Genomic DNA, 71,878 nt, shown 5'->3' on the forward strand with positions numbered 1-71,878 from the left:
CGGGTACATTGTGTAGCATGGGGAGATTTATGTTAGCCAAAAAATAGAGGGGCCTCAGTGTTTGACAGTTAAAGGCTTTCAGTGGGGATTTGCTAGCAAAGTACAGGTGGCAACTATTTACTAGGCCACACAACTTAGTTACCTGGGTTATTCAAGCTAAATACTAGCCTCAGATATTGTGTAAGGAAGCAACGGTAGGGATTCGACCCTAGCTGACGTGGTGCAACATTTTGGATGAAAAGGACTTGTTCCAAGGAGGAAGGTGGAAAATGGGAGGGGACCTCAATCTGTATTTGACAGGAAAGTTGGGTGCCGCTCGCTCCTATCTTTCGGCTGGTGTCCTAGCCACACATAATCGGCAAGAAAGCACGAATATTAGAATTTATTGATGGTCTTTCGACAAACTGGAGTGATTGCATGAGACTGTACAACTCTTTTAACTCCTTATTACTGAATATCATCCCCATCACAACATCATGTGCAAACTTAGCACTGGGATTGAGGATAGAAAAACTTCTATGCCTAACCCCATCATCTGATTCCTTACCACTATCAGATTCATCACTACTCCTTACTGTATCAAACTCCTCTCCGTCAGATGAAACTTCATGATCAGTCCCATCCCCCACACTTGTCACAATCCACGCTACATCTTTATCTAAATGTTTTTCAAAGAGTGTATCTAAGTCACCTCATATCTCCATCCTCTAAGTTGTAGCCACTGTCAAATAACTCACTTGTTGTCCCATCTTCCTAATTGTTTATCAAAATCCTTTTTCCTCCCCCATCTACCCTGTTCTCTATGTTTTCATGTTGTGCAGAGACTATTTCAACATCTAAATAAAGGTTAATTTCAGGCCCTAAATCATCCACTAATTGCCACAGTTTAGATTAAAAATTATCTCTTTGAATTTATGTAAAGCATCAATTCTGTAATTTGTGCAGAGAATTTATCTAACACTTTTATTGAAAGTGCTGACAAATCAACATAGTAAAAAAAAAAAGACACCATCCCCCCATGATACACTGCTGTAGATTGACCATTTAAATTACCCCCATGGTGAAATTTAAAAGTTACAAGGTATGTATCTTTTCCCTGGATTAAAAATCTAAAAAGAAAATATTATCAGCAACAAGATGCAATATAAAAAAACATTAAAAACCAAAAATAAAATACAGAAAAAATATAATTAGACATATACATACTTCAATCAACTATAAAAATGCATAAGGGACCACAAAATCATAAGAATACACAAGTATAAAAGATTATACATGATTCCGTTAACTACAAAAAGTAAAAATAAAAATTAAAACAACTCTCAAATACAACAACTCTAAAAAAATAAGTCAACAGTACAAAAAACCCAAAGCATGCTCTCATTTTTTTCCAATCAAACACTCAACTCATACAAACAAAATTATAGTTCTCTCTTACGTAATCTAGTGTTGGCCACTCGAGTAACTCATGAGGCCGTAACATCTCTCCCAAATGGGAATTAGGGTTTCATTTTTAGGGGATAAATGGATTTGATTTTCTTTCTCCTCGTATTTTACTTTATTACAGTAATTTTTATTTTTTTACTAATTAACCTGTAGGGTGGATAAACCCCTCAGTGATATTTTACCAAATAGCCTAACTGAACTATTACAAAGACAAAGGATGGAGTACACAACTCCTTAAAATTACAGGCCAAAATAAATGAATCAAAACGAATATAAACAGATTATATTTAGATAATGAAAGTGGCTCAGAAAGAACCAGATCTACGAGAGATGGCACACAGCTCGGTCACAAAGACTTGTACGCCCACTGTCACACCCGCGGCTACTCCACCTTAACCCTTTCACCGAAGAACACCGAGAAACAGGATCACAGAGTCTGAGGGTTTAGTTCACCAAGAACTAATGCTCGGTCACAAAGAACTTTAGAAGGCTTTTGGAGATATGTGGAAAGTGTGTATCGTATCTCTTTCGGCCGAAGCGGAAATCCCCATTTATAGAGGTTACCGGGGTCGACATGAAAGGGAAGGCTTGGTGGCTTTCCATAAGCCATCATATTGGCTTAGGAAAGCCACCTCCATCTCCGGTGAGAAGAAGGGAAGGAGGATCTCGGTTATTGGAGAAGGAGATTTGGGAGAGGAAGAGAGAAATCAGCGGCGCAGTGAAGAAGGGGGAAAAACTGATGAGAGGTAAAAACTTAGGGTTAGGTTTTACTTAAGTGGAGTAGCGGGTCAAGTACCGGGTGTGGACCGGGTCGGACGAGGTGGGTCTTGCCAAGCGGGTTTAGACAGTGGGCTTGGGTCATTGGGCCATACCTATCCCAACATGCTCCACCGTGGACCAATGAACCCAAAAAAGGAAACATTGCCCGGAGCTTGTAGATCTGGAAATTTTTCATCACAGCCCGGGGACCCTCCTGCGTTAACCTGCAAAACGACAAACAGCTAGAAGAGAGCAGGGTTAGTCAGGATTTAATCTAAGAATTTTTAAACATGAATTGAACTTATCTACTGGTAGGCTTTTGGTCCCCATATCAGCGGGATTGTCTTCAGTCTTGATCTTTTCTAATTTTATAACATCCTTTCCCACGATGTCACGGATAAAATGAAATCTCACGTCAATATGCTTTGTGCGATCATGAAAGACGGGGTTTTTACAAAGTTGTATAGAGGACTGACTGTCCGAAAAGACAACTAATTTTTCTTTTGAAAAACCGATTTCTTTGATAAGACCATCAAGCCAAATGGCTTCTTTGAAGGCTTCGGTTGTGGCAATGTATTCTGCTTCAGTAGTTGATAAGGCAACTATGTGTTGTAGTTGTGATTTCCAACTAATGCATGCACCGCATAAAGTAAACACATAAGAAGTAGTGGACTTACGACTATCACGATCATTTGCATAATTTGAGTCCACGAATCCAACAAGTTGTGTACAATCAGAATTTCTAGAAAAGGTGATGCCAATATCAATGGTGCCACGTAAATATCTAAGCAAATGCTTCACAGCTTCCCAATGAGGTATACCAGGGTTTGACATGTATCTACTAAGACAGCTAATTGCATATGCAATATCAGGTCGAGTGCATACCATGAGATACATGATGGAACCAATAACATTTGAATAAGGGATTTTATCCATCCTGGTTTTTTCAGAATCTGTTTTGGGAGATTGTTCTTTTGAAAGCTGAAAATGTGCAGCTAGAGGTACCGAAGCAGGTTTTGCATTTTCCATGGAAAACTTTTTCAAAACAGATGAGATGTAAGACTTTTGGTTTAAGAGAATAGAAGATTTTTCTCTATTTCTAGAGATGTTCATGCCAAGAATTTGCTTTGCATTTCCGAGGTCTTTCATTTCAAAAACATTACAAAGCTGTTTTTGTAAATCATTAATGAGATGAGAATTTGGGCTAGCAATAAGCATGTCGTCTACATAAAGAACAAGAAAGATAGGTGAATCATGCACATGCTTAAAGTAGAGGCAGTGATCATAATGACTCCTATTGAATTTTAAGGAATGCATGAATGAGTCAAATTTCTTATTCCACTGTCTAGGTGATTGTTTTAAGCCATATAGCGATTTTTTCAGCAAACACACAAAATCAGGCTTGGATTTATCAATAAAACCAGCAGGTTGGCACATATAAATATTCTCATCCAAATCACCATGTAGGAAAGCAGTTTTAACATCCATTTGCTTGAGTTCCCAATTGTAGTGTGCAGTGAGAGCAAGAATAATACGCACAGTTGTATATTTCACGACAGGAGAAAAAATTTCATTATAATCTATTCCCTCTTTTTGCGTAAATCCTTTAGCTACTAACCTAGCCTTGTATTTGATAGGGTTTTCTTGCTTGAGTTTATAAATCCACTTACAATCAACTATGGAGGCATTTTTTGGTTTGGGAACTAAAACCCAAGTTTTGTTTTCTTCTAGTGACTTCATTTCTTCATTCATGGCACTAAGCCATTGTTTGGATTTCATAGCCTCATCTATGCTAGTAGGTTCAGTCATCTCAATATTTAAGGCGGTCTCGAAATCTCTAAGTCTTGTTGGGGCCCTAATTTGTCTTCTATTTCTATCCCTAGCAAGTTGGTAGTTTTCTAATGGGTTTGGTTCAAGATTTTCTACATTTTCGGTCTCACTATCAGGTTCAATTTCTAATGTGTTCTCTAATTTTCCCTCCTGTTGGTTATCCCCTAGATTGTTCTCCACCTTATTAAAGGTTTGCTCTTTTTCTAAGTTTTGGTTTTTCTCTAAGCAAGGCATTTCGTTTTCATTGAATGTTACGTCTCTACTTATTAGAACCTTAAATCCGGGTTGACTACGTACCCAAAGGCAATACCCCTTAACACCCATAGGATAACCAATAAAAACACATTTTAAGGCCCTAGGTTCTAACTAATCAACAGATTGATGCGCAAAAGCAGAACATCCAAAAACACGTAATGCAGATAAGTCAGGAATTTTCCAGTCCAAATATGTTCAGGAGTCTTACCAAGTAATGGCACAGAAGGGGACATATTTATTAAGTGAGCAGCTGTAAGAATAGCTTCACCCCAAAACGTTTTTGGTAAACCAGAACTCACAAGCAAGCATCTAACTTTATCAAGTAAAGTGCGATTCATTCTTTCAGCAATACCATTTTGTTGGGGGGTATAGGGGTTGGTTTTATGCCTTCTTATGCCATGTTTATCACACATTTCAGAAAAATTTTGATTACAAAATTCCAAACCATTATCAGTACGAAGAGATTTCAATCTTTTTCCAGTTTGATTTTCAACTAAAACTCTCCATTTTTCAAACTTTTCAAACACCTCAGATTTGTGCTTCATTAAGAAGACGAAAACTTTTCTAGAAAAATTATCAATGATAGATAAAAAATATCGATTACCACCATGAGTAGGCACATTCGAAGGTCCCCAAACATCAGCATGCACATAATCAAGGATGCAAGTAGACATGGAGGAACTTGGGGAGGGTGAAGCAGGGAAATGCACTTTATGATGTTTACCAAGTATACAATCATCACAGAAGTCCAGTTTTTCAATGTTCGTATTCAAAATACCATCCTTTTTCAAAAAATCAAGACCTTTTTGACTAATATGACCAAGTCTCTTATGCCATAAAGTAGTGGAATCATTTTCAGAAACAGTTGCAGCAAGATAGTCATAAGAAACAGTGCATATATAAAGATTACGCTTGCGTTCAGCTTTAAAAACAACTAATGATCCCTTCATGATTTTCATGAGGCCTTTGCCCCATCTACCCTCAAGACCATCTTCCTCTAAAGCGGCACAAGAAATAAGATTATGACTCAAATCAGGAACATATCTCACGTTTTTCAAAGTTATTTTATAGCCATCTTTAAAACACATAGAAATGTCACCAAGACCTTCAATTTCACATCTTTTCTCATTAGCCATAGAAACAAAACCAGCATGCTCATAACGCAGATTAGTGAAAATATCTTTGAAAGGACTCATATGAAATGTGCAGCCAGAATCAATTAACCATTCATGCATGTCAAAGGAATTCACAGAGTTTGCTTCGCACACAACAAATACTTCGCCATTATTCTCATCAGACACATTATTAACCTTCTCTTTTTCTTCATACCTATCTCGATTATCCTTTCTAGGTTTTCTACAATCCTTAATGTAGTGACCTTTTATTCCACAGTTATAACAACGCCTTTCTCTAGTTTTGTCATCATTAAAATTCTCTCTAGGTCTAGATTTGTTCCGATATCCATTTCTACTCTTACTTCTACTTTTGCTTCTATTATTATATCTAGAGTTTCTAAACTTAGGTCTTCCCCTAACCGAATTCACTTCATGTTGGTTTTGACTAGGTTTATTAGCCCTAAGGTCCATCTCCTTACTCTTAAGTCCGTTCACAACAGTTTCAAGATTAACAGAATCTCTACCATACTTAATAGCAGATTTAACATCAGAGTATGATTCAGGAATAGCATTCAACAAAATAATAGGAGAATATTCATCAATGTTTTTATCACCGGTGAGCTTAATGTCTTGTATAAGCTTAGTAAAATCATCCAAGTTTTCATCAATGTTTTTTGACAAGTCAAGTTTATACTTAAAAAAATTTTCCAATAAAAACAGTTTACTCGGTAATGAAGTCTCAGTATAAAGCTCCTCAAGTTTATTCCATAAATCTTTGGAAGAGTTTTGTTTGCCAACCTTTCGTAAAACTGTGTCAGATAAATTTAAAATAATCGAGGAGTAAGCAAATTCATCATTTTCTTGAATCTTTTCTTCCGAAACGTTTTCTAAATAGTTTCCATCAATGGCCTTAAAAACTCTTTGTTGTATCAAAATTTCCTTCATTTTTTGTTGCCAAATTGAAAAATCAGTTTTTCCATCAAAAGGTTGTAGGTTATATCCGGCCATTTAAAAAAAGGTTTTAAAAAAAATTTCAGCAAGTTTCAGAAAATGTACCCCTTTAGTGATTAACACGAAAAACCGAAATTCTCAACAGATACGGCAGACAACAAGTTATAGAAGCAGGGAGTCACAAAGAAAACAGAGATTTCAGCAGATGTAATAAGCCACAGTAATCAGTTTATTAAAGGAAGAACTGAGTAGCAACAACTTAAGATTTCACAGGAAATATGAGATCACAAAGATCACAGTTATTCTCAATTAGTTGATGGATGACAGAAATCACTCAAGAAAAATATACCAGCAGTTTTATATGAGGATCACACAAATCAGTATGTATCACAGAGATTAAGAAATCACCGTAAACAACAGAAATCACAAGGACGATAATATCAGAACCAAAAGATAATGCGAACCGAGGCTCACCAGCCTAAGTCCCGTCCAGATACCCGACGACCTCAAGGGTCCGGCCAGGAGGGATATTAGGGGGCTTAAACCGCGGTATAATAACAGTAATAAATATATGAATATTAACAGTAGACAACAGCAGAATATATCAACAGTTATGATCAAAAGGAGAGGGGTTAGAAAGTTACCACCACCAGGAGCCGAATCTCAGAGGTATGGCTCTGATACCACTGTAGGGTGGATAAACCCCTCAGTGATATTTTACCAAATAGCCTAACTGAACTATTACAAAGACAAAGGATGGAGTACACAACTCCTTAAAATTACAGGCCAAAATAAATGAATCAAAACGAATATAAACAGATTATATTTAGATAATGAAAGTGGCTCAGAAAGAACTAGATCTACGAGAGATGGCACACAGCTCGGTCACAAAGACTTGTACGCCCACTGTCACACCCGCGGCTACTCCACCTTAACCCTTTCACCGAAGAACACCGAGAAACAGGATCACAGAGTCTGAGGGTTTAGTTCACCAAGAACTAATGCTCGGTCACAAAGAACTTTAGAAGGCTTTTGGAGATATGTGGGAAGTGTGTATCGTATCTCTTTCGGCCGAAGCGGAAATCCCCATTTATAGAGGTTACCGGGGTCGACATGAAAGGGAAGGCTTGGTGGCTTTCCATAAGCCATCATATTGGCTTAGGAAAGCCACCTCCATCTCCGGTGAGAAGAAGGGAAGGAGGATCTCGGTTATTGGAGAAGGAGATTTGGGAGAGAAAGAGAGAAATCAGCGGCGCAGTGAAGAAGGGGGAAAAACTGATGAGAGGTAAAAACTTAGGGTTAGGTTTTACTTAAGTGGAGTAGCGGGTCAAGTACCGGGTGTGGACCGGGTCGAACGAGGTGGGTCTTGCCAAGTGGGTTTAGACAGTGGGCTTGGGTCATTGGGCCATACCTATCCCAACATAACCAGTAACCTGTTGTAGCAGGTTAAAAACCTAAAGAACCAATGAAACTAAATTTTCTTTGGCACTTTCATTAGAATTTTAACGGTGGGACTAGTTTTGCACAAAAAAAAAAGAAGTTAAAGTGCATGACTAGTTTTGACTGTCTAAAAGTATGGGATCAAAATTGCAAATAAGCCTATCATATAGGAGTAATATTGCATTTAACTTGCAACTAGGGACAACGGTTCTATCTCGTCATTGAGGCCACCTCCAATGAGGGCTGTCGGAAAGGTTCACTGGCAATTCGGTAGCTGGGGGGGGGGGGGGGGGTTAGGATTTAGGAGAGGTGTTGGAGCCATAGACTCTTGCAATCAACGCGGGCTATATGTAGATGTAGTCTCCTCACACATTCTATTTTTTTGTTGTACTTTCGTTATTACCATCATACATTGAAACAGATCGTTTAGAATAGCTCACAAACAACCAACCATCAATAATATATATTGGAAATAATTATATTAACACCCTTTACCTATTGCCCTTTTATATAAATCACCACGTTTTGAAAAATTACAAAAACCATCCTTGCCGGCCTTTTCTCGTAAAAAATTAATAGAAATAAAAAATATCCATGTTGACCTGGTCAAACTTTAATATAATTTTTCAAGAAAAAAATATCGGAGTATTTTTATAATTACCTAAAAGTTGAGGGTGTGTCAATTAACATTTATGGGGATGAGTAATATGACCCCATATTATTTTTTATTATTTATATAAGTTTTTAATTTAATTCTAAATTATTTTATTAACTTTTCTTAATTCAATGTCTATAAATTACATCTTTTAATAATTAAAATATTAAATCATTCAATTGATAGTATTAATAAAATTAGTTACTAGATTATAAATTTAAATTAATAAACTACCACACTAATATAAATTATTTTTAAATTCTTAAAATTAAGACATTATTTCTAGTCTATTTTATTTATAACTAAATTTTTGTTAAAATTGAATAAATTATAATTAAAATAATTTATCTTTTTATATAAATTATATTAGAATTAAGTAAAATAAATAATTTATTTGATCAAAAAAATATTTTAAATTATTAAGTTATTTTTTAATAAAAATAATCCTTTCTTCCCCAATCCTCTCCCGCGACCCACTCCCATGTGACACCCCTAATCCCTCGCCCTTGTCCTTGCCCTTTCCCCTTCCCTTGTCTGTCTATTGCCGTCTGTGTCCTCACCACGCCTGTGCCCAGCCCTCTCCCTCACCATGCATGCGCCCTCCCTATCGCCTCTCCAACTGCGCCTAGCCCCTTTCTGATTTCGCTCGTCCTTGCCATTCCCCAACCTTCATTCTCCTCCGCCTTCACCTGCCATCTAAAATATGTTTGTATAAATATATAAAAATATATATATAAATATGTGTGTATAAATATATACATATCTATATAATCTATATAATCATATATATATAAGTATATATAATAATATATGTATAATTTATTTAATTTTAGTACAATATAATTATAAGTAAAAATAGAAGACAAATAATCTTTAAAATTTAAGATTTAAAATAATTTATATAAGTGTGATAATTCTTTTATTTAATTATCATCTAGCAACTAATTGTATTAATATATTAATTGAATAATTTAATATTTTTTCTTAAAAGGTGAAAATTTATACAGAGATTGAATTAAAAAAGTTAATAAAATAATTTAAATTTAAACTAAAAATTGATATAAATAATTAAAAAAATATATGGGGTCATATTACTCAATCTCATAAACAGTACTTTGACATACCTTCTATCTTTTGCTAATTACTGAAATACTTTTGAGGGTGCTTCTATCATTGAGAAATTATATTAAAGTTGATCAGATCAACATGGGTGTTTTTGAATTTTTATTAATTTTTTTTGCTGGAGAAGGTTGCCATGGGTAGTTTCTATTATTTTCAAAGGATAGAGGTCGTTAAGAGGGCAATATATGAGGGGTGTAAATATAATTATCCTTATATATTAAATAGAATATAAAATATAATACAATTTCGGGATAATTACACCGTCATCCAGTGAGGTTTGTTATAATTACATGTGGACCCTCTATAGTTTGAGAAATTATATTTAATATCTCTTACTTTTATTTTCACCTAACAAATAGATTCATTCGTAATCAAAATTCACTGAATTTGTTGATAATAGCAAAATAAAATGAATGAAAAAATTCATATTTATCCCTGATTGTCTGATTACTAATTTATTGCAAGCCAAATAAATTATTTTTGATCAAATTATCCTTATATATTTTTACAAATTAATACATGTGAGGAGGTCTATCCTCACCCTTATAATAGTAGTTTGATAAGAGAAGATTTGTTTGACCTGTAATAAGTCAGTAGTAAGTCAATCGTAGATAAATTTGAATTTTTTATTTAATTTTATTTTTTTTGCTAATATCAATAAATTCAACGCATTTTTTGACTAACAGAGAATTCATTTGTTAGATGAAAATAAATGTCAATGGTATTAAATATAAATTTTTTAAACCATCTAAAGTTTACTCGTAATTACACTAAATTCAATAGAGGGCGGCGTAATTATTTTTATAATTTATAAATAGAAAATTTAAGGGATAATTACACTCCCTTGCCCCGATGTATTGTGTAATTATACCTAAAACCCCATAGTTTGGAAAATCATATCTGATACCCTTAAAGTTTGTTTCTGTCTAACAAATAAGTCCTTTCGTTAATGAAAACTCATTGAATTTGTTGATATTAACCAAAAAACTGAATGAAAATTATATTTACCATCGATTGACTTATTATTCATTTATTGCAAATCAAACATTAATTTTTTTCGTCTAAACTTCCTTTATAACGGTGAAGATATACCTCCTAACATGCATTAATGCGTGAAGACATATTAGGGTACTTTGATCATAAAAAGACTTATCTGACCTGCAATAGATCAGTAATAAATCAAATGAGGAAAAATATAGATTTCTTTTTATTAATATCAACAAATTCGGTGAATTTTAATTAACAAATAGACTTATTTATTAGACATAAGTAAATCGAATTGTAATTATCCCAAAATTTAATATGATCGCCGAGAATGTAGTTGGGGGCATTGAATTCATTGAATGAGTACCATTAAGTTGTCTTGCGCACCTAATACCACGTGCTTAATTTGTTTGCTAAAGGGTGCATTTACTAATGTTGGAAAGATACGATTTTTAGTGAGTCAAAGCAGAACTATTACATCATAACATAAACGGATATGCATTCATATTATATTACAATAAAAAAAAAGAGTGGGAGAAATAAATAGACATGTAAAGTTGAGAAGGGAGAAAAATGAAAAGTTGAAGAGAGAAAAATTAAAAGAAAATAAAAATAATTAAAACAAAGGTAAAAAAATACAGGTGAAAAGACTTTGTTTCTAAAAGAAAAAAGGAGATTTCATTCACGAATCAATTTAGAGTTAATAAGAGTAAGGGCCGATGGAGGCATATCATCAACACCCTCGCACAAACCAGCAGCAGATTTAGCTAAACAATGAGGCATTGAAGTTATGGTTGACACAAGCAAAATGACACGTGGAAAAAAGAGATACTAAAGCCTGAATGTCAGAAACCACACTGCCAATATAAGAAAGGTTCTCATTCACCGATCAAAGTTTGTGGATCAGCACAATCCAATCTCCCTTGATAATGAACGACTCATGACATGCGAAAAGACTTGAAGACATCAAAAACATATTTTTCAATTGTTTAGGGGATAATTACACTCCCTTCCACCAAGGTTTGATGTAATTACATGTAAACATCTTATAGTTTGAGGAATTACATCTAATACTCATGAGATTTACTTTCGTCTAAAATAGGTTCATTCGTTAGTGAAAGTTCACTGAATTCACTAATATTAATAAAAAAAACCTGAATAAAAATTGATATTTTGCCTTCGATTGACTTACTAGTAACTTATTGCAGATCAAACAAATTTTTTTCGGCTAAATTGTTTTTATAACGGTTATATCTTCTCACATGTATTAACGTGTGAAAGACGTATGAGGGTATATAATCTGGTCATAAAAAAATTTATTCGACCTACAATAAACCAGTAATAAGTCAGCCGAGGGTAAATATAAACTTCGATCTAGTTTTTTATATAATATTAGTAAATTCAGTGAGTTTTGACTAATGGAGAAATTTATTAATTAGATTGAAGCAAACTCATCGATGCTAGATATAATTTTTTAAATCAAAAAAATTGTATGTATATTTTAATGGTGCGGATAAGATTAACTTACGAGGTCTTCTTGTTTTCACGTGATACCTAATCTTATAAAACGGTGGGTGATCTGAATCATCTCATTCAATACTTAATAGATAATTCTTTTGAGATTGTATGCACGTGGTACGTTTGCGCATGCCGTAATAACCAATATTTTCGTGGAAAAAATTGAAAATCCTCACATTGCATAATTGATTTTCGATGAATGTATTTTGAAATAATTAATTTAAAAAATTATGAGAATTTTGGGATTCACAATTCAATTATAAAAAAAATAATGCTAAAAGCAAACTATTTAATATATTTTTTAAATAAATTGTTGCCACATTCATTATCAAGTAAAATTTTGTTGCTAAATTCAATAGTGAGTAAATTTCTTGTATCAAATAACGTAAATTAGCAATTAAAATTTTACTTAATAATTAGCTGGACACTAATTTTTTTCATTGCTACTGACCAATTTTCTTGTAGTGATTTCATAATTAATTATACAGACGTAGATTATAAATAATTTCAAATCTTTCCTCATTGTCAAGATCAATTGAAGAAATTCAAAAAATATTTAATGAAAAAATAATTGTGATGGGACTAAAAATTATAAATCTTTAACTTTTATCAAAAGTGATTACTGGAAATATGAGCCACACAATTGCAGGGACAAACAGTCATTTGGTGAATTATTGGGAACCATTTCAAATTGCTGAAAAGTCTGAGAAAGAAATTAATCATAATCTTCTACACATTAAAAAATATTATTGGGACCAATGCTTATATAATTTAGTAGAGACTTCAACATTATAACCTAAAACTCTTCTTCCTTTTTTTTTTTAAAAAAAAATAATTTTAATTGGCCTTGGCTCGTCGAGGGAAGTCCAATTCAAATAAGTGCTGGAACATAAAAAAACGAGCAAACATTAGGTTTCTTAGAAAGTTGTCGACTGAATTTTCCGATACTTAAGTTAATCATGTAAGATCCAGAGAAAAAATATAGAATATTCTCTCAATCAAAATTACATACTTTGCCCCAAAAGAATTCTCAAGTATTTACTAGAATCAAATGTTTGAACCTACACGGATCCAGGTGTCATGATATCAACTTTTCATATTTTGAGTAATCAAGAATTTGGTTCCGAAGCGATGTAACCTGAATTATAAATACGTGGATTGATAGGTTGAAGTATTTTGCAACTTAGGGGGAGGGGTGCGACCCGACTCGAATAAAAAATACGCAGATCCCTATCGTACAAGTATTTTGCAACATCCATGCACTAAGCTAGTTCGAGAGAGTCTTCATTAGTTGTTGCATATCACGTAATACAGCAAAGTCATTACAAGCAATTTGCAACACTGCAGTACCTGCCGGAAAAGATGACTAGCGGGAACAGCAAGCCGGATATTACTGCGAACGAGGCTTTGCCAACACTAACTCTACCTCTTTATGCCATGAATGGAGGAGATGGACCTCATAGCTATGTCCAAAATTCTTCCTACCAGGTACAAATATTACTGTATGTTTTCTTGCTTTTATGCATATACAAGTGCGTGTTGGTATTCTGGCCATAGTTCAAAGTTGTGGCCGACATCCGATGATATCAGCTGATAAGAGCCGATCCGATAAAATCACCCAATTACATATATTATGTGAGGTGACTTCGTATCACTAATAATATCCGATGTTATTCGATATTATCATCGATATAATAATATTATCGTTTGAATCCGATCACACGACCCATAAAATAATATGAGCAGAAATGCTTGGTATGTTTCTTGCCCGCTTATGTTCATCGATAATTCGAATGCTCTAAATCTAAATAATCTATTGATTTTCGGAGTTTTCTCGGGTTGAGAAGATCTTGGTCGTTAGCGGCTTAGTTCCAAGGATTTTGGTGATACTAGAAGTTGTCCAAGTTGAGAGTCCTCCTATGTTATAGTGATAGAAATCCTCTAGGTTGAGGGTTGAAGTTGCCATGATAGCGAAAAAGTAGAAATCAAGTTACAAAAAAAAAATGATCAAATGACAAAAAGTAGAGTAAATTTTTGGATTAAATTAAATCTTGCAGTTGAGATGTATTGATAGTTTTTGTTAAAAATAATAGGTCATCATATTTCAGTGGCATGATGTATATTTATCTTAAGCATTTTTATGATTAATTTTATTGATGTTTGATATGATAAAATTTTTAATTTGTTATATAATATAGTAATTTGTGAAACTAATTTTTTTTTGTAATTTTATTTTTTTTGGGATTTTTTTGAGCATTTTATGATATTTGTGTGGTATCACCCGATAATATCGTGATACGCAGTGATCGAAGTGGAACAATAACATCGATATTATCACCGATACCGCGACTTTGAACCATGATTCTGGCTACCGACCAAATATTTTTCATGAGCTGATCAACCATATATATATATATATATACATATATGTGACTATTGGTGATAATATCGGCAGGTATTCCACATCGATCACAACGAATCAAAAATATTATCAAGCGATATGAAAAAAGTACATTATATAATGCTTAAAAATTTCTAAAAAAAGGTATAAGAAAATATCAAATCATTGTACTGGCGAAACTATCCGAATATAATAGTTAACATTTTATATCACTAGATTTTCACGAATAGATAACGACCAATCTGAATGTGCATCGGGCAATATTATAATTGGATATCGACGGATACTTTGAATCATGTAATCTGAAAGTCCACGAAATATACGCATATATATGTGTATATATATATATATATGCCATATGCAGAATGAACTTTTCTATATGAGTTTTGTCACATACTATGATTAGTATGTTTTCTTTCTCAGAGAGGAGTGGTGGATATTGCAAAGCCAATCATAGAAGAAGAAATTTCCAAGAACGTAGACATCAAAGTCCTTTCTTCAGCCAGCACAAATGGCTTTTGGGTTGCAGACTTTGGCTGCTCAACTGGCCACAACTCTTTTCCAGCCATGCAAATCATCACTGAAGCTATCCACCAAAAACATGCTGCTTCCTCAGGACTTATCACTCCCAAAGTCCCCAAATTTGTCGTGGTCTTTAACGATGTTATCACCAATGATTTCAATACCCTTTTCAGCTCCCTTCCACCTCATAGGAATTACAATGCTGTCGGGGTTCCTGGGGACTTCCACGCCCGCCTCCTGCCAGAATCGTCCCTCCTCTTTGCTTACTCTTCTTGGGCACTGCATTGGCTTACAGAGGTGCCAAAGGTGGTCGGAGAAAGTGGTTCTCGGGCTTGGAACAAAGGGGAAATTCTGTACACAAAAGACAGAAAGGATGTTTGCGATGCCTACTTGAATCAGTATGCTAAGGATATTGAGGCATTCTTGGACGCTAGAGAAGTGGAGATGATGAGTGGAGGGCTAATGACCCTTCTAATTCCTGCAGTTCCTGCTTTTTGGAATCCTGATACTGAATACACTTACCCTTCTGATGTCAACCTTTTGGGATCTTGCCTCATGGACATGGCCAAGAAGGTAACTGTTTCAATAACAATTTATCATGTATAAAAAATGCTGAGAAAATATAATTTCTTGAGGTGGTTAATCATCATAGTAAATGATAAATTCTTTTTAAGAATAATAATTATTACGATTATCCGACGATTATTTATTGGTATTTTGTAGGCGGCTGCTAAAATATTGTGTCATGGTTAATGTTTTTGATCAAAACTAAACCGTCATAAATGTTTTCGGAAAAATTACATTTTACGTCCTACAAGTTAATTTTTTTTGTAATTTTTGTCCCATTATTTTTTAACTTACCAGATTACATTCCTTAATTCCAGAAAATTTATACTTTTAATCCCGAACCTTAATTCCTTTAAATTTCTTATGGGAACAACCTTATTTCCTCTGAAGAGTACTTAACAGAGTTTATGCCATGTTGTACCAGTTGTTTTCATTAGAACTTTAATGGAACTAAGATTTAGGACTGCAATTGGAAATTCTAATAGAATGACCATGTTCACGTGATCATTAAATTTGAAGTAGTTAATTACAGTTTTGATACCATATTATAGGGTTCTTTAGTAGTGAAATGCAATTAATTGCACATGATCCTTCCGATAACAAACTAACGGAGGCTTAATTGCACATGATCCTTTCAGTAGCAAACTAACGGAGGTAAGTAGTTCTTGGAAAATTCTTGCCCGGACTCGGCTCGATCGAACCTGAACCAGTCACATAGCAAGTGATTGGTGTACAGTTTAGAAAAAGTGACGAATCACAGAGCAAGTATACATCTGCACTGTGATTGAATTAGTTCAGATCGAACCAGGTACCGACAAGAATTTTCCATAGCTTTGTGGCCCAAAGATTGAAAAGAAGAACGCAATGCTGTATCATTTTGCTGGTATCAATAATCATCCATATATGTAACAAAATATTACCCCAAGATTCTTGCTAAGGGTTCAATATCAACCAACATCTAGATCTTTGCTCATATCTGCAGGAAGAAACCATAACCAAGAATTTGATCAATGTATATCCTCCAAATGATGGATGTGAATGTTCTTGCAGGGAAGATTCTGTGAAGCCAAAGTTGACTCGTTCAACCTCCCGTACTACTTTCCCACCCCAGAACAGTTGAAGCCCATATTAGAGAGGAGCCACAGTTTCAGCCTGGAAAGATTGGAGATACTAAACAACCCCGGGAAGCACAGCTTGCCCAGCGTCAAGGCCCGTGCAGCATTTATCAGGGCTGTCCATGAAGGACTGCTCGCAGATCACTTTGGAAGTGAAGTCATCGATGAATTGTTCGACCTGTATATACAGAAACTTGCAGCCTCACCGGTTTTCCAGAACCCCAACAACGATAAATCCATAGTCATTCTGGCAGTCCTCAAGCGAAAATCCGACTAATGTTACAATACTACGGATTCAAAGGGTTCTCATGGCATAATGATACGTACTATTATATGTTAACTCAGCATGCGATGTTGTTGCTTATTTCCTTTCGGTTGTAGAATTAGATATCTGTATATATGTTATAAGTATCCTCTTGTTTAGAACCTGCTCAAGCTTTTTCTTAAAATTTCGGGTAATTACACTCCCCTAGCTACTCCTCAAATTAGACATAAATTCCCAATATAGTTTGGGAAATTACATCTAGCATTATTTGCTTTCATCTAACAAATAACTTTTTCCATTAGTCAAACTTCACTGAATATGATGATATTAACAAAAAATTGAAAAGAAAAATTTATTTTTACCTCGATTGACTTATTATATTAATTTATTGCAATTCAAATAAATATTTTTATGACTAAATTACCCTCATATGTCTTTACATGTTAATGCATGTGAGGATGTGTATTTTCATCGTTATAAGGGTAGTTTAGATGGAAAAAAATCATTTTACCTGTAATAAGCCACTAATAGTCAATTTAGGTTAAATATCAATTTGCATTCAGTTATTTTGTTAATATCAACAATTTTGGTGAATTTTGACCACGGATGGACTTATTTGTTAGACGAAAGTAAACCCTCAAGAGTACTAGATGTAATTTTCCAAACTATAAAGAACTTACGTGTAATTACATCTAACCTTGTGGGAAGGTGTAATTACATGTAATCTTATGGGAAAAAAGTGTAATTATTCCTAAAATTTGAGTAAATATGTTTACAAAAAATCCAAGTATGCAAAAAGGGATAGTATAAATGTGTAGTTGTGATTGCAATTCGATTTGGGGTTGTTGTAAATTCATGAAAATTAACAAGCATTTGAATCCAAACAAATTTACTGAAGAAATGTTATTTGTATTTCTTATAATGCTGCGATCCGTGTGCTTGTTTCGGCTGTTCTCGTCTTCGGTGTACCAATGTTGATTTTTGTAACAGAGTGGATAAATATCGAGAATGAGCCATCATTTAGGTCTCGTTTGATTCGTATAATTAAGTATGATAAAACTGTTTATTATGCATAATTACATTTTTGGTTGATATTATTAGAGTTTAGTATTAATACTGGGCTCAATCCTATTTATACAGTTTTATAAAATAATGAATCCTATCTCTTAGGTAGGATACATAATTCCACCAATTATTATAAACTTGTATTAAAAATATCTTTCCTCATTTGCCCTTTCACACTCCATTCTCTCTCTCTCTCTCTCTCTCCCCTCTTCCTCTTTTTTTCTTTTTATCTATTTCTTCCCTCCACAAATAATACGTGATGACTTGTATGAAACAACCGTCAGAGTTTTTCATTTTTCTAAATAATTAAAAAAATCATATATTAAATTATAATAATTAGATAATAACATATAATAAAAAAATATTACTTTTTTGTTGGGATTTTTAAAAAATATGAGTTTTGATTAGTTGTCAAATTGAACGTGTATTTAAAACTCCTGCTCTTATGGATATAGAAAAAAAAAAAAGAAATATTGATCCATAAATTAGTTTTATTTTAAATTTTATATTTCAATAAACAATTTAGAGATTTTTTTTTTTTGCATAATCATTCACAAATTATAATATAAAAATAAAAATAAGTTAGAAAAGGATATCCTTAATAGTATTTTTACATTTAATTATCCTTTATTATTTCTTTCAACCAAATACTATATTATATTATCTCATGGATATCACACATATAATACCTCAAATCAAACAATATATAATGGAAGGTGGAATTAATTATCATTCAATTTCTCATCCTACCCAATCCCATCACGCCTAATTCTATCATATGAACCAAACGAGCCCTTAATTGATGACCTCTTGAGCATTTTTAACTGGGCATTGCATGACAATCTCCCATAATATATATATATATATTTATATTTATATATATGTACATGTTAATATAAGAAGAAAAGTCCATCCACACTCATATACGATGGTAAGTGACTCCATCACCCTAATTTTTTATAAAGTCAAAAATGTTCTTCATGAGAAAATAACTAACTTCTTTGACTTTTTAAAATTTACATTAATTGATAAATTGCTAATTTTTTTTCTTTCTTGCTTTTTGTTAATGTCATGTATTGATTTATATATTTTACTCTTATTTATAATATATCTTAAAGCGTGAAAGATTATTTATTATATGCATGTAGGAACGACGTGCCACAACGGCTAGTACTATTATAAAATAAAACTTTTTGTCATACCAATTTTTGAATACCCAAATTTACCCTTAAATTCATTTCTTCCCTTCCAAATAAATTTGGTCAGAATAATAATTTTAAGATTTTTTAGTAATTTACACAATTTTATAATTTTTTTCTCTCTCACCCAGTACTATTCCATATTTCTCTTTCTGCAAACTTCTCCATATTTTATTTTTCGGGTTAAATCTATTTTGACCCCCTGTGATATATAAAAATATCAACAATCTCCCTATGAAATTTTTAATATCAAAAATCACCCCCATGTTACGAATAAATAATCACACCGCCCCCTGATTAATTTAAGCCTATTTTTTTAAAAACAATGACTAAAATACCCCTTTTAGTCAACAGGTCAAACTAGACTTATTAATGTATAATTATTTTAATTTATAATATATATAATTTTATACTATTAAAATATATTTATAATATATATAATTATAATTTATAAATAAAATAAAATAGTAATTATAAACCCCACCCCCCACCCCCACCCCTCTCGCCTCCAGCCCCCTCCCCTTCCCCTCCAGCGCCCTTTTGGGCGGTCACCCTCCAGTGAGGCGATCGTGTCGCTTTCAAAGATATGGGCAACGACCGTCTCCCTCGCTGTGTTGGGCGATAGCCGTCGCCTAGGGGTGAGGAGGGCGCGGTGCCCTCCTCTGCGGCGCCGCTGCTGCAAATGTTTTTATAATTTAATTTGAATAATATATTATTATATAAATAATTAAATAACTATTATATAAAATAATATTTTATTATTAAAAAATATATAATAATTTAATTAAATAATTATTATAAAAATAATATTTTAAATAATCATTATAAAGATAATATTTCATTATTAATAAATATATATATAATATTATATATTAACTGTGAGAGAAGGACAAAAATATAAAAAAAAAAATAGTACTTTCATCGAAAAATCGTAGTCAAAGTACGTGTTCCAAATTTTGTAAAGAAGGATTTTTTTAAACTTTATTTTATATCACAGGGGGGTTATTTGATATTTTAATTTTTATAGGGGGCTTTTTGAACATTCCTATTATCACAGGAGGGTCTCTGAATTTTTTTCTTTATTTTTCTAATAAGTTTTTATGTTTTTAATAAACTTAATTACAATATATTTTTTCTCTATCACCTTACCCCATATTTTTTTATTCGACTTTTATTTTCTTATTATATATATTTTTTATTTTATATTATAATTTTTTATATGATCATGAGAATCACGTGGAACTATAATTAGTATATATATAAATTAAATAAATGGAAGAGAAAATACAATATATTTTAAAGCAGAAAATACAATGGCACAGTGCTGTTGGGCCATTGAATGGATTGATATAACGTGGTTAGTATGTTTCCTAATTAAAGGGGTTCGGAATAGGAAATCGACAAGGATTTCTGGAAAATTCTCCTTCGCGTCAAATTTGGTTGGACTCAACAAATCACATAGTAAATGTTATTGATAATTTTTTCTACATTATAAAATAGGGCAAATTGCAATTTTCGTCCAATTTCTTATGGGCGGTGGCATTTTCAATCCAGGTCTTTCCCAAAATAGAATATTGGAACAGTAATTAAAAAAATTTGACAATTTTAGGACAAATTACCCTAAATCGGTCGGAATTGTGCACGAGGGAGGCACGTGAGCTTTTCAAAGTTGCCTGAAGCTGACGTGTCCGGTGAACTGCTTATGTGTAAAAAAAAAGGGGGGGGGATGATGTGGCATCGCTGACGTGGAAAAAAAGCCACGTCAGCTTGCCAACGTGGATAGAATTGGAGGGAAAATAGCCAGCACGTCTGAAGCACGTGCTGCTGTCGTCTTCTCCCCTCTTTTACAGATTAGGGTAAAGAAAGAGGGGTAAATATTGAAGCCAAATACCTAAACTATAGAGAAAGAAAAAGATTTAAAAACGTGATTACTGAGTTTTAGCACGAAGGAAAGGAAATTTCACTGCGGTAAAATCAATCGTGGGAAGATGGTCGTCATTCGCGCAGACAGGCATTTGAAAATGCCACCGCCTGCTTATCGTAAGTGGTTCCTCCATTTTATTTTGTTATTTTGCTTGCATTGTGCTTAGTGCTATCAGAGTATTATTTAAAGGAATTAAATTTGGTATTGTGAAAAGGGGAACATGGTCCCCTGAAGATGACTGTTCTTCGTCATTTTGTCAGTGTATCTGTTTCTTTTTTTTCTTTTTGTATTGCTATTTTCTAAAGGGGAAATGTGGTCCCCCATGAAATTACTATTATAATATTGGTGTTGGTATGGTGTGTTGTTATTTGTATGTTGCTTAGGTTTTTTTTTATGCTCTGTTTACAGACCCTGAAACAGAATCCATAACAGTAGCTGTGTACTATGGGGGTGAACTTAGAAACATGCCTGTTGTAGCTTGCATTGGTGGAAAATTACAGAAATTTGATTATGTGAATGTGACACATATGAACAGGCAAAATCTTGAACTGTTTGCTGAAAAATGTGGGGTTTCTGGGGAAGGAATCAGGTTTTACATAATTAAAAATGGTGGCTTTAAACTGTTGTTCAGTGATGAAGACATACTAGAACAAGCTTTAGATCACATGAAAAGCAGAGAATTTACAGTATATATTGAACATACGCCTCCAAAACCTAATGAGGTTGCTGTTGAAACTGGTCCAGTGAGGGGGAAAAGGGGTAAAACAAAAGCAAAGGGGAAGGGGAAGGGGAAGGTGATGGAGAAGAAGAAGGGAAAAACTAAAGTAGCGGATGATGATGACATAGTATTTTTGAGAGTTGTAGGAGGAGGAAATGACATAAATGCTGAAACAAGGGGTGAGGAGGATGATGAAATTAACAATGAAACTGAGGCAAGGGGTGTGGGTATATTTGAAGAAAATGTGGAGTTTTTAGACAATGAAAATGATATAGGTATTGACAGTGGATCAAATGATGTTGACGAAGACAACTCTGAAAATGAATCAATTGATATGGTGGCTAGTGAGAATGATCTCGATGAGCATAGACAGTCAGATGATGAGGAGAATGGGCCTAATTTTGTTGCATTCAATCCAGATCAAATGTATGATCCTGCACTTGAATTGGGAATGATATTTAGTTCCAAGAAAGAGTTCAAAAAAGCAGTGCAATCACATGCAATAAAAAATAAGAGAACTGTGAAATTCACTAAGAATGATTCCTTCAGAGTCTATGCTGTGTGTTCTGGGGAGGGATGTGAGTGGAAAATACATGCAACAAAGTTGAAGAATGAACAAACTTTCCAAGTTAATCTGTACAAAGATGAGCACACATGCCCACAAGTATTCAAAGTAAAAAATGTGAAAACTAGTTGGCTAAGTGAAAGATATCTTCAAGACTTCAAGTCTGATCCAAAAAGATGTGTAAAGGGATGGAGGGTAGACATCATAAATCAGCTTAGATGTCATGTGTCTAGAGATCAAGCGTACAGGGCCAAGAGAGAAGCTTTAAAGAAACTGGAAGGAAGCCCGGAGTATCAATTCACAAAATTATGGGATTATGCAGAGGAACTTAGGAAAACAAACCCTGGTTCAACTGTCATATTGGGGATTAATGATGAAAATGGGCAGAACAGATTTGAAAAGTTCTATGTTTGTTTCAGTGCTTTGAAGCAGGGTTTTTTGGGAGGTTGTAGGCCTGTTATATGTGTAGATGGTTGTCATTTGAAGGGACCTCATAAGGGAATATTGCTAACTGCTGTCGGGGTGGACCCGAATAATAACTTGTACCCCATTGCATATGCTGTGGTCCAGAGGCAGTCTACAGACACATGGGAATGGTTCTTAACGGTGCTAAAACAGGATGTGTGTATTCAGAGGGACAGTGAATACACTTTTATGTCAGACAAATAGAAAGGACTTGTACAGGCTTTTCAAAGTGTCTTTCCTAATGCTGCACACAGGTTTTGTGTAAGACATTTACACAATAATTTCAAAAATGCGGGTTTTAGGGGTCTTGCATATAAAAATGCAATGTGGAAAGCAGCAAGAGCAAGCACAGTGGGGGAGTTTAAACTAAGAATGGAAGAGATAAAGAAGTTAGATGAGAAAGCTTTTGATTAGTTGAATGAAAAGCCCCCAAGTGAGTGGAGTAAGTCACATTTTACTGAATTGCCAAAATGTGACATGTTACTTAATAATTGTTGTGAAAGCTTCAATGCAAACGTAATAGATGCAAGAGATAAGCCTATTCTTACAATGCTAGAATGGATAAGGGAATATCTAATGCGAAGATTGCAAGAAAATAGGGAGAAAGCATCCAAGAAGTGGAAAGGAACTCTGTGCCCCAAAATTAAAAAGTTGCTGCAAAAACATATTGATAAAATTGGTGACTGCATCCCTATTAAGGCAAATGATAGATACTATCAAATTTCATGTTATGATGGGAGTCAGTTCTCAGTGGATTTGGAGAGGAGAACATGTACATGTAGATTGTGGCAGTTGTCAGGAATCCCTTGCAAGCATGCATGCAGTGCAATTTTTAATCAAAATTTACAGCCTGAAGAGATAGTTCACCCTTACTACAATGTGGATACATACAAGTCAGTGTATGAGCCTGCTATACTACCAATCAGTGGTGAATTGCTGTGGGCTGAGACAGGCTTCATTCCTCCATTGCCTCCAAACTTTGGACGGGGTCCTGGAAGACCTGCTGGAGCAAGAAATAGAGAGCCTGATGAAGGTAAAGAAAAAGGTGGACAGAAAAATAAACAAATTAAACTCAAAAGGCAACATGTCAAACACCACTGCAAGATATGTGGTGAAGAGGGGCATAATGCAAAGGGATGTGCCTTATATAAGGACATGCAAGAACCTGGGCTTGATGAGATTCAAATGAATACATTGTTTTCAAAGGTACCTCAATATTCACTTTTATTTCTATACATAATATGTTGTATACATATAAACTAATGTACTCTTTTGTATATTAATTTTCATTTTCAGGCAGGTTCATCATCTACAAGTAATACAAGGAAGAGGAGACATTCTGTCTATGAAGATCCAAATAGGGTAAGTCTGCTAACATTTTATGGGTGTTTAATCCTATTTTGCAAATTGATTGACACTGTGTTCAATGTTATTGAATTAGGTGTCTATGCCTGCTACAAATAGTGGAGTAAATGATCCTGCTACAATTTTTCCTCCAATTGTGGAACAACATGAGCCAATGCAGCATGATTTGGAGCCAGAAATACTGACAGAACCTGGCCCTACACCCACTCCACCATGTGTTCAAGGGCCTACGATGTACGAACAATTGCAAATGACCAACGCAAACATGTCCTTCCAACCCCAAGTGACATTGCAACCTAGACTCAACATCAGGACACCTCCTCCAATGACTGGTACCAGTTTCATGCCCTGTTTTTCAAGCAGGCCAATAGCTCCTATTTCCAAGACAATAGTGAAGGAGCATGGGAGAAAGTGGGTTGACATATCTAAATGGCCTTCCCAAAGTTCAGATGATCACGGTCAAAAGTAGTGTGTGTCAGTTAATGAGTTTTTGTGAACAGTTTGTGGTGGTAGGAATGCAGTTAGATGATGAGTTTTTTTGGATAGTTTGTGGTAGTAGGAATGCAGTTAGATGATGAGTGTTTGTGGATAGTTTGTGGTAGTAGGAATGCAGTTAGATGATGAGTGTTTGTGGATAGTTTTTGTGGATGAGTTTTTGTGGATATTGTGCAAGTGAAATGTAAGAATTTTGACAGAAATTATGAGTTCAATCTTAATTGTTCTATTTTTTGTTTGCATTGTTCAGTTTTTTGTTTGCAGGAATTTGATCAGAAATTGCAATGTATTTTTCCAGAAATTATGACATTTTTGTTAGCAGAAAGTTTGCCAGAAATCATGAGTTCACAGTCCATGTACTTGCAGAAATTATGAGTTCACAGTCCAAGTCACATAAACTCTGTTTACAGAACTTTCATTACACATAACCAAATGTTTAAATATGGATTTGTAATACAATTAAATGAAAGATGAGACTAAATATAATATATTGAAAACAGGGATAAATTCCATTACACATAACCAAGTGATTACATATGGATTTTGTAATGTAATACAAGAACTTCAAAAACACTAAATACAATACATTCAAACACTTACAAATTAAAAATAGTACATATGAACTAAGCCTAACCATCTTCTTCATCATCTACACCCTACATTTTTCTTGTTGCTTCTTCGAACACAATCCAACACTCACCCAAATGCATATTATGCAAACAACCAACAAAACAATTGTCAGTCTCCAAAGTCTTCCATGCTTGAAATTTAGTTTCAAAATTTCAGCTTCCATTTCATTCTTCTTGCGCAATAAACCTGGAATAATTGCACGCGCCCTTCTACACATTGGAGGGTCCTCCCAATCAAAAAAACCACACCCACCCATCTACAATCAGTTAAGAAGATAAGAAAAATTAACAATACAATGAGGAGAAAACTCAGCTACGTGGAGATGAACAAAATAGAAAAACACACTTACATTGTAGTTTTTACATGAATGGAATCTCCTTCCAGGATTCATCTCAGTCCATGAGGTCCGAATCACTGTCCTCTTTCCACAATAGCATTCGACGAGGGATGAAACACTGCTCATCTTCAATTCCTTGCTCAATTTCTCTTTCAATCGTGGCTTGGCTTGGGAGCGAATTTTTTCTAGCAAAGATTGGGAGCGAACTAGGGTTCTTGTAAAGCAAAGATTGGGGGTAAGCTGTCAATTTTGTTTGCAGAAGAAAACTTGCGATTTTTAACAATAGGCAAGCTGACGTGGCTTTTTTTCCACGTCAGCGATGCCACGTCATTCCCCCCCCCCCCCTTTTTTTTTTACACATAAGCAGTTCACCGGACACGTCAGCTTCAGGCAACTTTGAAAAGCTCACGTGCCTCCCTCGTGCACAATTCCGACCGATTTAGGGTAATTTGTCCTAAAATTGCCAAATTTTTTTAATTACTGTTCCAATATTCTATTTTGGGAAAGACCTGGATTGAAAATGCCACCGCCCATAAAAAACTGGACGAAAATTGCAATTTGCCCTATAAAATAATTACATGATAAATGTTATATAATTGATTCAAATTTGATTGAACTAGATCCAAGCTAGAATTTTCCAAACATTTACTGACGTTGCAAAGATACTATTTTTAATGAGTGAAAGCCGCACTGCTACATCATAACATAAAGGGATAATTACATTCTCTATCTCTGAGGTTCAGTGTAATTACACATAAATCTCTTATAATTTGAAAAATTATATTTAACACTTTTAGAATTTGTTTTCATCTAATAAATAAATTTATCTATCAGTCAAAACTAATCGAATTTATCGATATTAATAAACAGGTATTCTCACTTTATATATAATATATATAAAAATAAACATGTGTAGATAAGGTCAGCTTGGGAGGTCTTCCTGTTTTCCATGTGATACCTAATTTTACAAACAAGGGTAGGTGGTGTGGATATTCTCATTTAATACGTAACAGACAATTGTTTAATGTATGTCTATTCCTGTACGTGTGAGTGCGACTTAATTGAAAATCTTGACAGTAATCTTAGGTTCAGTTGTTTGAAATATATATTTTGGAATAATCAATTTACTAAAAATAATTATGACATTTGAATTTATAATTTCATACTTAGTTACACAGGTAAATAATTTCGAAACTAACCTCATTTTTAAGATTAAGTGAAGAAATTAATAAAATATTTAATGAATTATAATTACATGCATGAAAAATAATTATGTTGGGATTAAAAGTTATTGGTAGCTTTTATCACTAAAAAAAAAAATTACAATCGGCTACAATATTAGTAGCTACGGGTAAAAATCGTGGTAAATGATTATTATTAATTACGGTAAAATAAAACCAATACAAAAAAACTAGTATTTCCACTATAAAAAAAATTATTTGTCACGGCTAAGAGTCATCGTAAGAACATAAGCGGAAAATGTTTTCACCATCCTCGTAAAAACTACGATAAAAAATTCGTTGCGTAACTGTGGTCAATAATCATTTACTACGGTTATTTGTTATTGATTTATGGTTAAATATTATAATTCTTTTAGTGTATAAAAATGTGGTGTTTACGGAATTTAATGTCAAAAATAATTATTAGAAAAAGGTCTAACAATATAAAAAGTCGTGTTCCAAGCAAACAGTCATTTAATGAATTATTGGGAGTCATCAGCAAATAAACAGCTGAACGTATTGACAGAGAAAGTAATCATAAACTTCTGAACGTTAAAGACATTATATACTGTATAAGAAAAAGAAACTTCATTATCGCTCGTAATCAACGACTACTTATACTGCGATACTAATTTTTTAATTTATCAAAAATATTATTATGTATTTTCAAACACACTTACTTAAATTCTTCTTCTCCTTTATATGATCTATATTATTTATCTATACTAATATGAAAAATTTCACTTATATTCAATTTTTTTTTGTCGATAATATCTCTAAATTAGTGTTAATTTATTTATTTATATATTTTTTAAGTGTGATCTATTGATTTATATATCTATCTTATTTATAATATATTTTAAAGCAAAAATAATTGTTAATTATATATACATACAGAAATGATGGGATATATATATATACAATTTAATTTAGTAGAGACTTAGACATTGTAAACTAAAATTCTGTCTTCTTTTTCCTCATCCTTTATTTTTTATTTTAAAATTATTTTTTTCTTAGTTTGGGATCGCACTCATGACTTCAAGGAAGGTCCAATTCAAAAAAGTGTTTAGGACTTGAGAAAGCAAGCAAAATATTAAGTTTGTTGGAATGTTCCCAACTAATATCCTCCGATATTAATTTAAACTAGGAGAAAATTGCAATATACCCCATGTGATATGATAAATGAGCAAAAATCCCTTCGTGAAAAATTAAATAGCAAATTATTCCTTATATTTTGAGGAAAAAAAAAAGCAAATTACACCCTATCTAGCAAAACCATTGATAGGGGGTAATTACTTCATTTTTTTAAACACAGGAGAGTAATTTGCTAATTCTTTTTTCACATGTAGTATTTGCTCATTTCACATATCACAAGAGGTAAATTGAATTTAACCCCTTAAATTGGTCTGGTGGAAGACCAAAAAAAAAAGATGTAGAATATATCGCTCAATCAAAATGGCATACCTTGTCCAGCAATTGTGTCGGGGTATTTATAAGCCAGGTAAAATGTCTGTACATATACAGATACATGTATCATAATCTCAATCTTTTATAAATTGAGTGATCATCGATTGTGGTATGAGATCAGACAGGGTCAGGGACGACACAACCCTCATAAGAACCACATGCGTGGATCCCTATCGTTCAAGTATTTTTGCAACTTAATGGGGGTATTTTTGTCTTTTTCATGTGTTTCTTGCTAGATTCCCATCAACAGTGGTGAAGGACACATGCACTAAGCTAGTACGAGACTGTCGTTATTGGTTGTTTTATTTATTTACATATTTCCAAAATATATACACTTCATTTGAACATGTGAAAAAGATTGTTGCTTACTATAAATACAGCAAAGTGATTACAACACTGCACATAACGGAAGAGATGAGTTGCAAGAACAGAAAGCCGGGTAGCATTGCGAACGAGGCTTTGCCAAGACTAACTCTACCTCTCTATGCCATGAATGCTGGAGATGGACCTCATAGCTATGTCCGAAATTCCTCCTACCAGGTACAATTCTTACTGTATGTTTTCTTGTTTTTGTGCACATACAAGTGTGTGTAGGTATTCTATCAGGCGACAAAATTTTGCATGCGCTGATCAACCATATATGGTCGTATCAGAACGTGGTTTAAAATCGCGGTATCGAAAATAATATCGGTGGATGGTATTCTACATTCATCGTGACGTATGGAAATATAATTGAACAATATGAAACAATTCCATTATACAATGCATAAAAAATTCTAAAGAACTAGTAGAATTATAAAATAAAATTATTAGTATCATAAAAAAAAAAAATTATTGTTTCGGCAATAATATTAGATAAAATTAGATAACATGGGCCATATGTAATAGTTTCAGATAATATTTGATATCGCTCGATTTCCTTGGATTGACAGAAGCTATTTAGGATATGTGAATTGCCCGATATCTTCGAATATCAATCGATACATTGAACTATGTAGTTGATGAAAATAGATATAGACCCCGTTTACTACGAGGATCGTATTAAATGAATGATAGGATTATACTTTACTAAATGAATGATAAAAAACCCACTGTATAATTAGTCAAGTGGCTACTTATATGTATTATCTAAATAGGATATATTATTATTATTATTATTATTATTTTATTATCATAGTCATTATTATTATTTATTTATTTATTATTATTGTTATTATCATTACTATTACTATTATTATTTATTAATAATAATAATAATATTTCAGTCAAATTTCGAGAGTATAATGGTCATTCACATTTGGTGCAATCTTAGGGCTAATTTTATACCACCTTCCAAGGTGGTATTAGTTATTCAAGTGTAACAATTAGTACAGAGTTTTGATTTAATATTGTGTTTCCATTCAACAAAGTAAAAATTATATTAATCTATACTAATTTTTTTATACTCACTTGTACATCAAAATAAATGGGGCCATATGCTATGAATGAACTTTTCATGAGAGTTTTGTCAATATTATGATTGGTGTGTTTTCTTTTCCAGAGAGGAGTAGTGGATATTGCAAAGCCAATTATAGAAGAAGAAATTGCCAAGAACGTAGACATCAAAGTCCTTTCTTCAGCCAGCACAAATGGCTTTTGGGTTGCAGACTTTGGCTGCTCAACTGGCCACAACTCTTTTCCAGCCATGCAAAGCTATCTACCAAAAACATGCTGCTTCCTCAGGACTCATCACTCCCAAAGTCCCTAAATTTTTCGTGGTCTTTAACGATGTTATCACCAATGATTTCAATACCCTTTTCAGTTCCCTTCCACCTCATAGGAATTACAATGCTGTCGGGGTTCCTGGGGACTTCCACGCCCGCCTCTTGCCAGAATCGTCCTTCCTCTTTGCTTACTCTTCTTGGGCACTCCAGTGGCTTACGCAGGTGCCAAAGGTGGTCGGAGAAAGTGGTTCTCCAGCTTGGAACAAAGGTGAAATTCTGTACACAATAGTCAGAGGAAGTTTGTGAAGCCTATTTGAATCAGTACGCTAAGGATATTGAGGCATTCTTGGACGCTAGAGAAGTGGAGATGATGAGTGGAGGGCTAATGACCCTTCTAATTCCTGCAGTTCCTCCTTTTTCGGAATCCTGATACAGAATACACTATCCCTTCTGATATCAACCTTTTGGGATCTTGCCTTGTGGACATGGCCAAGAAGGTAACTACTTCAATAACAATGTTGTTGCTTATTTCCTTTCGGTTGTAAAATTGGGGAAAATTGCATTTTTCGTCTCATATTTAGAGACTTTTCTAATTTAGGCCCATTTATTAAGATTTTTTAATATTGCATCCCATAAGTTAGAAATTTTCTCATTTTTAGTTCTCACGTGAACTTTCCGTCCAATAATTAATGTAGAAGTCACGAGGTTGTTAGTTCAAATACATGATGGACTAATGGTCCCGTGACTTCTCCTTTAATTATTTGATGGAAAAGTCAGGTTAGAACTTAAAATGAAAAAGTTTCTAACTTATGGGATATAATGTGGGAAAATCATAATAAATAATATTAAATTGAAAATGAGCCTAATTTATGGGATTAAAATTGCAATTTTTACAAAAATTGGATTTCTCTTTAGTATGATATTGTATAAAAGAGATTGGTGATTGAAAGAATATTAGTTTAATTAGTTTGGAATTTGGAGATAAAGACTACATTGGAAGATGTTACCTAGATAAGCAAAAGATGCGCAAAAGGACTTGAGAGTTTCGTTTGGTTGAAAAAGGTGGAGGAGGAGGAGTGAAAAGCTAGGGGGCGAAACAACAATAGTTTTCCTTCAAATTGTTTCTGATTAAAAGAAAAATAAATTTAAATATATTTTTTTGTTTGGTATGAAAAAGTATTCAGAAGAAAAAAAATTAATTTTTATAATTTTACTGATTGATCATTTCTCTTCAGTTTATATCAGAAAATAAAAAAGTTAATATTATACTAAAATAATTTTAGTATATAAAAAATTTGAAAATCTTATTATGAACAAAAATATTTTCTATGAAAACCGACAGAAAAAGACCCCCACGATAGATTGTTCATCAAAAGGTTTCCCTTATTAATAAAAATATTCATCAAAATGAGTGTTGCACATTTATTATAAAATGATCGAAGATGATGTAGTTTTTTTTTTATTATTTGATCATCTTTTCTCAAAAATTATGTACCAGTATTATTAGTGGGAAGAAAAAAAAATTGAGAAAAATTATATATATGACAATAGAGCAAATAAAAATAAAATATATACTTTTTTGTTTTTTTAGGCTTATACATTCACTTTTCCTTCAATTTTGGACGGAAATAAAATTAGACTTCGGATGAGTTTCATATACATCCAGTTTTACTTCTCCTCCGACAATTCTCCTTAACCAAACACTAAACTTTTTCTTATATATACATTCATTTTACTTCTACCTTTCTTATGCACCCACTTGTCATCCCAACTAAACAAATCCTTAAAAAGATAGCAGCGTATCGCGTAATTTTTTTCTAGACATTTCCATCAACCACCAAGATCTATTATACTACTTAGTCGAAGGTTTTTGAAAATAAATTTGTGCCTATAATTAATAGAAGTCCATCAACCACCAAGACTAGATTAGAAAATTAATAATTTATATAAACATATATTTTATTTTATACAATGATGTGTATGGCTCAAAAAGACTAGACCCAAGAACAAGTAAAAAGGTCCAGAGCACCCCATAGAGGAATATAGAAGCCCAGGACGTCCACTTAAGGTATCCCAACAAGAGCACAACTCGCAACAACCAGCCCAGAACCTATGTCTACACATATTTCCACAGCACACGTGGCATTTATTTGGGCACTCCACTTACACCCTTTATCCAGCATAAAAGACACGCGTTGCGGGAGGTTCTCTCAAGGATTCAGACTCTTAAGCCAGCTAGACTCCCTGTGGATTAGGAGTCCTCCTCGATATAGGACGCACATACAGTTCCTTGATGAAAAGGGACACTTCTTTATAAATAGAGGTATCTAAATCTAAACTAATATTACTTATTGAAAAAAAAAATATTAGTTGAACGTATTCTTTGTATTTTATAATTCATTAGAAAATGATATTGCTTGATGAGAAAATTCATAATTTAGATGAATGTATACTTTATATTATACAATTCATTTTAAAGTGAAAATTATGTTAATGTATTTAAATCTAAACTAATATTATTTATTTAAAAATAATATATTAGTTGAATTATAAATATATTAACTCTAATTAAATGATTAATTTAAATTATTTAACTCTAATTAATAGTTGTTAACTAAAATAGCAATACAATTATTTGTAGTTAAAAGAAAAGACCTAAAATTTAGAAGTCAAAACTCAAAACCCATCTTTGCGGAATGGGGAAAATTAGGCGGGGCGGATCTCGAGTTCGCTCTCTTTCTCTTCTCTCTCTTAATTTTACTGTACTCGCTCACTCTGACACAAATTGTCATCCCCTCCTGCCCCGCTCTCTCTCGCCGTCGCCAACCAAGGTAATCTTATAGAATAATTACACTTCCCTCTTTTAAAATTTAGTATACTTACACTTAAGTTCTTTGTGGTTTAAAAAATTACATCCATCACCCTTGAGATTTACTTACATCTAGTAAATAAGTCCCTTCATTAATCAAAATTTATTAAATTTGCTTATATTTAACAAAAAAAAATTAAATAAAAATTGATATTTATCATCCATTGACTTATTACTGACTTATTGCAAGTCAAACAACTTTTTTCGGAGCTAAACTACCCTTATAACGATGAAAATATACCTCCACATGCTTTAGCACTTGAAGACGTATGAGGGTAATTTGGTCATAAAAAATATTTATTTGACTTGCAATAAGCCAGTAATGAGTCAATTGGTAATTAACATAGATTTTTTTTATTTTCCGCTAATATCAATAAATTTAGTGAATTTTGACTAATGGAGAAACTTATCTGTTAGTTGAAAACAAACCTTAAAGATTCTAAATGTAATTTCTCAAACCACATGTAATCTACGTGTGATTATTTAAACATCAGGAAAGAAGTGTAATTATCCCTAATTTCAACTAAGGGGTTTACACTTTACCTTGGTTGTTTCTGTGACTTGTTGAGTTGTGAATTCATTAGTTATGAGTTAGTTTAAAAAAGAAAAAATAATAGAAAAAAGAAAAATCGAATTAACTAGCTCGGATTTTCTCTAAAACCCACTCCAAACCGCTCCTAACCCGCCCCAGATAATATATATCAATATTATTAATTAACTTAAAAAAATTATTTATTATCCTATATGACTTTGCAAAATAAATTATATTATAGCCATAATAATATAGGGTTTAACGCAATTTACCCCCTTATAAAAAAATATAACAATATACATATTTGTGTTTTTTAAAATAAATTTAGGAGGTAAATTGTTATATTTTAAAATAAAAAAAATAAATTGTTAATTATTTTTTATAGAGGGTAATTTACACATTTGCAATATCACGGTGGAAGGGGGATAAATTGTATTTTTTCCTAATAATATATTATTAGATATTTATAAACCAATTTGTTAGATGGAGTTAAATTTAAGAGGTAGACTAGATATAATTTTTTAAATTATAAAGAATTTATGTGTAATTACACCAAATTTTACGATAGAATAATAAAATTATATAAAAACATATATGTATAGTCTTGAAAGACGCTTGGCCCACGTGAGACAACTGCAACATCTAGAAATAGTTTTAATTTAATAAAGTAAAGTTCACGTCTCAAAATTAATAAAAAAAAATTGCAATAATGAATAAATTAAAAAAATAAAAAGGGATCTCTCCAATATTAAAAAATATAATGAGAAATGCGTAGTCGCAATACTCTAATCAGACAAACATTACTGTAATAGTAGGTGTTATTGAACAAAATATGATCAATGTAATAATTTTTATTAGACATTGATATTGACAGTAATAATTATTATTGTAATAAATTTTATTTTAATTAATAATTATTTATCGCTTTTACAACAAACAAACAAACACTAGTACTGGTGGGAGCTGAGCTGGGTTTCTATTCCATCCACATGCACCGTTGGTGCTGAGAGTGGTCAACACCAGATCTCCGAAAAGTCATCCAATCCGACATCCCTTGATTTTATTCTCAATCAAGATCTTGATTACCAGCCTTTCATTTTCTATGCAGATTCTGTCATCTGACTCGGCGTTCCAACGTATGCGTATCACGCTTGCGCGAAATCACGATTTTAGGCTTATAATTAAGTCAACTTCACGTGAAAATAGTGCCGAAGATTTGAGATTTTTTTTTCTTTTGGCCTTCTTGTTAGTATTTATGAACATTTAAAATAGGGATAATTGTACTTCATTACCCTAAAATTTGATATAATTATATCGGTGAAAATATACATCCTCATATGTATCAACGCGTGAAGATATATGAGGGTAATTTGATCATAAAAAAAATTATTTAACCTATAGTAAGTCAGTAATAAATCAATCACGGATAAATAAATACAGAATTTTTTTTGTTAATATTAGCAAATTCGATGAATTTTGACTAACAGATGGACTTATATGTTATATCGAAGCAAATTTCAAATGTGCTATATGTAATTTTTCAAACTACAAGAGTTTTCGTGTAATTACACCAATCCTCAGGGAGAGGAGTGTAATTATCCTAAAATAATTACACAATTGATGAAAATATTTATATCAGCAGCCAACTAGCAAAGGGTTGAAGTATACTTAGATAAAAAAAAATACAAAATTACACTTTTTAAAAAAAAAAAATTTACAACTATAACTCATGTTAGAGTTTGACAAAAAATGTTGATCTCAACCAGAAAAAAAATAAAAAAAAAAAGATACATAAACTTCCAATTTTATGTAGCATTCCGTATAAATTATTGAAAATCTGACTATTTTTTTTTCCCATTCGTCAATGCTTACTTTTTATCCGGTGGCAATAATTAGGAAACAATATGTAATATAATTACACCATTTTGACTTTGTATATATTACATTTACTCTCTTACAAGAAACATGACTAGAGTGTCTGTGCCAATAAATAATACGAAACATTTAATGAAGGATAAATTTAAAATTTTTATGTAATTTCTTTTGTTAACTTCAGTATTATCCATCCATATTGTAAATGGAGGAGCATAATTGTAAATAAATTATTTTTGAAAGGGCGTAAGTGTAATTTCAAAGACTTTAAGTGTAATTAAGTTAAAATAAATAAATAAATAGATAATAGAGACCGACAGTGAACCTCACTCGGGTCATATAATTAAATAGTGTCTGGATTAAACTTTAACTTAGACATTAAAAAATTTAATTTTAAGACCATTTCAACAAATCTAACGATTTGTGGTATCTACCAACCCATTATTTAAATCAAGTATCAGAAGTTGACCCCACCTCTGTTGACTATAGAACACGGACACTAGACCCCATCTGACTCAGATCAGCACTTCACCCGCAGCTTCCGTCTAGATCACTGGTTTTGGTAATTTAGATTATGTACATATTTTTGTACATATTAAACATGTTCAAATATGTATCACAGTTGTATTTCGCATTTTTTATTTTATTTAATATATACAAATCAATCATACAGAATCTTGTTTTAAATAAAACATATAGGTATACTTTTTTTTATATGGTGGAGTTTATATATTAATTAAAATAAAAAATACAATCTGATTTACGTGATAGTATGAAAATGGACGTAGGTAGGACAGCAAGACTGTGGAGCATGGTTGTGTTAAGGGTCAAAAAGTATAATTGTGCTCTCCTCTTTTGAGCTCAGCCAGGCTTTGGCAGAATAGGCGAGCAAGTACAAGTATTAGTAGCATAACAAAAATGCCTTCCTCGTCATTAATATGTTTGCTCGCGGCAATTGTGAACTCTCGGTGTAATTATACATAATTTTTTTATAAATTGGAAAACTATATTTGTTATCTCTAAAGTTTGCTTCAATTTAACAAATAAGTTCATTCGTTAGTCAAAATTGATATTAACAAAAATAAATAAATAAAACTCCATATCTACCCCTAGTTGAGTTATTACAGATTTATTACAAGTTAAATAAGTATTTTTATTAGTAAATTATCCTTATACATCTTTACACGTTAATGCATGTGAGGAAGTATATCTTCATCATTATAAGGTTTATTTAGAAAAAAATCCATTTGACTTGCAATAAGTCAATCGATGATGACTATCAAATTTTCTTCAGTTTTTTTTTTTTGTTAATATCAACAAATTCAGTGAATTTTAACTAAATAAAGAATTTATTTGTTAGATGAAAGCAAACTCCAGTAATGCTAGATATATTTTTCAATTCATAGAGAATTTACGTATAACTACTCAAAATCTTAGAAGAGGAGAGTGTAATTATCTCAAATCCAAATACTTGGAAGTAAAAGTGGCTTAAAGTATGTAATAGAAAACCTATAATTAAAATACTTCATAATTCAAGTTATTGAGTGGAGTCTAATTCCTTCATTTTTGCCCGCATATAAATTTAGTTTCATTGTCAATGTGGGATGATGACACCTGCGACTGAGAAATGGTGAAATGAGCCATGAGGGGTGATATTTATAACCAGATAATTGTGGGGATTTTACCATTTTATGCCGTGTTCCACTTGTTAAGATTATTCCTGCAACCTTCTCAAGGATAGTACGATACTTTTCACATTTCAAATGATATATACGTTCTTCTTTCATGTTATCTTTTGATTATAGCACATTAAGTGATTTATGTGGGGGATTATACGTGAGCTAGACAGAAAATTTTGATCCACGTCAAATTTAATTCGAACGAAAATATCGTTCATCATTTTTAAATTATACATCAATCACACTGAAATTATTATATAATTAATGCAAATTTAACTAAATTTAATACAAACTAGAAATTTCCCACTATAACCATACACATCTAGTAACATTTCTATTGGAGACATTATATTTACAAACACTATTCTCCCAAAAAAAACCATCCCAAAATTTATCAGCCCACGTGCCTCCACCCACCAATACTTATCTCCACCAAAATAATAGTATAAGAGGGTTGATGCATTAAAAAAATATATGGGTTCAACTTGGGTTGAATAAATTTTGAAGGGGGACCTGAAAAAAGATATTAGCACTTCAACACTCTAGTTATTATTGAATTCGAAATGAAATAAAATCAAAAAATAAATAAATATAATTAAAATTGAGATATAGTGAATAAAATCAGTGAAAAGTTTAAGAACACTTGATAATATCTTGTGAGTGCTTGAAAAATGTTTAAAAAGTGTTTAAAGAGTGAGAGAGGTGTGGGAGACGTTAGTGGGTCTCATGAAGGTGTGGAAACATTAGAGAGTGTGGGAGGTCTCTTTCGTATGGATGAGTAAACCTGTAATTATAGGGGGGGATGTCCCCCTATGATAGGGTTTTTTATGTTTCCTTCATTCTCGGAGAGAAATGGATAAGAGCTGTTTTGATAAGCCATAATTTGTTCTTATTTTCTTGTAATCTTATTGTGAATGCTTATCTCCTAGTTGGGGACCCTTCATCAGCAAGAAATCCTAACCGCTAGGGAGTCCCAACTGCAAAGGAGTTAAAGGCTTTAGGGGAGTCTCCCTCGTCTATAAGAAGTCCCAGTTGCTAGAGAGTCATTCCTTTTTAAGGCTGATGTGGTTCCAAGGTTGTTGTTGACACCTGGGCCAACTAGATGCCAAGGTGAAGTATGAGCGTTTTGAGCCGAATATTTTGTTGGATTTGATCATAGTCCGAGTAAGGTTGGTCTATTTTTCAATTTTTAACAAAATATAAGGTTAAATTTTAATTTTTATAAAAAATGGGGTCAAGTTTAAAATAATGTTAAATTATAAGACAAATTCTACAGTCTTGCCTGATTAAGACAAGAGGAAGTGAGAATTATTGTTCGAATTAAGTTTATTCTGAAATAAATCAATTACAAAATAAATGTATCATATTTATTAATTATTAATTACTTTTTAAATTATAAAATTAATTATATAATAATATATTAATTCAAATTCAATGACGCCCCACCCAAACTATAATTTCCTGAAAATTAGTAAAAAGTTAAAAGAGGCCAGCTACCAACTCAAATTACAAAGAGTGGAAATCATCATCATCATCCACAATTTGCTCTCTTTTCTCTTTCACACACTATCAAAAAGTTTTCAACGGCTGCATAATCAATAAACAAATATGGACCCCACCAACTTCGTCTTCATCACAAAGGACCACGGTGCATCTAGAGTTGACGAGTATCATATCTTTTCCTCTTTCTTTTTCCGACGGTGGGGATAAGGCTCTCTGACACCCCAAATCTTGGGCCGTTGGATGATGGGACGTGTGTGTTCATGAGATCAAGATGATTCAAGAACCAGAGCAGGTGCATCGGTGTTGGACTGGGCATGATTGTGGTCTCCGTCGTAAGTTACTATAAGCATTGTCGGATCGTCCAATGCCCTTTCCACGTGCTTTCGGGCCGGGCATCCTCTCAGACTGCTGCATTTGTAATATCCCCTGCAATGAAATTCCATTATTTGTAAGAAATAATATCAGTATAATTATAATAAATTAAATTGTTCATATTGATATTAGATCACTGCAAGAAATAATAATTAACTATTGATAACCACTCCGAACGACTAGTTGTTGTTTAATATATGAGCCTAGGTTTGATCTAGTAAAAAATCATAATAAATGCATTGATTATAACTACCAAGTCCTTTTGATCATAGCTAAAATCACGACACTATTAATTAAAATTTAGATTTTTATTTTAATCCATTTGACCATAATTAATATTATTTATTTATTATAAACTATTCATTTTTGTTTTATTAATTTGACTATATAAATCTTATGGTATAAATATATTCTAGATAAGCATGAAATTTTATTTAAATTGAAGAATAATGTAATAATAAAAATATATACCTAGGATGAGGTGAACCCTTGATGGGCTTTTGACCATACTTCCTCCAAGAGTAATCATCAGGTGGAATATCAGCCATCTTCATGCTAATAGCAGGCACTCTCACTACCCTTTTCAATCTTGATTTCCTGTTAATCAACACCACAAATCAAGATTAATCACCAGATTACTCACTTTCCTCATCATATTTTTGCTTTCCTCCTACGAAATAATGATTTTCGACTCAAACTAATCACCGTATTAGCGGATATGATGATTATTTTTCTTGAAAACTAAACTAATCACAATTATAATTGGTTCCATTTTGATTGAGTCCAATTCGATCTGCAATATCTCCGATTTTAAGTTACGTTTTCTCTGAGTTGACGTTTTTCTTACCTTTTCTTGGGACAATGGCAACGACTTCCCGACGACCCACCGCCGCATTTGGCGCTCGCATCGTCCGTGGAGCTGCACTTCCTCTTCAGCGACGACGTCGACGGCGGTGGCCGGCTGGCGGAGGAAACTTGTGAGATGTTTGTGATGTGGAATCCCGAGGACATCGACGGCTGCAGGCTGTCAGTATCCCCAGTCAGCGACGACATAAAGGAATTCGCGGGCGACGCGAAGTTTATCGTCGTCGAGGACTCCTTCCGCTCGATGGAACCGTGTTTGATTAGCTGGTGGTGGTGGGGCAGCGGCGGCAGCCTCTGAATCGGGGTGGGGCAGTAAATCCTCGAACCGGGATCCTTCTCCTCGGCTCTTTCATCTTGAGCTGACGGACTGACCGCTTCCGGCACCGATTCGATCTGCTGCGGAGGGGGGTTTGAAATCGGGCCCCGGCGGAAACGGGCGTGGCCGGTTCTAGTGCGGTCGAGCAGAGAAATGAACTTCTTGAATTTGTTGACGGCGACATCAGCGACGGCCTGGTAATCTGCGGCGGCGGCGGAGGAGGATGAGGGTTCTTGGAAATCTTGGTGATGGGAGTGGGAAAGTAATCTGATGAGATTCTCGACGCTCTGGAGACCGGCGGCGGCGGCTTCTTGGGCGGCGGTTTCTTCCATTTTGGAGGTGAAGCTATAGCCTGGCATCAACTCAACCGCCATCTCAAAACCATTCAAGAAGAAAAGGAAGCCGACAGAGTTCTCAAAGAGAGAGAAAGAGAGGATTTCAGAGGTCTAAAGAACGACAAAGGTGATAAAATAAGAGAGAGAGAGAGTCAAACTGATGATGCTCTTTTTCTCTCGAATTTTAATTCTTTTTAATCGTTCTATGTACTGCGTAGTCTGACCTGCTTGCCGTCAAAGGCTAGAGCCAATGATATCGATCCACGTGTAAAATTAGGAGAGAGAAACTGTGGACGCATTGACCAACTTTAATTGTGAGTGGTGGGGGACGGGTTAATGGGTGAAGCGGTGGTGGAGGGATGATGATGGGGTGAAGAAAGTCAAAAGGGCAGGAATGAGCCGTTGGATGAAATCTGGGAGGTGTTAGGTTGGTGCCAGTCATCTTTTAACAGCTTTAAATACTAAAATAATAGTTCAATTCAACTTGGGAATAGGGGGCTGGACCCACAACCGGAGACCGGCTTCACCTTTTATTTATTTTCTTTTTCTTTTTCTTTCCAAGTTTGAGAATTTGAAGGCACCAAGACAAAGGTACAAGAAGGGTTCACATGGGATTCTTCTTTTTTCTTCATTCCCCACCCTCTCTGTCTCCCTCTCTGTTTTTATATATATATATAAATTAAAATCAATGTAGGGAATAAATTTATTATTTTTTGCCGGTCCATTGCCTCAAAATTATGATAAATAATTATAATTAAATAAAATTAATATAAAATTTTAATTTATTCATCATGAAAAGTGTTTTTTGTTATAATTATGAGCCATAATAAAAGTTTTTATTATGACTTTTATCCATAATATATAATATATAACCACACTTATAAAAATTACAGCCAACAACTGTTATGTAGCTATAGTCAATGACTATTTATTATGGTTATTTATTTTTAATTATAGCAATTAATTATGATTATGTGTTATATTTTTTTCTAGTGAGTAGAGATTTTTTATCACATTTTAATATTCATATATAATATTATATCATTGGCCTATATTTTTTTAAATAAGTCAAAATATGTAATTAAATTAAAATGTAATCTAAAAAAGTGGGATTAATTAGATATACATATTAGTGTGACACTATTGTATAACATGAAAATGAATTAAGATCCTTCACTTAATTATAAGTAGCAGTATTGGCACATGTGTACTTAAATTAAAAAGTAATAATAAAATATTTTAAAATTTTTAATATAAAATAATTCTATATAATTATCTCAATATACTTATTGAATTTTATAAACAATAAATGGGAGGATAATTTAAAACATGTTAGAATACTATAATTATAAAGTAATCTATGTGAGTGATGTGAAGTTTCAATTTACCACTAAAATAAGGGCTTATTAGGTATTGAAGTATAACTTTTGATTTATTTACAGAAATCATTCCTGTATTTATTTTATAATTATACAAGTTATCTTTGATAGTAAAAAAATAAGGGTAATTTGTGTAATGATGCTAATATTTTTAGGTTGTGTGTGTAATTTTTCAAGAAGATAAGGGGTGGTTTCTGTATAATTATTTAAAAGATATGGGTGGTTTATATAAACAGGCCATAAGTCAAGGATTGTAAATGTATTTATCCCTATTATTTTTTTCAAACAATTTTAGAATATTGATTGATTTTATTTTTACTTTTTTTTGAATGAATTTATATGATTATATTAATGTTTCAATAAATCAAAAAATATATTAATTGGATCAAGACATCAGTATAATAAAAAGGTATTAATAAATTATACTAAATTCATATAAAATGAGACAAGTATCCATATTTTCAATGGAATTCGAACCTATGACGATCTAAAACTTGTACATAAAACCCCAGTCTTAACAACTATAGGATAAGACATCACTGATTAAAATAAAAGGTATGTATTTAGATATAAAAAATTTCAGGAAAAAATATAATTTTTATCCACTAACATAGAGGTGGCAGCAGTTTCAATCTATGTCAATTTTATTTTAAAATAAATGACTATAATTTATGAAAAATGGTAATTTTATCCGGGAAGTCTAAAAGTCCCAAAGTTTTAAGTGTCACGTGGAGGACATGAAATAAATTCCGGCCAAGGTAGAGTTTTTTCATACTCATAATTATCATTTTTCGTAAATTACTATCAATTACTCAATATTTTGAATCGGTATAGACTGAAAAGTGCCATCGCCTCTACGTTAATGGATCAAAATTGTATTTTTGTACAACTTACACTCCACAATGAGTTTATTTAAGTGATATTTATTAAGATTAATCAGATTAATTGCCTATAATTATCCAAATTAGGACAAACAATTTATGTAATGTTGTTGTTGTTTTTTTTTTTTTTTGGGATAATTAATGTAACGTTGTTTGAATTGGAAGAAGATAAAGCATTGAGTTCTTGCTTTTGGGGCGTGGCCTTACTTGCAAAGAATGTGGCGATAACTTTTTCCCATGCATGAGCCCTAAAGCAATTTGGAGGGATGCCTGCTTAAATGTTTTATTTAAATTAAATTTTTATCGAATCGAATTAACTGCAATGTATAGTATATTATATCTATCATGTGATTATTTTAAATTTTATTAAATTTGATTCGACTTGAAATTTTTTTGACTCGTAAGATGCTTATCATTTTTGTTCATTTATTTTTCAGACATTTTAATTATTGAAAATACTTCTCGTATATTGAGCAAGGGCAATATCGGAAGGAACTCTATAAACATACCATGATTTTCATTGCAGGTGATGTGGGAGCTACATGATGGTATCGAAAATTTATATAAATGCCCCTAAGCTTTTGGGTAGCCTCACAAATGGCCAAAATCTACATATTTTTTAATTGGGTTGTAACGTTCTGGCCCCAACCTGAGATTTATGGATACATGATAACCATTCGATTATTTTTAGATTAATGTTCACGTGAATTGTACAACTCAAAAATATTTATAAATACTAGGCCTCCATGTTCCAGATACAACTTTTGATATCCTGAAATCTTAGACTTCTATACTTTGTTTTATAAGACTAACTTAATATCAGGGGATTATAGTCAAGGTATTCCAAGTGTTGTTCTCAAGTGTTTCGTTCTTGCAAGACACACAGTCGAATTTCCCACTTACTTAAGCATTTTTTGAGCTTTCCATAAATAAATTAGACATAGAACATACTTTCTTAATATAAACACACACAACAGGGATATACAATTATTTCCTCCTTACTGTCCTTACTCTTTGATTTTCAGGAAATATAGATTAACTTGAATGCTAGAGGCTCGAGATGCGTAATGGGTCCAGATTGACCTAATAGAAAAAGTGAGTTGGTCCAATTTATATTCGTTCATATCGAGACGATTCTAAGTATTAATACTTGATACCGGCTCAGCTTAGCAGTCAGGACCACCCGATCCTACGTCGGGTCTGTTGGAATTATTTTTTTTTTTAATAATACATGACATATAATTTTTATTTCATTCTTTTAAGTTGACTATTTTAGTATGGTATTTAAGCTTTTGAAACTCTAATAATTCTAATCTTTTTTGTTCTACTTCTAAATTTTTAGTGCATTAATTTATTAATACTCTTTGTCTATTTTTTTTTTAAGTTTATTTAAATCTTTTTTGGACATGCTATTATCTAAGTTTATTATTGTAAGTTAATTAGTCAAATTATTATTTAAGTTCATTATATAGTCTAGTTATTTTTTTCTAGTTATAATTTTTTTTTTCAAATTTAATTTATTATTTCAAAAGACAACCATAAACTTAAGTAAGTATTCAAAAGAACACCTTAATTTCATACAAACAAACTGAATCGGGCCTAGTCCGAGCTTCTACCAGGACAGTCCATGGCCTGAGCTTCAGTTTAAAAATGAATTCAATTGCGGCCAATTTTAAAAATCTTGAACCACTCTAGGATTGATATGAATAATAGTAAGTAAGTTCTGGATCGAATTTTTTTTAGTTAGTTCATGTTAATCGAGGACTAGGCCGCCTCCACTATGCACCTTGACTAGAGACTCAATTGTCGAAAAACTAGTGGCACCTCTAATTAGTATTAATACTGCACTCTAATCCCTCCCAAAAGAAAAAGAAAAAAGAAAATCTCAAATGCCTAAATGTATTTTTGAGGTTACATCACGTGGGGGAGAGGGGGGACGAAAACACGAACTCATGTGAAGTAACGATTAACCTTGTTGACATTCTTAGGGACTTATAAATTAAAATTCATCAAATTCTCATCAAATTATTATATCACAAATATATAAGCGTATTTGTGGGAATATTTTTAGACCCAAGTAAAGATCTTCATAATATATCAGAGACCTTGTAAGATCTCAGGATTCTCGGAGGTCCTTAGACTCATTTTCCTACCAAGGACAAATTTCAAGCATTCAGAGTATAAAGGCCATTTGAAAATCTCCCGAAACCCCTGAACACTGAAAACAGAATTTCAAAATAGTACAACTAGTGCTGCTGGCACTTTTAAGAAAACAACAGTCTTGGTCTCCTTGGATATGTATGCTCCGTTGGATCAAGAATAGATCTAAAGGTGTACATGAAATCATACAATCCACCGGCACATATAAATGTGGCTCTCCACCACCAAATACAGGTTCTGTCACTCTAACTTTCACATATTCTCTTTACACAACTTTGAATTCCGACTGACTTGAACGTCAGAGAACCATCGTCGGAATCCCTTTCAACTTGGCTCTAACGTGCTTTCTCTTTCAGGTGACATCCATTTCTTGGAGATTGTTCGCTATCAACTCCAGAGACCTTCGTTACTCCCTAATTGTCTCGCAGATACTTTAGGTAATTTTCATACAAACATTATTCATTCAGTAAAATCAAATAAAAATTCCGTATGCCAAAATATTATACCAACATCTGAACCTAGTTAATCAATCCGATTTAGATAAAAATCAACTTTTTTTTAGGTATTTTGAGTTGATAATATTTCACTAACCTGAATTTTCTAATTAAAAAATCATAATAGTTAAAAAAATAAAATTATAAATATATGATTTATTAATTTATTCTTGTAAATAAAATAATAAAAATAGTATAAAATTATGTACACATAATTAAATAATAAAAATATTTTGGTATTTGCTGTTCTTCAATCAATCCAAGCTAGAGATCAAAGTCAATTCCAATACCGAAGACAAAAATCGAATATCAAATCAAAATTCTTTGAATTCAATTTCAAGCTAAATCGGTATGAGTGAACACCTTACAAATATACTAATAAAACTTGTCATCTTGGTTTACTATTATTCTACAGAGACAAACTCAGGAGTGTTGGCGGCCATCATTTTGAAATAAATTCAAGCAACATTAATGAACGTAAATACCTTAATTTTGACCCACCAAAACATAAAAAAAACTACAACTTGTCGTCATCCGACATTCCTTCTTCCCTCTTAGTTAAGGACAGTTGTGTCCGGTTTTTCTTTCGGATTGTCATCTTTTCAAATTAAATTCAATTATTATTTAGGGCTGATTTGTATATAGGAACGAAATTGAGTGGAAATGGAATAATGATAGAAAATGAATCATATTTGAATAGTATTCTTATAATTGATATAGACAAGAAATATAACGCAATGAAATAATTATTCTTGATTGATTCTGTTCACATGATTGATAATCAGAAAGAAGCGATTAGTAATGAAATGGAATTATTTTTATGACAAATTTAGCCGTTAATATATTTCTATTTTGGAAACATTGAATGCTTTTATAAATATACTTATTATAAGAAATATAGTATTTAATTAAAATTTATAGTCATGGTTAAAAATAAATAACTTAGTTTTTACGAGTTCGGCTAAAACATGTGTCATAGTTAAGAGTCATAATAAATATTTTTGCCATGGCAGATAAACTAAGTTTTTGCATCGATTTTATTTAATAATGGTTGAAAACAGTATAGGATAATTACACTCCCCTCCTTTGAAATTTGGTGAACTTATACATAAACTCCCTGTAGTTTGAAAAGTAATATCTAATACCTCTGGAATTTGCTTAATTTCATATAACGAATAGGTCCATCCTTTAATTAAAATTTACTCAATCTGTTGATATTAACAAACAAAATTAAATCAAATCAATATTTACCATCTATTGACTTATAACTGATTTATTTCAGGTCAAACAAATCTTCTATGACTAAACTATCTATATAATAAAGATATACATCTTCACAAACATTAATGTATGAAAATGTATAAGGATAATTTGATCATAAAAAGATTTATTTAACCTGTAATAAATTAATAATAAGTCAATCGGGACTAAATATAAATTTTTATTCGAATTTTTTGTTAATATCATCAAATTTTTTTAAATTTTGACTAACTAGGGACTTATTTATTAGACGGGGACAAACACAAAAGATAATAGATGTAGTTTTTTAAACCACAGAAGGTCTATGTATAATTATATCAAATCTAAAGAGAATGAAAACAATGCATAACTATTAAAATAGGATAAATTACAATGACCTCTCCTGAAATTTAGTATAATTACGGATACCCCTCGTTGTTTGAAAAATTACAAATACTCCTTTGATGTTTGATGAAATTATATAATCCTTGAATTGAGGTATGAAATTGTCGCTTGCCCTTATTGTATTTATCTGGTCTTTCTAAATTAAAAATTTGTAAAACAAAAACAATCAGACAGGGTAGATGAAAATTTTTTAAAAATTATAATAAAACTATCCACTTAATCCATAAAAAAATAAAAAAAAATGAAAAATAAATAAATTTATAATTCTTAATTCACAATGACATTTTAATCAATTCACCACAAAAAAAAGGATGAAAACCTAACAGATTGGACTAATTGTTAGACGGATATTAAAATCAGGGGTATTGGTAATTTTTTAAACAATGAAGAAATATTCATAATTATGTCAAATCTCAAAAGAGGTCGTAGTAGTTTACCTATTAAAATATAAACAAGAATGAATTTTCTTCTAATTTACACAAACACCCCTGACTTACATTACCAATTATCACCTTTACAAAAAGCATTACCAACAACACAAATCAAAACCACTGCCTAAAACACCCTAGTGTTTCTCCTTGATAACAAGGATGATCGCCGCGGATTTGGAGCCAGAGCTCGTGATCATTCCAAGGGAATTTGGTTGTTTCAAGACCATGGCTCCCAGAGGAAGCCCTCGACGAAGTGGATCTTACAAGAATACAAATATGGGTATAAGTCATTGGTTTGCCGGTTGTGCTTGTCAACAAGAAAACATTGAAAAAAATTGGAAATACTATTGCGGAATTTGTCTCTACAGATCTTGTTTTAGAAAATCAGAGATGGAAGAAAAGTACTCCAGATAAGAACGAGACCAACATAAACGACCCACTGAAGGACCACCTCATCATAAAAGCCCAAGATCAAAAGAAAATTATGCTTGAAATTAGGTAGGAAATGTTAGGTGATTTCTGTCATTGGTGTGGCGTGATTGGCTACAAATTCTCTTCTTGCCCAAACTTGCCCCCATGCTCGTAAAACTAGACCTCCCCAATAAACCAAAATCACATCTTTTGTCTTGGACCTTTGATGAAAGCTAAAAATCTTGTAATCCAAAAACTCGTTTATGGCTGCCTACAAAGGAAAAATCTCGAACTCAACCCCCAAGCCCCAGCCCTTTAACCTAAATCAGAACCAAAATGAACTGACCACACTCACCAATGCCAACTCGGTGACTCGCTAGAACGCAATACCTTTTCAACCCCTGGTGAACTCGCCATCACTAGCCAAAAAAGATCGCGCCAACCCTGAGCCCCCATTTGACACTTGCCCTACACCTCTTTCACCAAACTTGACAATGGATGAAATTAATGTATCTACCCCTGACATGTTCCTTAGACCTAAAATAAATATTGCTTTTGGTAAACAAATCTCTAAACCCAGCTCGCTCTTCAAAATTCCCCCTTCTCTAAAGCAGCCCTTAACCCCATTACTATTGGGCCATCAACTAAGTGTAAGCCACCATCACTCCCTAAATGGGCTAGACAGATTATTTTAACTAACCCATTGTCAAGCCCAAATCGATAATTAATCCAACCTTCCCATCCCAAATAAACCAAGTCTTTGTCCTTGAAAAATGATTATGGGGCCTTTTAATCTGCCCACCACACAACCCGCCTCACCACTCTACCTAGCCCAGTCCACCCCGAACCTTAAGTCCAAAAAAGGCCTCCCTTGGTCCCTTTATCAGAATTTGCCAACCCAAAATGAAAAAACCCCCTAACTTCCCCACAACCGAAACCGAAAATAAAGAAAATTCACCAACCTTTGCTAATTACCAATGGCCGAATCCATATTACCACCTTGATAAAAAAACAGGAATTCATGCTGGAGATTATTCATGAAAAAACTACAGCCGAGAAAAAAAAATGAAGAGCTGTCCATATTAAGAAAAAGCTAGAAATATATCAGTGGCATTTGAAGAAAATAAAAATTATGGCAGTGAAGACATGAAAACTTGTTCCCAAGTGCTTGTGGAAGAGAAACAGTTTACATGACTACTTGCAGTGGAGGGCCCAAAGAGGCCAGGGGAGTGATGCAATGAAGATTCTGACTTAGAATTGCCGCGGGTTGTCAGGCCGGCTACAATGGAAATGCTAGAGGACCTCTTGAGAATACACAAACCTGATATCGCTTTCCTCTGTAAAATCAAAACGGCCCACACCTATAAACTCTCTTTACTTCTCCAAAACTGCACTTCTCCAAAACTGCAATTTGATTTTCTTTGAACTTGTTCTTACTTTCAATAAGGCCAGTAGCTTATCTCTTGCTTGGTCACCTAGCTTGAATGTACATATTGTTTTGACAAATGCATGGTTGATTAATACTTTGATATTTTTCAATATGGAACCCCAACCATGGCAAACACGGGCGTACCCAATAATCTCGACCCTCATACCACTGTTTTGGCAATCCATTACTGATGTTTCATGCTCTTTTTCTGGACCATGGTTGGTCATGGGAGATCTTAATGCTGTGTCACAGGAAGAAAAGAGGGGTGGTACACCTTTTGCATTCGCATCGAGAAATAGTGTGGGAGATGAAATTGATGCATGTAACTTTATTGATTTGGGTTTCTCTGGACCTCAATTTACTTCGACGAACAAACGGCCTGGATTTGCCAATACCCAATCTAGATTGTATAGGGATATTGCTAATGCTAATTAGTGAATATCGTATCCCAAATTCATTATTTTCCACCTCCCATTATTGCCTCCGATCATTGTCCACTCCTATTTGACACCTACCCAAATAATGCAAATCACTCTGGATCTTTCTTGTTTGATGATATGTGGTGTCGAGATTTTTCTTGTGAAACAGCTATTGTTGATGCTTGGTTTTTCTCAAGTATACAGCATCGAGATCCATGCACCAAACTACACCAGTTGCTCCGAATTCTCAAGAGAAATCTTAGGAAATAGAATAGGACCACTTGTGGATGGTGTCAAAAAAGAATCTACAACATCAAACAAAAGATAGAAACAGTCTAAAAGTTAGATCAGAGCATTGAAGTCTTTGAAATGGTACAGAATCTCCAATGTGAACTTGATGAACAATTCAAAAGACTAGAAATCAATGGAGGCAGAAAACTAAACAAAAGTTGTTCGAGGATGGAGATGCAAACACCATATTTTTTCACCTTACAGTCGTCCTCTAGTTAAAGGCCAACTTCATCCACTCAATCCAGACTCGTCAAGGTAACCCAGTTGATGAGGGTGTTGTAGATACTGACTCAGTTATTGTGCTGTGTGGGAAACACCAGGTCTGGAAAAATTAAAATACAAAATTCTACCTAAAAAAAGTCTCCTATATCTCAAACGATCAGACAAAAGAGACCTGCCTTTGAGGTGAATTTAACACTTGTTGACAAAGGTGTAATGGCATTTATCCCTTATGTGAGCTCAGTATCCCTTAGTATATCTTCTATATATATGTTTTATGTCACCACAAAGCCCTAAGGAGTCCTTGCAATTTCTAAACCAAGGAAAAATTTGGCACTTCCCAAATCTTTAATTGTGAACAGGTTATCCAAATATTCCTTGATTAACTCAATGTGTACCTCTGAGAGAGTTATGATAAAAAATGTCATCCACATATACTAACAAAGCTATCAATCTTTCATCAATGAGTTTAGTGAATAAGCCAAAAACTTTCACTTTACTAGTGAATTCTCCATTCCACTTTCACGAGGCTTGTTTCAAGCTATAGAGTGATTTCTGAAGCTTACGAACACAACTTTCTGGTACTCGATACCCCTCAGGGGGCTCCATGTATATTTCTTCATCAAGGCTTCCATGTAGAAAGACATTATTAACGTTAAAATGATGGAGAGGCCACCCTTTGGATGCTACCAGCGCTAAAAAAAAACTTCACTATCACTTATTTAGGCACTGGAGCAAAACAGTCAGTGTAGTCAATGCCTTCTATTTGGTTTTACCCTTTGGCCACAAACCTTGCCTTACACCTTTCTACAGTCCCATTTGGTTTGAGCTTGAGTTAATAAACCCAAGGGCACCCTATAGCTTTCTTGTCATGTGGGAGTTCAGCCAAGTTCCAAGTCTCATTCTTCTCCAAAGCCACAATTTCAGCACTCATTGCGTTCCTCTATTCTTCATGTTGGACTTTTTCACTATGTTTGGATTAATATTTTGGATGTTTTTGTTTTGGTGTTTTGGAGATAGAAAGAGAAAAATAGAGATAAGTAAGTATGTGTTTTGATATAGATGGTATGTTTGGATTTGTGTTTTGATATAATATAAAATAATATAAAATAAGTGGTGTAGGTTTGATGTTGGGATTTGGGAGACAGGAGTTACTTTTAATATATATATTTAGTAATATATATGTGTATGTATATTTAGTATTTTATTTGTTAGTGAAATATAATATATATATATTTATGTTAAGAGAAGAATAAAAAATAAAAAAAAATTAAATTACAATTGCACACCTAGTGGAGGTGTGCAAAACACAAAAACAAACAAGGTTTTGTATTTTGGCCCATCTCTAAAATGGGCCAAAACACAAAACCAAACATTGTGCTTGATTTTATGACCTTAGTTCTTGCTGCCAAGAAAGAGAAGCAACAAAACAAGTGTGTGCTTGTGTGGAACAGAACAACACTCATAATCATTAACCAAGCTGACCTAGTAATAGGTCTACTAGACCTTCTTAATTGAATCACAAATTTTGTGACAATAGTTGGCTCAACTTCAGAATCTAACCCTTGTAAAACAGACTGATCAATGATAGGTTTCAAGGTAATAGCATCATCTTCTCGATCCGAAGTATCTACCAGAGGCAAAGGACAATGCTCCTATTCAAAGTTACTTAAAGCCAAGGAAAATGTTTGTACATAAAAAATCACATCATATGAGACTAAAAGAGCATTAGTATCCAAAAATGGTGAACCTTATACCCCTTCTGTCCTTGCATATATCCCAAGAAACACACCTATAAGCCCTTTGATCAAACTTCCCTTTGTGTGGGTGTGTTAGTGGCAAAACATAGGCAACTAAAAGTTCTCAATGACTATAGCTAGCTTTCCTTTTATGTAAAATTTCATATGGGGTTTCCAATTCAATCGTTGTGTGGGAAGTCTATTAATAGTATAAGTAGCTATGAACAAAGCCTCAATCCAAAACTTTGGGGGAATTTTAGCTTGAAACTTCAATCCTCTCACCACCTGCAAGAGGTGTTGATGTTTTCTCTCAACCACTCCATTCTATTGAGGAGTATGGACACAAGTTCTTTGATGAATGATATTGTGTTTTGTAAAAAGAAGTTGACACTCTTCACCCAAGCACGCAGTTCCATTATTTGATCTTATCTTCTTAACACAAGCTGGAAATTAAGTTTTAATTAGTTTGAGAGAACACTCTAATTTATGTGTAGTTTGGCACTTATGATGCATAATGACAATCCACGCAGCTCTACTACAGTCATCAACTATTGTTAGCATATAGTGGCAATTATTCAGCAAGTATTACTTATAGGGTCCCCAAACATCAATGTGTAACAAATCAAAAGGGTTGACAGATTGATGTTCACTGAGTGAAAAAGGAAGCCGATGATGTTTAGCTAGTGGGCAAATTTCACAAGTGTCTAATAGATTTTACAAGTTTACACATATTATAAAACCTATAGATATCAACATCTTGCTTCAAACATCATTTTTATATCATTTGGATAAAATAAAATGATAAAGCTAATAAAATATTAGTAATTGCAAATCTGTAATTAGTTTGAAGAAGTTTGTTCGCATTGTAAATAAATTAAATTAAAAATTCCTTATTTTTTTGAAAACCAAATGTATTTATAAGTTATTAACAACTTATTTTTAAAATTTATAAGCTTATTTTCTAAAAACAAATTATCAAACACTCTGTAAAATTAAATAAGCTTTCAACTATTTTATAAGCACGACGCTCTGAATTTGAGGTTCAAGAGCAGCAACATCAATTCAAGGATTCGAAGATATGGGCCTTAATTTGGTGGTGATTGTAAAAGATGAAAGGCCCAAACTGGATGTCCTAATGCGTTGACAGTCAGCCCAACAGCTAATGAGTCCAATTTGAGCCGCCCCGCAATCCTAAATCTATGCACAGCTTGTTAGAATTATTAGAGTGCACGTCATCATTTTTCTTTTCTTTTTTTTTTTAATAACTAGCCGTTATGACACATCCTCTATGTGTATATATAATAAATAATACTCTTAATAGTTTAGAATATATTAACATAAAAATAAAATATATAAACCAACATATCAGAATACTATCGACATACAAAATTTGGTGTCGCACTGTCACAAATTATTGTTTCGTTGTTTGTGAGTGAACTTATATAAATATATATATATATATATATATATATATATATATATTAGTATAGATAGATGCTATAACTCTGTTTGGTTCACATTATTAGAGCCCGATATGACAATTCTATTTTATAGGATAATGTATTCCACAAAAGAAGTCGGATTAATTATCTCATTAATTAGTCTAAGCTAGGATTTAATTATTTTCCTTATATGCCCTTCCATTTAAAGTTAACATAATTTTCGTGATTCATATATTCACTTATCATTAAGTTGGTCAATTATTTTTCACGATAAAATATTTTTTCCACTTTGACTTTTTTTCTTACTTGTGAAATCCATATGTGTATGTTACATTTAAATTAGAATAAATCAATGATAAAATATAATTAAAAAAATGTTACTTTATTTTTGTTGGGAATTTTTGAAAAATACTTGAGTTTTGATTAATTATTAAATTTTAAAAAATATGAATTTTGCCATATTTTTATATTCTCTTAGAAAACATTAAAACGTCGTTCTTTTTTTTAAAATATATATTTTGAATTTCTATTGAATGTAAATATATATATATATATATTCCACAACAATTATTATTTTAAAAATTATATTTTAATAAATATTGAGACGTTTTTATCTTTTGTAATTATTCAAAATTCACAATGTTAAAATAAAAATAACTTAAAATATGATACTCTTAATGATTTTTTTATATTTAATCATATTCAAGGAAAGAATCCAGAAGTCGGAACCACCTCATAACGTATGCGGGAATAGCGTGTTACTTGGGATAATTTCTTAACGGCCTAGTTGTTAAGCTTTTCCCAAATTCTCTCTTTGATGCCAACCCCTATTTCCTACTTTGATAAACCTATCCAAGTCGGGAGTCCCAAGTATTTTGCATGTTTGGTCACTACTTGAAAGCCCAAAATTGCAGCTAGAGCTTCGCGATCACAATGTTCCATATTGCGGCTAAATTTGGAGATTCATTTTTAAGTCGGACGCCCTTTCAAATTGACCGAGCAACTTGTGCACATACTCTAGCCCCGCCTGATCTACTTGACAAAAACTTAACGTACCATCTGCAAACAAAAGACGTGACACCCTTGGCGCATTGGGATATGGCTACTCCCCTCAACCATCCATCTCTCTCAGCTCGTCGGATAATTGCACTAAAAGCCTCAGCACAAAACAGGTAAAGTTATGGGGATAAAGGATCCCATTGCCGGAGATCCCTTTCTAGATATAAGCAGCCAAAGTTCTCACCATTAAGCAAAAAGAGTAAGAGACAGAGCTAACACAAAGCATAATTAAACTCACAAATTTAGAATGAAACCCTATTTTAGCAAGAAGCCTCTCAAGGAAAATCCACTCAATGTTGTTGTTAGTTTTATTGACGTCTAGCTTAAGAGATACATAACCTTCTTTGCCCTATGATTTGTGTCCTAAGAAATGGTTAAGTTGATAAGCTATGAGCACATTATCAATGCTGGAGCGACCGAAACAAAGGCCGATTGAGATGCGGAAATGAGGGAATCCTGTAGAGGCTTCAGCTGAATAGCAATAGTCTTCGAGGCTAATTTCTAAATCACATTGCACAAGCTACTTGGTTGAAATTGAGTAAGGAACTCTGGATTAGGGACTTTTGGAATGAGAAATATATGAGTTCGATTAAGTTGTTGGACCAAAGATTCCGAGTTAAGAATTTCAAGAACACAAGAAGTCAGAGTAGTACCTATGCCAATAATTTTGAAAGAAAATAGAAGACATGCCATCCGGTCCTGGGACTTATATGGTTATTTCCTCCGATTTGAACGGGCGGAGAAGGTTCTCATTCATAGCATCCGTCACACAAGTATCCAATGCTTCGATTATCTCATTCATCGTGCCCTCGTCCGGGTTCGAGGATCTGAAAATCAGCCCAAAATACTCCAAAGTCGCCTTCCTAATGTCTCAGTTCCTTCCACAATCGTGTCGTCCTCAGTTCTAAGCCTCTTAATTTCTTTTTTCTATTTTCACTCACTTGCTTTGGTATGAAAGCAACTGAGTTTCTGTCTCCTTCCTTAAGCCAAAGTGTTTTGGCTCGTTGTCTCCATAATATCTCCTCCCGATTAGTAAGCAATTCCAGCTTGTCTTCAGCTTCCTCCATTTCACGCCGAGCTGCCGCTGTGATAGTCCCTAGTTTAAGTTCATAAATTCTTTTATACAAAATCTTTCTTTGATGCACTATGTTCCCAAAGCAAGTCTTGTTCCACACCAGGAGAGAGTCCCCACAGTTTTTAATACATGATATAAGTTGTGATTGTGAATTTTCTTTGTTAACCATCTGCCAACAGCTATTAATAACCTCAGTGCAGCTCTCCTCCTTTGTTTAAGATGCCTCAAATCTAAAAAGCCTCTTCTTACAAGATGTTGAAATTAGTCATCTTCACTTGCAGCAGCAACTTGAGCAGCAGCAGCAGTCTGAGGAAGAAGCAGAGGAAGACGCAGCAAACATTGACATCTTGGATGCTGGATAGAGTCTTCAGTTAAACGCATTTGCAGAAACACGTTTCTCTTGTTTACTTATTTGTTGCTTATGTGGGTAGCCTTGTCACTTATTCGGTTAGTCATTAGGCCAGCTCATCATCTATATAGTTAGTCAGTTATGGTGACAGTTAGCTTATGTGGACTTGTGTATATAGCAGATGAGTCATCGTCTTCCTTGTAACTTTTGAACATATTACAGAAACTTTTCTGCAGAAATGGAGAATGCTTCTTTCTCCCCAATTGGTTTTCCTCTAATTGCCTCTCTCAATATACAATTCAACATGGTATCAGAGCCTTCTATATGAAGGTCTCTGGGATACGGTTTTAACTTTCCGCTGTGATTATATGAACTATGGCAAAATTGAATCAAAACGACAGAATTGCTGCGGAGCAGCTAGAGCGCGAGGCTCTGTATATTCATCCGTCGGAGAACTCAAGTTTGACACTATCGTCTTCTCCATTAGACGGTACAAATTTTTTGACTTGGAGCCGTGCTGTTTATGTGGCTCTAGGAACAAAAATGAAGCTTGGCTTCATTGACGGCACGTTCCCTAAGCCGGCGATAGGATCAAGGAATTTCGAACAATGGCGTAGAGTGGACCTAACGGTTACGTCTTGGTTGTGGAACTCGATTTCAAAGGACATTGTTGAATCTTTTATGTATGTCACCTCTTCGCGTGAACTTTGGTTAGAATTACAAGGTCGGTATGGCAGGAGCAATGGACCGATGATATATCAAATTCAGCGCGAGATTTCCTCTATCTCGCAACTTGATTTGTCTCTAACAGCCTACATAACCAAGCTGAAGAAATATTGGAACGAGCTACTGGTTTTGGCACCTCCTCCAAGGTGTACTTGTGGTTGCTGTACTTGCGGAGTGAACAAAGCAATAGAAGAACGAAATGATCACATGCAGCTAATGCAGTTTCTTATGGGGTTACATGAGGTCTTTGACAGTGAAAGAAGCCAAGTACTGATGCAAGATCCTTTGCCTACTATGGAACGAGTTTTTTTCATGCTTTTCACAGTAGAAAAACAGAGACAGATACACACAGAAACGGGTGCAACACCTCAACACATGGCTTATCAACTCATAACTAAGGACGGGAGGAGGAATGGAGGTGACAGATTTCAGAACAAAAGGAGACCATATGTAGACAAAAGGAACCTGATTTGTACACATTGCAACAGAACTGGACATGCGGTGGATACATGCTTTCAAATTCATGGCGTACCAGAGTGGTACAAGACCTTGGGTGATAAGAATGGTGATAAGAAGAAGAAGGTCATGAGTGGCAAGACCTTTGCAGCTGCTGCAGTGGATGAGAAATCAACATCTGTAGACATCTCGAATACTAAGCAGCTAACTGAGATGATGGCAGATCTCATCAGTTTGATGCAAAAGAAGAATACAGTGGGGGATCCTATCAGCAATTATTCCAACTTCACTTGTCACGATGATGTTGAATTCGCTGGTAATACTTCTGACCCTTCAGGCATTGATTTGGACTATTGGATTATAGACACTGGAGCTACAAACCATATTTGTTCTAACCTTCGTCTATTTCACTCATTCACCACTCCCACACAACCGATACACATATATTTACCAGATGGAACCTCTAAACCTGCTATGTATGTTGGCCTAATTCGTTTAAATAAGCTTGTCACTCTCACTAACGTGCTTTACCTTCCCTCATTCTCTGTAAATCTGTTGTCTGTCAGTCAACTTTGTCGCGATACGTCCTATATTTTTCACTTCACTGACTCCAAGTGTCTCTTGCAGGACCAAGCAAATAAAGACACTCTGTTTGAGGGAAATAGATTCAAGAACTTATACACTGTTCGACAAATTCCCTGTGGCATTCCTTCCAATTCTGTGATTTGTAATTCCTCTTCTAATTCTGCTGAATCTCATTGTAACACTCAAGTATGGCATCATAGATTGGGGCACATTCCATTGCCCGTAATGAAGCATCTTCAGCTGCCTAATTTTTCTGTTCCTGTTTCCTTTGATCCTTGTGATATTTGTCATAGAGCCAAGCAAGCTAGAACTTCTTTTCACTTGAGTGAATCACATTCCGAAGGTCCCTTTGATTTAGTGCACTTAGATATTTGGGGACCATACACCACTTACACTATCTCAAACTGTAGTTACGTATTGACGATCTTAGATGATTATTCACGTTCTCTTTGGACTTACCTTTTGAAACATAAATCTCAAGTTACTTCTGTCCTAAAGACCTTTTTCTTTATGGTCAAAACTCAATATGCTAGGAGTATTAAAGTAATCAGAACAGATAATGGTTCTGAATTCTTAAACAAAGATTGTCTGTTGTTCTGTCAAGAAAACGGGATTGTTCATCACACCTCTTGTACCTACACTCCTCAACAAAACGGAAGAATTGAACGTAAACATAGACATCTTCTAGATGTAGCTAGAGCATTGCTATTTCAAGCCTCATTGCCTCTTAAGTTTTGGGGTGATTCTATTCTTACAGCTACCTATCTGATAAACAGAACACCTTCCAAGATTCTTCAGTGGAAAACCCCTTTCGAAATGCTAACTGGTAATTCCCCTTCATACCTTCATCTTCGCACTTTCGGAAGCCTTTGTTATACAACCAATATTGAGCCTCATAGAACCAAATTTGATTCCAGATCCTTCAAATGTATTCTCTTGGGATATCCCATGACACAAAAAGGGTATAAGTTGTTTGATATGGACAATAATCGTGTCATTGTTTCTAGAGATGTTCGGTTCTATGAACAAGTATTCCCGTACTCTGTTCCTGTCTCACATTCCCCACAATCCTGTCCTCTTCCTATAGTCTCTTCTTCCGCTGATGACTCTGTTTCCTATCCTGAAACTGTGTCTGCTTCATGTCCTGCAAATACGCCTGCTTCAGTGCCTCCCTCTGAGACGATTTTTCCTAACACAGAACCATTACCCAGACGTTCTACTAGAGTCTCTCAACGTCCTATTTGGTTAAACGACTTTGTTTGCACTGCTCAACACCCATCCTCACTTCTTACACATACATCTGCATACAAATCGTTTGTAGCTTCTTTGTCTATTTTGCAGGAGCCCAAGTCCTTTTCTGAAGCGGTTCAGCACAAGGAGTGGAGAGAGGCCATGAATGCGGAGCTACAGGCCTTGGATGCTAATCATACATGGAAGGTTGTTCCTTTGCCGCCGGGTAAACGCGCAATCGGCTGCAAGTGGGTTTTCAAAACTAAGTTACGTGCCGATGGTTCGGTGGAGAGGTATAAGGCACGACTGGTAGCCAAGGGCTTCAACCAGATTGCAGGTATTGATTATACAGACAGTTTCTCACCGGTGGCAAAATCTGTAACAGTACGTATATTTCTAGCTATTGCTGCTGCTTACACTTGGCCTATTCAGCAATTAGATATTAACAATGCATTTCTGCACGGTTATCTTGAGGAACATATATTCATGTCACCCCCTGAAGGATATGATGTCCCTCCCAACTTGGTGTGTAAGCTGCAGCGATCTCTGTACGGCCTTAAGCAGGCTTCGCGGCAGTGGAACGCTGAGTTCACTCTGAAACTTACTGCCTATGGGTTTGCTCAGTCGGTCTACGATCACTGCTTGTTTGTCAAGCCTTCTTCTTCGGGTCTTATGGCGTTGCTCGTCTATGTCGACGACATTCTCATCACAGGTCCTTCTCTTGATGATATTGGTCGTGTTAAGCAGTATCTTTACAGTTTGTTCACTATTAAAGATATGGGAAATGCGAGGTATTTTCTCGGACTTGAAATTGCTCGTAGTACTTCCGGTCTGTATGTGGCTCAGACAAAATATGCAATGGACATCATCACGGATACTGGGTTAGCTCAAGCGAAGCCTGCATCTAGTCCATTTTCCCCTGGTTTAAAGTTGGTTGCTAGTTCTGGTCCCGTTTTCTCGCGTCCTGATTCATATCGGAGATTGGTTGGCCGATTACTATATCTTGGCTTCACGCGACCGGACATCTCTTACTCGGTACAGCAGCTAAGTCAATACCTAAACCAGCCTCATGATTCGCACTGGAGAGCAGCATTACATGTCGTACGGTATCTCAAAGGATGCCCCTCCAAAGGCTTGTATTTTCCAGCAAGTAACTCTTTGGTCCTTCGTGCATTCTGTGACGCTGATTGGGCATCTTGCCCGGACTCTCGGCGTTCTCTTACAGGGTACTGCGTGTTCCTTGGTGATGCGTTGGTGTCATGGAAAACTAAGAAGCAGTCCACCGTGTCCCGTTCTACTGCAGAATCTGAATATCGGAGTTTGGCATCCACTGTATGTGAGCTTCGTTGGATTTCGTTTATCCTCTCTGATTTTAACATTTCCACTTCTTTGCCGATTGAGTTGTTTTGTGACAATAAGGCCGCATTACATATTCTCGCTAATCCGGTCTTTCATAAACGAACGAAGCACATTGAACTAGACTGTCATCTTGTTCGGAATGCATACAAGGATGGTTTTATTGCTCCATCCTTTGTCCCAGGTGTTCTACAGTTGGCTGATGTGTTTACGAAAGCTTTGCCCCTGAAGACGTTTGCTTCTCTTCTTTCCAAGTTGGGCCTGGTGTCCTTTAGTCCCCGTCCCACTTGTAGGGGGGCTGTTGAAGTTAGTCATCTTCACTTGCAGCAGCAACTTGAGCAGCAGCAGCAGTCTGAGGAAGAAGCAGAGGAAGACGCAGCAAACATTGACATCTTGGATGCTGGATAGAGTCTTCAGTTAAACGCATTTGCAGAAACACGTTTCTCTTGTTTACTTATTTGTTGCTTATGTGGGTAGCCTTGTCACTTATTCGGTTAGTCATTGGGCCAGCTCATCATCTATATAGTTAGTCAGTTATGGTGACAGTTAGCTTATGTGGACTTGTGTATATAGCAGATGAGTCATCGTCTTCCTTGTAACTTTTGAACATATTACAGAAACTTTTCTGCAGAAACGGAGAATGCTTCTTTCTCCCCAATTGGTTTTCCTCTAATTGCCTCTCTCAATATACAATTCAACACAAGATCCCGGGCTTGGGCGTTCAGCTCTAGTTCCACCCACACAAAGGAGTGATTCAATGCTTTTGTCACTTCATGAGCCACCCGTTCTGTAGGAAACAAATTGGCCCAGCTCGTAGTGCAACATGCCCTGTCAAGTCTCGCCTTAACCGTAAGTGGTTCCTCCCAATTATTTCACCATGTGAAAAGATTCCCATGAAACCCATGTCCTGAAGCTCACAGTCGATCAAAAAAAATCATTAATTTGCCATTGTGCCCGTTATGTTTGTCCTTCCTTCTCATGTATGCTTAAGATCTCATTAAAATCCCCTACACAAAGCCAGGCTTGTGAAGACATTCCACTAAGTCTTCACAATAAATTCCATGTGCCTTTCCGCTTGGAGGTCTCAGGATGGCCATAGAACCTACTAAAACGCCACCGTGCCGTATTATCCTCACATGATATTGTTGCGTCAATATGATGCTCCGAGTATGACTGCAGCCAAACCACTATATCCTTGCGCTATAGTAACATAAGACTGCCCCCTTTTCCACGCGAATCAATCCCAATTCCATTGTCGTTTATTCATTCCTTCAAAAGGTCACTCTCCTAGCATTACACTTGGTTTCGGAGAGGAAAACCAAGATGGGGCGATGAAGCTTAACTTGCTCCGTTAAAGCTCCAACTATCCAAGGGGACCCTAACAGTTCCAACTTAAGATTTTCATTGTGTCCCGCATTCTCAGCCAATATACGGATTCTTCATCAACTAATTGTATGTGTCGTTTCATCTCATGTACTCCATTGTATCATGTTCAATGACAGATATTCCAAGTCCTCGTTTTTGGCCTCTTGGCTCAATGTAACCTCTTGCGGATTTTCCTCTTCTCGCTCCACTGTGTCGCCCCCTTGTCCCAGTTGCTTGGAATTGGAGAGACATTGTAACTAAGGTTGACTCTGTGAGCATAGGGACGTCAAAAGTTGGGTTAACTTGCGTGCCGAGAACCTGATCCTCAGTTCCACCGTGACTGTTTGATTCCCGTTGTGTCCCATCATGCCCTCTATCTAACCTTCTTTACCACCACCTGAGCTCTAGGAATCCATGTTCATAGGGTTTTTTCTTCTCTCCTGTGGTCCTGCCTTCCACCTTAGTCCCTTCCTTACTGCCTGTCGAGCCGAATTCACCAAAAACTATTGTTCCTCTCTTAGTGCATGTATTGGTCTGTGCTGGTGGAGAAGGAGGCAAGCTGTTACTTTACTTGGGGTCATCTTCTGTCGGTGCTCTGTAAAATGATATGGCCCAAACCAATGTGATTGGGCTTTGCTCACTGGACAGCTGAATCCACTAAGCCCATCATCTCACTTATCCACCAACCCAGCCCATGGAAAGGTTTGACCCGGTTCCCACACTACTTAAAACCTTTCTCCCTCATTCTGAACCCTAATCTCCAATCCGCCACTTTTCTCTCCTTCTTCTTCTCCCACACGACCTTTTGGGTCCTTCCCGTTTCCTTTGTATTCTGTGCTCTTCTTCCATTCTCCAAAAATGGCTGTTAATGAGCCATTAAGATCATGCCTCTTTAAATGGTTGATTCTTGTTGGCTCTTGGTTAACGAAGTAAGTATCTCTTTTGTCTTCTTCCTTTCTCTGATAAACAAAGCAAAAAGCCTTTGTGGCGAGACCTTAGTGGTTTCTGTCTAAAGCCATTGTGGCGGTTCCTTGGTGGATTTTGAGTGTAACCTTTGTGGTATACAAGCCTTTGTGGCTATACTGTGATTCATGCAACCGTGAGTAAGGTTGTGGCCTTCAGCCTTGCTAGGCCCTGGGTCTTAGGCCTCTGAGCCAAATATACTGAACTGGTTAATGTCCCCTTTCTCTGTAATCTAGCATTTTCCCAGTTCGTTTCTTGTAAATTTATTTCTGCTTTATAGGCTTGTTGTAATTTGTATAAGAAAGGTTTGTAACTATTTTTAAGTTTCTGTAATCTTCTACATTGTAATCGTGCCGGAGACCGATCCACTTCTAACAGTGGTATCAGAGCGGGGTTAAGTCTCTGGCCTGAGGCTACTCACGGTAACATTGTTCTATCTCTTCCTTTCTTTATTTTTCTGGTCCCAGTTTCCCGACCCCTTACTGCTAACCTCCCTTGGCCGGGCTCGAGAAGCCGTCAGGTATCTAGTGGAAGCGTAGTCAAGGCCCCTGCACATATATAAACTGTGATTGGGAATTTGCTGTTGATTAATATTTGTTCCTATTATTTGTCTGAATTGTGAATATTCTGTATTATTACTGAAACTTGCTAAAATGTCTTGTTATAATTTACAACCGTTTGATGGAAAAACTGACTTTTTTATATGGAAACAAAAAATGAAAGGCATCTTAATACAGCAAAAAGTTTTTAAAGCCATTGAGGGAAAATACTCTAAAACTGTTTCTGAAGAAAAACGGCTTGAAAATGATGAGTATGCTTACAGTTCTATTATTTTAAATCTGTCTGATTCTGTAATTAGAAAAGTAGGAAAACAAAACACTGCCAAAGAACTTTGGAATAAATTAGAGGAACTTTATACAGAAACATCTCTTCCTAGTAAATTATTTCTTTTGGAAAAGTTTTTTAGATATAAGCTGGACCTTTCTAAAAACATTGAAGAAAATATTGATGAATTTACTAAATTTATTCAAGACATAAAATTGATTGGAGATAAAAATATAGATGATTATACTCCTATAGTTTTATTAAATGCTATACCTAAGTCTTATGGTGATGTTAAGGCAGCAATAAAATATGGTCGTGATAATGTGACTTTAGAAACTGTCATTAGTGGTTTAAAATCAAATACTTCTAGTAGTAGTAATAATGAAGTGAATTTTGTAAGAGGAAGACCTAAAAATAGGAATAATAATAATAATTCTAAGTTCAGAAAATACAGTAAAAGTCGCAGTAGAAGTAGGGGAAGAAGTCCTTCTAGAAATAGATATAACAATAATAATAACAATAATAAAAGAGATGGAGATAAAAACACCAAAAAGGATTTTAGGTGTTATAACTGTGGAGGTAGAGGTCATTTCATTAAAGACTGTAAGAAACCGAAAAAGAACCAACAAAATAATGAATCTGCTAATGTCTCAAAAGAAACTATTGATGAAGTTTATATGGTATCTGATGTAAATTTTGTGGAAAATTCTTTAAATAAATCTGAATGGCTTGTGGATTCTGGATGTACTTTTCATATGACACCTTACAAAGAGATTTTGATGAATTTTAAAACTGAAAGTTTAGGTTCTGTGTCAATGGCAAACCAAAAATTATGTGATGTGCTTGGTTATGGTGATACATGTCTTATTTTTTAAAATGGTTCAAAAATTACCCTAAAGAATGTTAGGTATGTCCCTGATCTTGTCCATAATTTGATGTCATGCTCTGCCCTAGAAGAAGAAGGGTTAGAGGGGAAATGGGATAAAGGGATTATGAAAATTTCTAAGGGTTCCATGACCATTTTCAAAGCAGTCAAAAAGACAAGTCTGTATTTATGCACTGTCAAGTATGATTCTTTTTCTGGAAATATTTCCACAGAAAATAAATCTGAAATTTGGCATAAAATATTGGCTCATATCAGTTTTAGGGGACTTGAGTTATTACACAAAAATGGTTTCTTGCATGAAAAACCCTCTGTTTTGAATTTTTGTGATGATTGCATATTAAGAAAGCAACACAAAGTAAAGTTTCCTACTTCCTCATACCCATCTCCCACTTCCTCAAATTGCATCCTAGAATATGTACATGCAGATGTATGGGATCCTGCTAATGTAAGTACACATGGGGGCAATAAGTATTTTCTCTCTATTATAGATAATTATTCTAGAAAAGTATTTGTTTTTCTAATGAAGCAAAAATCTGATGTTTTTGAAAAATTTCAAAACTGGAAAATTCTGGTTGAAAACAAAACTGGTCATAAGCTTAAAGCTTTAAGAACTGATAATGGTTTGGAATTTTGCAACAAACAGTTTTTTGAATTATGTGATAAGTATGATATTAAAAGACACAAAACCACACCATATACTCCTCAACAAAACGGGGTGGCTGAAAGAATGAATAGGACTTTGTTAAACTAAGTGAGATGTCTTTTAATAAGTTCTGGTTTACCAAAAACTTTTTGGGGTGAAGCTTTAATAACTGCAGCATATTTGATAAATAGATCACCCTCTGTGCCCTTACTTGGTAATATTCCTAAAAAAGTTTGGTCTAATTCTGATGTTGATTTTTCTTCTCTGTGCATTTTTGGATGTACTGCTTTCTGTCATAATAATGGTGATAAACTAGATCCAAGATCCCAAAAATGTGTATTTATTGGTTATCACCTGGAGTAAAAGGATATAGATTATGGCTTAGGAATCAACCTGGCTTTAAAGTTATAGTTAGCAGAGATGTGATTTTTAATGAATCTGAAATGCCATGTTTAAACACTTCCTCTAAAAATACTGAAGATTTTAATATTGAAAATACCTTTAATAAGGTGGAACCTAGTAATGAGGATAACCAACAAGGGGAAGAAATAGTAAATAGAGAAGAAAATCAAGAAGAAAACAATAATGAAGAGCTTAAAAAATGAAAATCCAAACACTTATCAGTTAGTAAGGGATAGAGTACCTAGGGAACGTAGGATTCCTTCTAGGTTTAGAGATTATCACTTAGATCTAAATGTTGAAAATTTAGAACCAAGCTCTTATGAAGAAGCTATAGAAAGTTCAAATTCAAAAGAATGGATAACTGCTATGAATGAAGAATTAAAAGCCTTAAAAGAAAATAACACTTGGGTTTTAGTTTCAAAACCTAAAAATGCTTCTATAATTGATTGTAAATGGATTTTCAAAATAAAAGGAGAAAATAATGCCAAAAGATTTAAAGCTAGACTTGTATCAAAAGGTTTCACACAAAAAGAAGGCATTGATTTTACTGAAATCTTTTCTCCCGTGGTTAAATTTACTACTATTCGAATCATGCTTGCATTGGTTGCTCATTTTGATTGGAAATTAAAACAGATGGATGTTCAGACTGCCTTCTTGCATGGAAATTTAGATAAGCAAATTTATATGTCTCAGCCTCATGGTTTTGTTGATAAGAAAAATCCAAATCTTGTGTGTTTACTCAAAAAATCCTTATATGGTTTAAAACAATCCCCTAGGCAGTGGAACAAAAAGTTTGATCAGTTCATGCATTCCTTGGATTTTAAAAACAGTGCCTGTGATCCATGCTTATACTTCAAGTGTGAAAACAATGTGCCCTTGTTTCTTATTTTATACGTGGATGACATGTTAATAGCTAGTCCTAGTCTCAGTATGATTAAGTGCTTACAGAATAATTTATGTAAGAATTTTGAAATGAAAGATTTAGGAAATGCAAAGAAAATACTTGGTATGAATATAGAGAGAAACAGAACCAAGTCAACTATTTTCTTGAATCAAACTTCTTACATTCAAAGCATTCTTGAAAAGTTTTTAATGGAAAAATCCAAACCATCTTCTGTACCCCTTGCAGCACATTTTCAATTAAGCAAAGAATTGTTACCTAAAACAGAATCTGAAAAAGATAAAATGAAAAATGTGCCCTACTCAAATGCTATAGGTTCTGTCATATACCTAATGGTAAGTACTAGGCCAGATATTGCATATGATGTTAGCTGTTTAAGTAGATATATGTCAAATCCAGGTACTCCCCACTGGGAAGCTGTAAAATGGCTCTTTAGATACTTGAATGGTACTAAAAACCTTGGAATAACCTTTTCTAAAAACTCTAATGGTGTTGAACTTAAAGGTTTTGTGGATTCTAACTATGCTAATGACAAAGATAGTAGAAAATCAACTACTTATTATATTTTTACTCTCTGTAATGCATGCATAAGTTGGAAATCCCAACTTCAAAGTATAGTAGCTCTTTCCACTACTGAAGCTAAGTATATAGCAACTACTGAAGCAATAAAAGAAGCAATATGGCTCAAAGGTTTAATTTCTGAAATTGGATTTCTGGAAAATAAACTTGTAGTTTACTCTAATAGGCAGTCTAGTATCCAGCTATGTAAAAATCCAGTCTTTCACTATAGAACCAAATACATAGATGTTAGGTATCACTTTATTAGGGATGTTATAAACAATGGAATAATCAATCTTAAGAAAATAAAGTCAGAAGAAATTCCTCTAGATATGGGAACAAAATGCTTAGCAATTAAGAAATTTAAAAATTGTCTTGATATGCTACATTTATAAACTGTTATTCCTTAACTCTTCTTTTATGCAGGAAATGGAAGCTATGGCAATGATGACAGCCTCTTGACCCACCATCTTGGTTTGGACCAAGGTGGAAAATGTAAAATGATATGGCCCAAACCAATATGATTGGGCCTTGCTCACTGGACGACTGAATCCACTAAGCCCATCATCTCACTTATCCACCAACCTGGCCCATGGAAAGGTTTGACCCGGTTCCCACACTACTTAAAACCTTTCTCCCTCATTCTGAACCCTAATCTCCAATCCGCCGCTTTTCTCTCCTTCTTCTTCTCCCACACGACCTTTTGGGTCCTTCCCGTTTCCTTTGTATTATGTGCTCTTCCATTCTCCGAAAATGGCTGTTAATGAGCCATTAAGATCATGCCTCTTTAAATGGTTGATTCTTGTTGGCTCTTGGTTAATGAAGTAAGTATCTCTTTTGTCTTCTTCCTTTCTCTGATAAACAAAGCGAAAAGCCTTTGTGGCGAGACCTTAGTGATTTCTGTCTAAAGCCTTTGTGGCGGTTCCTTGGTGGATTTTGAGTGTACCTTTGTGGTATACAAGCCTTTGTGGCTATAGTGTGATTCAAGCAACCGTGAGTAAGGTTGTGGCCTTCGGCCTTGTTAGGCCCTGGGTCTTAGGCCTCTGAGCCAAATATACTGAACTGGTTAATGTCCCCTTTCTCTGTAATCTAGCATTTTTCTAGTTTGTTTCTTGTAAATTTATTTCTGCTTTATAGGCTTGTTGTAATTTGTATAAGAAAGGTTTGTAACTATTTTTAAGTTTCTGTAATCTTCTATATTGTAATCGTACCAGAAACCGATCCACTTCTAACATGCTCGAAGCCAAGGACCGTATGGCATGTCCTCTCCAGGGTGAATGAATCCTTCCTCAAATCTAACCGAACCGAATACCAAATTTTAAATTTCATACACACATATATATTATAGTATATAAATATTAAATATCTTAGTATATGTATTTATAACAAAAAATAATAATTTTATAATCAATACATACTTAATTATTAATTAATAAGTTAACTTTGCCTCTCTCTTTTTCAATTTTTGATTAATTCGATAAAAAAACGAACTAAATTAAAATAAATTTGATTTTTTATTGAATCGAACCGAAATAAAATTTTAATTAATCGAACTTTTGATTTAATTCAATTCAATTAATCAAATTAAACACTCTTAAATTAAATATTATTTTTTTATGATGATAAATCAACTATAAAAACCATAATCCACATACATAATAAGGACGAATTCTCCTTAATAATTTGTGGAGTGTCCTCTCTATTTTCGTTTTATCGGACCCAACAAGAAAACATTAAACATTAAATGTGGCCTAATTAATATTATTAATTACTGTTAAATAAAATTAAAGTAAAAATTTAAATCTTTACTACACAAATATTTCTCATATATTTTATAAAAACAACGGTTAATAATCGTTATGAAATATATAGTGATTAGAACGTGTTAGTGATGCCACGTTTTTTAGTAGCTCATTTAAATATCTGTGTGTAATTTATTAAAAAAAAATTAATCATCTCAGTTTCATTTTTTATCTTGAAAGTTTTATCCAAAATTTCAGTATCTTTTTCAATTGAGTAAATTAAAATAAAATAGGGATAATTACACTTAGGGATAATTACACTCTCCCTTCTGATATTTGGTGTACTTATATTTAAATCTCTTGTGATTTAAAAAATTATATCTAGTATTCTTGAGATTTGTTTCTTTGTAACAAATAAGTCCCTATATTAGTTAAAATTCTCCAAATTTGTTGATATTAATAAGAGATTAGAAATAAAATTTATATTTACCTCTGGTTGATTTATTGTTGATTTGATGCATGTCACATAAATATTTTTATGATCGAATTATCTTTATAAATCTTCACGCGTTAATTCATGTGATGAGGTCTATTTTCGCCGTTATAAGGGTAGTTTAGTTGGAAAAAATTATTTGACCTATAATAAGTCAGTATTAAGTCAATCATGAGTAAATATCAACGCTTATTCAGTTTTTTGTCAGTATCAGCAAATTTGGTGATTTTTTACTAATGGAATGGACTTATTTGTTAGATGGAAGCAAAAACCTCAATGGTGCTAAATATACTTTTTCAAATTATATAAAATTTATGTATAATTATACCAAATTTTAGAGGAAGAAAATGTAATTATCCCAATAAAATAATAAAATAAAAAAGAAAAGAAGTTACAATAGCGAGAAAAGAAAAAGAGGTGAAAATTGAAAGTTATAAAAAATAAATAAATAAATAACAGGCAGATCAAAAAATCAATTTGCTGGTGAATAATTTTTTTATCACATTTTTGTATTAGATATTGCTGTCACACCACCCGTGTTAAACATATATTGACGTGACATTAATATATAATATCAAGGGTTAACTATATTTCATTCGAATTATAATCGTTTTTTATTTCGGCATCTAATTTTTTTTTTGTCAGGTTCATCATCTCGATTTTACAAAATTTTACACTTTGTCATTTATAACTATTTTTCCACAAGTTTTTTATGAAAAAAACATCACATGCAGTGTACATATGATATTTAAGGGTCATGTGACGTGATATTTTTCACATATACACAACATGTGATGTTTTTTCTGAAAAAAAAAAAAAGCAAAAAACTGATCAATATGGTAAAATGCAAATTTCTCAAAATTGAGATGATAACTTGATATTAAAAAAAAAAAAAAATAGATGTAAAGTACAAAAATGGGCATAGTTCGGATAGCTAAATGTAATGTACCATAATATCAAATAAGGTGAATTACATCGGCACTCATTGAGGATCGAAGTGCTTGGTAAAATTACAATTATACATCTTGAGGTTTTAGTTGTAGTTACAAGTACGCATTCTATCAGCAGCAAAAGTTTACACAAACACCCACTAAAGTACGCATTACACTAACACCGTATTAGGAAATGTATCAGTAATTTTACAAAAGAAAATATAAAGTATTTATATATTTAAACCTAATTTCAAATATGTCAATGAGATTAACCCTATCAAATAATAATAATAAAAGATAACTACTGCAATTTATTATTTTTATTTTATAAATAAATTATAATAATTTATTTTGATGCACAACGCAATACCTGAATTCAACTAATACATCAATGCAACTAATAACAATAATAAATAAATTACAGTAATCCACGTAAAATAAAATATGCATACATGAGATCATATAATACTCGTATCCATAATCTGAAAGTTGATCACAAAATCTCAACTTCAGAGTTAACTTCTAAATTAAGACATCATTGCCGCAATTTGATACTCTTTAATAGTAAAGAAGTAATATAGCAACTATTTGTCATATTATCGGTTGTCATTGTCTTTGCCCCGCTTTTATACGGTAGAAGTGCGACTTTATATCATTCTAAAAAGAAAACTCCTTTTTCTTTGGTAAATTAGTATCCTCGCACGCGATTCCCCTGAGTGTATAAAAAGAATTTTGATGTGAGATAATAAAAAAAATTAATTAAAAGAACTAATTATAATTATGCATTGTAATAAATGTGGAGAAGTAAGGTGAGAGATAAATATAGAGTAGTGGGTAGTTATGTGAGATTATTGAAAAATATTAAAATAAAAGGTAAATTTGTGTATTCAAAAATTGGTACGACAAAAGATTTTCTTTTATAATAAGATAGATATCTGGATTATTACTTTTTTCGTCCATATTAATCACTTATTTGATTTTGATCTCTAATTTTATTCATCCTCGATTTTGGTCCCCAAATTTGACGATCTTTTTGCACATTTGGTACTTGGACTGGTTTGATTGTTTGTTTTAACGAAAGATTGAACATGAGTCGTACATGGAATTTGTGTTGATGTATAATTTGAGGTGTTTCACTAATGATTTATGGTCCTGATCTATAATAGTAATTAAACTCGAAGTTGTTTTAACTATTTTTTATATATAACTAAGGGTAAATTACAACTACCTTTTTCGACATTTGTCATAATTATGAATACTCTCTCGCTGTTTGAAAAATTACAAATACTATCTTAAAATTGAAAATAATTATGTAACCCCTAGAAGATGAGCCGACATTACTATTTTACCCTTGTTGATTTTTTTTAAAAAAAATATATATTATAAAAATATAAAAATATTTGAGGGTGGATAAAATAAATAATCCAGAGAAAATATTATTTTATGAAAATATTTTAGAAACTTATAAAATATCTATAAAATTGTAATTTATAATTTGGGCATTTTGATCAGTTCACCACAAAAAAACATAAAGAAATGGGCTCGTTGTTAGATGGATGTTAAAATCAAGGAATACTTGTAATTATGTTAAACCTAAAAAAAAAAGTGATTGTAACTTATCCTATTGAGGACCTCGTTGGTGTTTCAGAAAACATCCACGTCCAAAACCTGGCCCAATGTAATCACTACGGCCCAGTAGTTTGGCATGTAGTTGCATAATTAATTATAAAATAATTAATTTTAAAAAATAAATTATGATGTTTGAATTAATAATTTTATAATTAATTATGCGAATACAGATTATATTTTAAAAATCATATATTTATTTTCAAAATAGAGTAAATTACAATATAAAATTTGACATAATTACAAATATCCCCTTGTTATTTAAAAATTACTTAACCCCCTTGATTTTAATGGTCATCCAACAATTAGCCAAATTCGTTAGTTTTC

The 71,878-nt window shown here is 33.7% G+C and overlaps 2 protein-coding genes and 1 pseudogene across 2 annotated transcripts; 2 read left to right on the forward strand and 1 right to left on the reverse strand.

The window, feature by feature from the left end:
• The first annotated feature begins 13,165 nt into the window (after positions 1-13,165).
• LOC105155536 (loganic acid O-methyltransferase-like) lies at positions 13,166-17,108 on the forward strand. The gene is made up of 3 exons (XM_011071429.3): positions 13,166-13,563; positions 14,900-15,571; positions 16,616-17,108. Exons 1-3 carry the CDS (start codon positions 13,438-13,440, stop codon positions 16,955-16,957), a joined length of 1,140 nt encoding a protein of 379 aa, XP_011069731.1. The 5' UTR covers positions 13,166-13,437; the 3' UTR covers positions 16,958-17,108.
• An 11,701-nt stretch (positions 17,109-28,809) lies between these two features.
• LOC105155560 (loganic acid O-methyltransferase pseudogene) lies at positions 28,810-32,370 on the forward strand (annotated as a pseudogene).
• A 6,129-nt stretch (positions 32,371-38,499) lies between these two features.
• On the reverse strand, positions 38,500-40,602 carry LOC105155535 (putative WRKY transcription factor 7). The gene is made up of 3 exons (XM_088877826.1): positions 39,773-40,602; positions 39,397-39,522; positions 38,500-38,979 (listed from the first exon to the last, which is right to left on the reverse strand). Exons 1-3 carry the CDS (start codon positions 40,477-40,479, stop codon positions 38,820-38,822), a joined length of 993 nt encoding a protein of 330 aa, XP_088733952.1. The 5' UTR covers positions 40,480-40,602; the 3' UTR covers positions 38,500-38,819.
• Between the last annotated feature and the right edge of the window lie 31,276 nt (positions 40,603-71,878).

This window comes from Sesamum indicum, linkage group LG2, assembly GCF_026168435.1.
Source record: "Sesamum indicum cultivar Baizhima isolate 11 linkage group LG2, ASM2616843v1, whole genome shotgun sequence".
In the NCBI taxonomy this organism is placed as follows: Eukaryota; Viridiplantae; Streptophyta; class Magnoliopsida; order Lamiales; family Pedaliaceae; genus Sesamum; species Sesamum indicum.

What these genes read in the sequence shown, in the direction of transcription:
- LOC105155536 (XM_011071429.3), top strand. Translation starts at nt 13,438, where the DNA reads ATGACTAGCGGGAACAGCAAGCCGGATATTACTGCGAACGAGGCTTTG. An exon ending in TCCAAAATTCTTCCTACCAG is followed by an intron (nt 13,564 to 14,899) that starts GTACAAATATTA and finishes TTTCTTTCTCAG; the next exon opens with AGAGGAGTGGTGGATATTGC. An exon ending in TCATGGACATGGCCAAGAAG is followed by an intron (nt 15,572 to 16,615) that starts GTAACTGTTTCA and finishes ATGTTCTTGCAG; the next exon opens with GGAAGATTCTGTGAAGCCAA.
- LOC105155535 (XM_088877826.1), bottom strand. Translation starts at nt 40,479, where the DNA reads ATGGCGGTTGAGTTGATGCCAGGCTATAGCTTCACCTCCAAAATGGAA. An exon ending in TGCCATTGTCCCAAGAAAAG is followed by an intron (nt 39,523 to 39,772) that starts GTAAGAAAAACG and finishes GTTGATTAACAG; the next exon opens with GAAATCAAGATTGAAAAGGG. An exon ending in AAGGGTTCACCTCATCCTAG is followed by an intron (nt 38,980 to 39,396) that starts GTATATATTTTT and finishes ATTTCATTGCAG; the next exon opens with GGGATATTACAAATGCAGCA.